Source organism: Struthio camelus, unplaced genomic scaffold (assembly GCF_040807025.1).
Source record: "Struthio camelus isolate bStrCam1 unplaced genomic scaffold, bStrCam1.hap1 HAP1_SCAFFOLD_179, whole genome shotgun sequence".
Classification (NCBI taxonomy): domain Eukaryota; kingdom Metazoa; phylum Chordata; class Aves; order Struthioniformes; family Struthionidae; genus Struthio; species Struthio camelus.
The window spans coordinates 1-58,764 of NW_027182645.1; the positions used below are offsets into that span (position 1 = coordinate 1).

General features: G+C 77.1%; 4 protein-coding genes across 7 annotated transcripts; all 4 read left to right on the forward strand.

Moving 5' to 3' along the window:
- Positions 1 to 9,411: 9,411 nt before the first annotated feature.
- LSM2 (LSM2 homolog, U6 small nuclear RNA and mRNA degradation associated) lies at positions 9,412 to 11,663 on the forward strand. Its single transcript, XM_068929295.1, has 5 exons — positions 9,412 to 9,484; positions 9,645 to 9,712; positions 10,625 to 10,655; positions 10,840 to 10,899; positions 11,296 to 11,663. Exons 1-5 carry the CDS (start codon positions 9,482 to 9,484, stop codon positions 11,419 to 11,421), a joined length of 288 nt encoding a protein of 95 aa, XP_068785396.1. The 5' UTR covers positions 9,412 to 9,481; the 3' UTR covers positions 11,422 to 11,663.
- A 1,920-nt stretch (positions 11,664 to 13,583) lies between these two features.
- Positions 13,584 to 33,369, forward strand: VARS1 (valyl-tRNA synthetase 1). 3 transcript variants are annotated; one of them, XM_068929298.1, is made up of 29 exons: positions 13,584 to 13,727; positions 14,692 to 14,827; positions 14,903 to 15,048; positions 15,343 to 15,436; positions 15,572 to 15,672; positions 16,280 to 16,407; positions 17,207 to 17,371; positions 17,823 to 17,904; positions 18,359 to 18,478; positions 18,697 to 18,805; positions 19,781 to 19,872; positions 20,121 to 20,211; positions 20,436 to 20,560; positions 21,312 to 21,415; positions 24,106 to 24,264; positions 25,420 to 25,510; positions 25,880 to 25,985; positions 26,954 to 27,024; positions 27,146 to 27,271; positions 28,136 to 28,240; positions 28,609 to 28,677; positions 29,088 to 29,166; positions 29,791 to 29,918; positions 30,588 to 30,743; positions 31,265 to 31,501; positions 32,119 to 32,230; positions 32,335 to 32,510; positions 32,679 to 32,828; positions 33,253 to 33,369. In XM_068929298.1, the coding sequence occupies exons 3-29, from the start codon at positions 15,004 to 15,006 to the stop codon at positions 33,319 to 33,321; spliced, it is 3,090 nt and encodes a 1,029-aa protein (XP_068785399.1). In that variant the 5' UTR covers positions 13,584 to 13,727; positions 14,692 to 14,827; positions 14,903 to 15,003; the 3' UTR covers positions 33,322 to 33,369. The 3 variants fall into 3 exon arrangements, 2 of the variants coding, with proteins under 2 accessions (XP_068785399.1, XP_068785398.1); XR_011138281.1 differs by lacking the exon at positions 13,584 to 13,727 and having other exon boundaries at positions 14,698 to 14,827; positions 29,667 to 29,918; XM_068929297.1 differs by lacking the exon at positions 13,584 to 13,727 and having other exon boundaries at positions 14,698 to 14,827; positions 15,346 to 15,436.
- A 1,088-nt stretch (positions 33,370 to 34,457) lies between these two features.
- Positions 34,458 to 39,752, forward strand: CLIC1 (chloride intracellular channel 1). The gene is made up of 6 exons (XM_068929299.1): positions 34,458 to 34,667; positions 36,842 to 36,951; positions 37,041 to 37,166; positions 37,518 to 37,624; positions 38,410 to 38,591; positions 38,932 to 39,752. The coding sequence occupies exons 1-6, from the start codon at positions 34,629 to 34,631 to the stop codon at positions 39,091 to 39,093; spliced, it is 726 nt and encodes a 241-aa protein (XP_068785400.1). The 5' UTR covers positions 34,458 to 34,628; the 3' UTR covers positions 39,094 to 39,752.
- Positions 39,753 to 40,030: 278 nt separating this feature from the next.
- DDAH2 (DDAH family member 2, ADMA-independent) lies at positions 40,031 to 44,855 on the forward strand. 2 transcript variants are annotated; one of them, XM_068929300.1, is made up of 7 exons: positions 40,031 to 40,101; positions 40,900 to 41,375; positions 42,265 to 42,364; positions 42,452 to 42,525; positions 42,708 to 42,827; positions 43,248 to 43,391; positions 44,191 to 44,855. In XM_068929300.1, the coding sequence occupies exons 2-7, from the start codon at positions 41,100 to 41,102 to the stop codon at positions 44,305 to 44,307; spliced, it is 831 nt and encodes a 276-aa protein (XP_068785401.1). In that variant the 5' UTR covers positions 40,031 to 40,101; positions 40,900 to 41,099; the 3' UTR covers positions 44,308 to 44,855. The 2 variants fall into 2 exon arrangements, with proteins under 2 accessions (XP_068785401.1, XP_068785402.1); XM_068929301.1 differs by lacking the exon at positions 40,031 to 40,101 and adding an exon at positions 40,185 to 40,253.
- The last annotated feature ends 13,909 nt before the right edge of the window (positions 44,856 to 58,764 follow it).

The window sequence follows — 58,764 nt, forward strand, 5'->3', positions numbered from 1 at the left end:
CCCCTGGAGCCTCGGACCCCCCGGGACCCCCCGGATCCCCCCGGCCCCCCCCGGAGCCTCGGAACCCCCCCGGACCCCCCCGGGCCCCCCCTGGAGCCTCGGACCCCCCGGGACCCCCCGGATCCCCCCGGCCCCCCCGGGAGCCTCGGACCCTCCCGGGCCCCCCCTGGAGCCTCGGACCCCCCGGACCCCCCCCGGGAGCCTCGGACCCCCCGGATCCCCCCGGGACCCCTTCATATCCCTGAACATTGCGGCCTGGGGGCGCGGGGGGGTCACACGGGCCCCCCCGGAGCCTCGGACCCCCCGGGACCCCCCGGATCCCCCCGGCCCCTCCCCGGGAGCCTCGGACCCCCCGGCCCCCCCGGGCCCCCCGGGAGCCCTCGGACCCCCCAGACACCCCGGGACCCCCCAGACACCCCCCAAATCCCCCCGTACATCTGGACATGCGCCCTGAGGGGGGGGCCACGATCACACACCCCCCCGGACACCCCTGGGACCCCCAAATCCCCCCCACACACACACCCAAGCACCACCGGGACCCCCCAACCCCCCTCCAGCCCCTCCGAGCCCCCCCCCCGCTCCTCCCCGGGGCCCAGGCGTCCGAGTCCCCCCCCCCCGGGGCCCAGGCGTCCGAGCCCCCCCCCCCCCCGCTCCTCCCCGGGGCCCAGGCGTCCCGAGCCCCCCCCCCCCCCCGCTCCTCCCCGGGGCCCAGGCGTCCGAGCCCCCCCTCCCCCCCGCTCCTCCCCGGGGCCCAGGCGTCCGAGTCCCCCCCCCCCCCCCGGGGCCCAGGCGTCCGGCGCCGCGCCGCACCGTAGAGGACGCCGAGCGCCAGCCCCACGTCGGCCTGGGTGAAGCCCAGCGTGATGCGCCGGTGCTTGAGCTCCTTGGCGAACTGCTCCATCTCCTCCGTCGTCGGCGTCTGCTGCGGCCGCAGCGCGCGTGGGGCCCGGCGTCCGGGACCCCCGCGACCCCCCCCTCCGCGAGGGGCCCCGGCGTCCGGGACCCCCGCGAGCCCCGGGACGGGGGCCGCTGCACCCCGGCGCCTTCCCCGAGGGGCCTCGGCGTCCGGGACCCCCGGGACCGGAGCCGCTGCACCGCCGCCCCCTCCTCCGCGAGGGGCCCAGGCGTCCGGGCGCTCCCCCCCCCCCGCCCACCCCGGCGCGCGGGGGCTCCACGTACCTCGGCGTCGCCGTCGGGGCCGCGGGCGCTGCCGGGGCCGCTGCCGGGGCCGGGGGGGCTGCCGGGGCCGCCGGGCTCGGCGGGGGGCGGCGGCGGCGGCGGCGGCGGGGGGGGGGCTGGGGGGGGTCCAGGGCGGCGGGGCGGGGGGGGCCCAGGCCGCCGGGGGGGCCCCGAAGGCGCCGCCCGGCCCCGGCCCCGGCCCCGGCGCTGCCCAGGGCTCGGCCGCGCTCCAGCCGCGGGCGCCGCCGTCGGGGGCCCGGGGGGGCGCCGAGCCCGAAGCCCCCCGCGAAGGTCTCGGCGCCGAAGGGGCCCGGGGGGCTCGGCCGCGGCGAAGGGGAACGGGCGGCTCAGGTCCTGCCCCAGGGGCCCGCCATCGGGGCCCAGGCGTCCGGGAGCTCACGAGGGTCCCAGGCGCGCGGGGGTCCGAGGGGGCCCAGGCGTCCGGGCAGCTCACGAGGGTCCCAGGCGCGCGGGGGTCCGAGGGGGCCCAGGCGTCCGGGGCGGGAGCGGAGAGCTCACGAGGGCACTCGGGACACCCCGGACAGACCCTGCGGGGTCCCGGCTGCGCATGGGGGGCCCAGGCGTCCGGGCGGGACGCGCTGCCTCTTGCCGGGCGGGATGGGTCCCGGCGCGCGGCCGGGGGACCCAGGCGTCCGAGGGTCCCTCGCGGTCAAGGTGATGCGGAGGCTCGCGGGATGCCCGGCCGGCGAGGACCCAGGCGTCCGGGGCGGTGGCGGTCTCGGCTGCCCCCGTCGCCCCCCCCCGGCCCGAGCAACGGGCCCAGGCGTCCGGGGCGGGAGCGGGGGTCGCGTCCCAGCTCCGGGGCGGCGGCGGACCCAGGCGTCCGGGGCGCGGGGGCTGCGGAGCCCCCGGCCGCCACCTTGGAAAGGGGGAGGGGGCGCGGCGGGAGGAGCCCAGGCGTCCGAGGAGAGGAAACGGAAGGGCCCAGGTGCCCCGGGGGGGCGGGCAGCCCCCCAAGCCGAGAGCACTGGCTGGAAGGGACCCAGGCGTCCGGGTATAGAGCCGACGTTGTCGGCCGGGGAGAGCAGGGGGCAATGGGGAAAGGACCCAGGCGTCCGAGCGACTGAGTCCCACCTGCAGCCCGGGGCAAAGCCCCCTCCCCCCCCCCCGGGCATTAACCCCTCCCTGCCCGCCCCGCCCCGCTTCAAAGGCACCTGAGCCCGGACGCCTGGGTCCATTCCGGGGGGGAGGCGGGGGAGAGCCCGGACGCCTGGGCCCTCGCCCTAGGGCACCCTGGAGGTGGGAAACTGAGGCGGGGAGCGGGGGCGGTCGCTCCCAGCCCGGGCACTGGGTGGCCCCCAGCCCCCGGACGCCTGGGTCCCCTTGGGAAGCGGGGGGCGGGGCGGCCCGGACGCCTGGGTCCCCCGGACGCCTGGGACCCGCCCGGCCGTCGCTGCCGACACTTAGCGGCCCATCGAGGCTCAATGGGCGCCGCTCAGGGGAACAATGGGGCCATCGGGGCCGGATGGCCGCGCCCGGGGCCCCACCGGGGGGGCCCAGGCGTCCGGGGACCCCACCCCCCGCTGAGACCCCCCCCCCGGGGCAGGACCCGCCCCCGTCCCGCGTGGGGTCTGTGTCCCCGGGCGCCCGGGTCCCGGGGGTGCCGCAGGGCAGAGCGGAGTGGGGGGGGGCGTCACGGTGCCCGGACGCCTGGGCTCTCCCTGCGCGGGTGCCAAACCCGGGGGCGGCCGGGTGCTGCCTGCTCCCCTCCCGGGCCTTGCGCGAGGGGTCCCCGGACGCCTGGGCCCGCGGTGGGGGGGGGGAGCGGGGTCCCCGGACGCCTGGGTCCGCGGGGGGGGGGGAGCGGGGTCCCCGGACGCCTGGGTCCGCGGGGGGGGGCGGGGTCCCCGGACGCCTGGGTCCGCGGGGGGGGGAGCGGGGTCCCGGACGCCTGGGTCCGCGGGAGGGGGGGGGAGCGGGGTCCCCGGACGCCTGGGTCCACGGGGGGGGGGGAGCGGGGTCCCCGGACTCCTGGGTCCGCGGGGGGGGGAGCGGGGTCCCGGACGCCTGGGTCCACGGGGGGGGGGGGGAGCGGGGTCCCGGACGCCTGGGTCCACGGGGGGGGGGGGAGCGGGGTCCCGGACGCCTGGGCCCGGGCGCGAGGCCGGATCGGAGCCGGAGGCGGCGGCGGGTCGAGCCGTTTATTGGCCCCGGGGGGGCGGCGGCGGCGGCTCAGTCGTCCTTGCTGCGCGCCAGCGGCGTCCGCTCGGGGGGCGGCGGCGGCCCGGCTGCGCGGGAGAGCGGGGTCAGCCCGCCCGGCCGGGACCCCCCACCCTGACCCTGACCCCCACCCATGACCCCCACCCCGACCCTGACCCCCAGCCATGACCCCCCCACCCCAACCCCCAACCATGACCCTGACCCGACCCCCACCCATGACCCCCACCCTGACCCCCACCCATGACTCCCACCCACGACCCCCCACCCTGACCCTGACCCCCCACCCTGACCCCCACCCTGACCCCCATCCCAACCCTGACCCCCACCCATGACCCCCACCCTGACCCTGACCCCCACCCTGACCCCCACCCATGACCTTGACCCCCACCCCCACCCATGACCCTGACCCTGACCCCCACCCATGACCCTGACCCCCACCCCAACCCTGACCCCCACCCTGACCCTGACCCCCAGCCTGACCCCCACCCTGACCCCCACCCATGACCCTGGCCCCCGCCCCAAGCCCGGCCCCGACCGGCCCGTCCTGCTCCGGGGCTGCGGTGGCCGAGCCGGCCGGTCGGGGCGGCCGCGGGCGGGAAGCGGGGCCCAGGCGTCCGGGCGCCTCCCGTGACCACCCGCCCCCCCAGGCCCCGGGGGCCCAGGCGTCCGGGCCCCCCCTCGTGCCCTCCCCCCGGGGGGCCCAGGCGTCCGGGCGGGCTCACCCTTGTGGCCCCCCCAGAGGCCCTGCAGGACGCCCCAGCCCCAGCGGAGCAGGTTCATCAGGCACCGGCAGCCCTCGCACATCCCGCGCTCACGGCCGCTCCTGCCGGCGGCTCGGTCAGCGCCTGCGCACGCCTGCGCACGCCTGCACACGCCTGCGCACGGCTGCACATGGCTGCACACGCCTGCGCACGGCTGCACACGGCTGCACTGCGCACACCTGCACACGGCTGCACACACCTGCGCACGCCTGCACACGCCTGCACACGCCTGCACACGCCTGCACACGGCTGCGCTGCACACACCTGCGCACGGCTGCACACGCCTGCACTGCGCACACCTGCACACACCTGCACACGCCTGCACTGCGCACACCTGCGCACGGCTGCACACGCCTGCACTGCGCACACCTGCACACACCTGCACTGCGCACACCTGCACACGCCTGCACACGCCTGCACTGCGCACACCTGCGCACGGCTGCACACGCCTGCACTGCGCACACCTGCACACGCCTGCACTGCGCACACCTGCACACGCCTGCACACGCCTGCACTGCGCACGCCTGCACACACCTGCACACGCCTGCGCACGCCTGCACACGCCTGCGCTGCACACGCCTGCACTGCACACGCCTGCACACGCCTGCACACGCCTGCGCTGCGCACACCTGCACACGGCTGCACACACCTGCGCTGCGCACACCTGCACACGCCTGCACACACCTGCGCTGCGCACACCTGCACACGGCTGCACACGGCTGCACTGCGCACACCTGCACACGCCTGCACACGCCTGCACTGCGCACACCTGCACACGCCTGCACACACCTGCGCTGCGCACACCTGCACACACCTGCACACGCCTGCACTGCGCACACCTGCACACGGCTGCACACGGCTGCACTGCGCACACCTGCACACGCCTGCACACGCCTGCACTGCGCACACCTGCACACGGCTGCACACGGCTGCACTGCGCACACCTGCACACGCCTGCACACGCCTGCACTGCGCACACCTGCACACGCCTGCACACACCTGCGCTGCGCACACCTGCACACGCCTGCACACGCCTGCACTGCGCACACCTGCACACGGCTGCACACGGCTGCACTGCGCACACCTGCACACGGCTGCACACACCTGCGCTGCGCACACCTGCACACGGCTGCACACGGCTGCACTGCGCACATCTGCACACGCCTGCACACGGCTGCACACAGCTGCACACGCCTGCACACGCCTGCACACGCCTGCACACGCACGCAGACCGCAGCCCCGGGCCCCCTCCCTTGCCTGTGTCCCGTGTCCCCGTGTCCCGTGTCGACTCCCCGTCTGGGTCGATCCCGTGTCCCCATCCCATGTCCCGTGTCCCCGTGTCCCGTGTTGTCCCCCCGTGTCCCCTGTCTGGGTCCATCCCTGTCCCCATCCCCATCCTATCCCCATCTCCCTCCCATCCCGTGTCCCGTGTCCCCATGTCCGGGGTCCCCCCATCTGTCCCCCCGCCCACGTCCCCGTCCCATCCTTGTCCGTCCCCCGTCCACATCCCCATCCCATCCTGTCCCCGTCCCCGTCCCCCTCCATCCCCATCCCATCCTGTCCCCGTCCCACATCCCCATCCCATCCTGTCCCCCTCCGTCCCTGTCTGTCCCATCCCATCCTGTCCCCGTCCCCGTCCCCCTCCATCCCCATCCCATCCCGCGGGTCCCCATCCCCGTCCCCCTCCGTCCCCGTCCCCGTCCCCATCCCCATCCCTGTCCCCGTCCCCCTCCATCCCCGTCCCCGTCCCCCTCTGTCCCCATCCCCGTCCCCATCCCGTGGGTCCCCGTCCCCGTCCCATCCCGTCCCGCGGGTCCCCGTCCCCCTCCGTCCCCATCCCCGTCCCCGTCCCCCTCCATCCCTGTCCCCATCCCCGTCCCCCTCCGTCCCCGTCCCGCGGGTCCCCGTCCCCGTCCCCGTCCCCCTCCGTCCCGCTCACCGCAGGGTCCCGCCGGTGCCGCGGCGCCCCGGAGCCGCCCTTAAATCGCGGTGGCGGCGCGGGGCCGGGCCGTGTCGTCACGGGGCCGTGGGGCCGGTTCGCCCGGTCCGGCCCGGCCGTGGGCGTGCGGGTGCGACACCGACACGGGACACGGGGACACGGGACACGGGACATGGGGACACGGGACACGAGACACGGGGACACGGGGACACGGGGACACGGGACACGGGGACACGGGACATGGGACACGAGACATGGGGACATGGGGACACGGGACATGGGACACAGGACATGGGGACACGGGGACACGGGATACGGGACACGGGACATGGGACACGAGACATGGGGACATGGGGACACGGGACATGGGACACAGGACATGGGGACACGGGGACACGGGGACACGGGACACGGGGACACGGGACATGGGACACGGGACATGGGGACACGGGACACGAGACACGGGGACACGGGGACACGGGGACACGGGACACGGGGACACGGGACACGGGACATGGGGACACGGGACACGAGACACGGGGACACGGGGACACGGGGACACGGGACACGGGGACACGGGACACGGGACACGGGACACGGGGACACGGGACACGGGGACACGGGACATGGGGACACGGGACACGGAGACACGGGACACGGGACACGGGGACACGGGACATGGGGACACGGGACACGGGGACACGGGACACGGAGACACGGGACACGGGGACACGGGACACGGGGACACGGGACACGGGGACACGGGACATGGGGACATGGGGACACGGGGACATGGGACACGAGACACGGGACATGGGACACGGGGACATGGGGACACGGGACACGAGACATGGGGACATGGGGACACGGGACATGGGACACGGGACATGGGACACGGGACATGGGGACACGGGGACACGGGGACACGGGACACGGGGACACGGGACACGGGACACGGGGACACGGGACACGAGACACGGGGACACGGGGACACGGGGACACGGGACACGGGGACACGGGACACGGGACATGGGGACACGGGACACGAGACACGGGGACACGGGGACACGGGGACACGGGACACGGGGACACGGGACACGGGACACGAGACACGGGACACGGGACACGGGGACACGGGACACGGGGACACGGGACATGGGGACACGGGACACGGAGACACGGGACACGGGGACACGGGACATGGGGACATGGGGACACGGGGACATGGGACACGAGACACGGGACATGGGACACGGGGACATGGGGACACGGGACACGAGACATGGGGACATGGGGACACGGGACATGGGACACGGGACATGGGACACGGGACATGGGACACGAGACATGGGGACATGGGGACACGGGACATGGGGACACGGGACACGGGACACGAGACACGGGACATGGGACACGGGGACACGGGGACACGGGACACGAGACATGGGGACATGGGGACACGGGACATGGGACACGGGACATGGGACACGGGACATGGGACACGAGACATGGGGACATGGGGACACGGGACATGGGGACACGGGACACGGGACACGAGACACGGGACATGGGACACGGGGACACGGGGACACGGGACACGAGACATGGGGACATGGGGACACGGGACATGGGACACGGGACATGGGACACGGGACACGGGACATGGGACACGGGACATGGGACACGGGACATGGGGACACGGGGACACGGGGACACGGCACACGGGGACACGAGACACGGGGACACGGGACACGGGGACACAGCACACGGCACATGGGACATGGCACACGGGGACATGGGACATGGGACACGGGACACGGGATACGGGGACACGGGGGTGTGGGGATGGGGGACACGGGACACACGGGACATGGGGGACAGGGGGGTGTGGGGACGGGGGGACATGAACATGGGGACGGGGGGACGGGGACGGGGGACATGGGAGGGGGCAGAGGGACGTGGGGCCCCATCTGGGGTGGGACTCGGTCCCAGAGCGCTGATCCATCCCCGTCCCCCGTGTCCCCACACCGTGTCCCCCGGGTCCTCGAGACCCCCGTGTCCCCCGTGTCCCTGTGACCCCCGTGTCCCTGTGACCCCCGTGTCCCCGTGACCCCCGTGTCCCCACCCCACGTCCCCCAGGTCCCCGTGACCCCCGTGTCCCTGTGACCCCCGTGTCCCCGTGACCCCCGTGTCCCCCATGTCCCTGTGACCCCCGTGTCCCCGTGACCCCCGTGTCCCCCATGTCCCCGTGACCCCCGTGTCCCCGTGACCCCCGTGTCCCCACCCCACGTCCCCCAGGTCCCCGTGTCCCCCGAGTCCCCGTGACCCCTGTGTCCCCCAAGTCCCCGTGTCCCCCATGTCCCTGTGACCCCCATGTCCCCGTGACCCCCGTGTCCCCACCCCACGTCCCCCGTGTCCCTGTGTCCCCCGTGTCCCCGTGACCCCCGTGTCCCCACCCCACGTCCCCCAGGTCCCCGTGACCCCCATGTCCCTGTGACCCCCATGTCCCTGTGACCCCCGTGTCCCCACCCCACGTCCCCCAGGTCCCCGTGACCCCCGTGTCCCTGTGACCCCCGTGTCCCCGTGACCCCCGTGTCCCCACCCCACGTCCCCCAGGTCCCCGTGACCCCCATGTCCCTGTGACCCCCGTGTCCCCACCCCACGTCCCCCATGTCCCTGTGACCCCCGTGTCCCTGTGACCCCCGTGTCCCTGTGACCCCCGTGTCCCCACCCCACGTCCCCCAGGTCCCCGTGACCCCCATGTCCCCGTGACCCCCATGTCCCCGTGACCCCCGTGTCCCCACCCCACGTCCCCCAGGTCCCCGTGTCCCCCGTGTCCCCGTGACCCCCGTGTCCCCACCCCACGTCCCCTGTGTCCCGCGTGTCCCCCTCCCGCGCCCGGTCGCTCGCGGCGGCCCCGCCCGGGCGGCGATGGGCGGGGGCGGGGGCGCGGCCGGACGCCGGGGCCCCTCCGACGCCTGGGCCCGCGGGCGGCGGCCTGGCCGGGTGCCGCGGGCGCCCCCGGGGGCGGGGCCAGACCAGCGATTCCGTTCGGGGGCGGGGCCAGGGCGGCGGGTCCGCCCCCGGGGGCGGGGCCAGACCAGCGATTCCGTTCGGGGGCGGGGCCAGGCCGGCGGGTCCGCCCCCGGGGCGGGGCCAGGGCGGCGATTCCGTTCGGGGGCGGGGCCAGGGCGGCGGGCTCCGCCCCTGGGGGCGGGGCCAGACCAGCGATTCCGTTCGGGGGCGGGGCCAGGCCGGCGGGTCCGCCCCCGGGGCGGGGCCAGACCAGCGATTCCGTTCGGGGGCGGGGCCAGGACGGCGGGTCCGCCCCCGGGGGCGGGGCCAGGGCGGCTGCTCCGCGCGCGGCGGAAGGGGGCGGGGCCTCGCCGGTTCCCTGGCGCGTGGGGCAGCGGCGGCCGCGATGGTCGGCGGGGCCGGGGGGCTCGTGGGGGGGCCCGGGGGGCTCGAGGGGGGGCCGGGAGCGCCGGGGGGGCCCGGGGGGGCGGGGCGGAGCGGGCCGCGGGGCCGGGGGCGGCGGCGGGCAGCAGCGGCCCCGCGCGACCCCCGTGTCCGTGTCCCCGCAGCTTTTCTACTCCTTCTTCAAGTCCCTCGTGGGCAAAGACGTCGTGGTGGAGCTCAAGAACGACCTCAGGTGAGGACCCCCCCCCACGGGGCCCAGGCGTCCGGCCTCCCACCCCCACGGGGACCCCGGCGTCCGGGACCCCCGCCACGGGGCCCAGGCGTCCGGGACCCACCCCCACGGGGGCCCAGGCGTCCGGCCTCCCACCCCCACGGGGACTCCGGCGTCCGGGACCCCCCCCACGGGGCCCAGGCGTCCGGGACCCACCCCCACGGGGGCTCCGGCGTCCGGCCTCCCACCCCCACGGGGACTCCGGCGTCCGGGACCCCCCCCACGGGGCACAGGCGTCCGGGACCCACCCCCACGGGGGTCCAGGCGTCCGGCCTCCCACCCCCACGGGGACTCCGGCGTCCGGGACCCCCCCCACGGGGCCCAGGCGTCCGGGAACCCCCCCACGGGGTCCAGACGTCCGGCCTCCCCCCCCCACGGGGACCCCGGCGTCCGGGACCCCCGCCACGGGGCCCAGGCGTCCGGCCTCCCCCCCCCACGGGGCCCAGGCGTCCGGCCTCCCCCCCCCACGGGGACCCCGGCGTCCGGGACCCCCGCCACGGGGCCCAGGCGTCCGGGACCCACCCCCACGGGGGCCCAGGCGTCCGGCCTCCCACCCCCACGGGGACTCCGGCATCCGGCCTCCCACCCCCACGGGGACTCCGGCGTCCGGGACCCCCCCCACGGGGCCCAGGCGTCTGGGAACCCCCCCACGGGGTCCAGACGTCCGGGAACCCCCCCCCACGGGGCCCAGGCGTCCGGCCTCCCACCCCTACAGGGCCCAGGCGTCCAGCCTCCCCCCCCCACGGGGACTCGGGCGTCCGGGACCCCCCCCACGGGGCCCAGGCGTCCGGGACCCCCCCCCCACGGGGCCCAGGCGTCCGGGACCCCCCCCCCACGGGGCCCAGGCGTCCGGGTAACTCTCTCTCCCCCCAGCATCTGCGGGACGCTGCACTCCGTGGACCAGGTGAGTGGGGCCAGGGGCCACGGGGGGGGAAGGGGGCTGCGGGGGTCCCGGGGGGGGGCTGGATCCCTCGGTGGGACGGGACCGGGGGGGCAGGTTGGGCCCACGGGGGTCTGTGGGGTGGAGGGGATCGTCGGGGGCAGGACCCTCGGGGTTCCCAGGCCGTGACCCCCCCGCGTCCCCGCAGTACCTGAACATCAAACTGACGGACATCAGCGTCACCGACCCCGAGAAGTACCCGCACATGGTAAGGCCCGGACGCCTGGGTCCCCCGGACGCCTGGGTCCCCCCCGGGCCCCAGACCCTCCGATGCCGGGGTCCCCCGGACGCCTGGGTCCCCCCCGGGCCGGCCGCGGTGCCCCAGGCCCTCCGATGCCGGGGTCCCCCGGACGCCTGGGTCCCCCCCGGGCCCCAGGCCCTCCGATGCCGGGGTCCCCCGGACGCCTGGGTCCCCCCCGGGCCGGCCGCGGTGCCCCAGGCCCTCCGATGCCGGGGTCTCCCGGACACCTGGGTCCCCCGGACACCTGGGCCCAACCACCCTGGACGCCTGGGTCCCCCCCGGGCCGGCCGCGGTGCCCCAGGCCCTCCGATGCCGGGGTCCCCCGGGGCCCCGCTGACGCCCGGACGCCTGGGTCCCCCGCAGCTGTCGGTGAAGAACTGCTTCATCCGGGGCTCGGTCGTGCGCTACGTGCAGCTCCCGGCCGACGAGGTCGACACGCAGCTGCTCCAGGACGCCGCCCGCAAGGAGGCCCTGCAGCAGAAGCAGTGAGCCCGGACGCCGGGGCCCCCCGGACGCCGGGGCCCCGTCACCCCCTCCCCGGCCCGGATGCCGGGGCCCCCACTCCGCTGCCCCCCGTTTCTCTACCTCACCCCGACGCCCTCCCCGAGACCCCCCTGCTCGCCCGGACGCCGGGGTTCACCGCTGCGCCCCAGCCCCGCGGGGGCCGGGGGGGTGAGCCCCGGCGTCCGGGCGGCGGCGGGGCGCAATAAACGCTGGTGACGGGCACCCGGACCTGGCTGTGTCGTGGCTGCGTCCCCGGACGCCGGGGTCCCTCGGGGGGGGGTTGGGGGGTCCCGGATGCCGGGGTCCCTGGTGGGAGGTTGGGGGGTCCCGGATGCCGGGGTCCCGGGTGGGGAGTTGGGGGGCCCTGGACTCCTGGGTGGGGGGAGGGTAACGTTCCCCGGACGCCTGGGTCCCTGGAAGGCGTTGGGGGGGGGGTCTCGGACGCCTGGGTCCCGGGTGGGGGGGGATTGGGGGTCCCCGGAGGACCCGGCTGTTCGCCCGCCGCCAGGGGTCGCCGGACGCGCTCCGTAACCCGCGGTGGCCGCTCTGCCCCGCCGAGCCGCACGGCTCTATGATCCGGGAGCCCGCCCCGCCCCCCTCCTCCCCCCCCCCCCCCGCACACACAGCGCTGACTGAGCCTGCGCAGCGGCAGCAGCCAATCCGGGAGCAGCCCGGGGCGCGGGGCGGGACGGGCGCATGCGCGGGGCGGGGGCAGGCGCTGGCGGCGCATGCGCGGTGCGCGCGGCTCCACGCGGTTCCCCACGCACCGGCAGCAGGTACCGACGGCGGCTCCGGGACCGCGCCGGCCCCGCCCCCTCCGCGCCCGCCGGCCCCGCCCCCTCCGGCCCCGCCCCCTCCGGCCCCGCCGCCGCCGCCGCCGCCGTCGCTCCGGCCCCGCCGCCGCTCCGGTTCCCGGTGCCGCCGGTGCCGCCTCCGCTGCCGCCTCCGCTGCCGCCCCCGGTGCCCCCGGTGCCCCCGGTGCCCCCCGCCCGCCGGCCCGGCGCGCGGCCATGGCGGCGCCGCGGCTCTTCCTGCGGCCGCCGCCCGAGGACGCGGCGGCGCAGCGGGTGCTGATCGCCGCCCGGTACGGCGGGGCGGCGGCGGCGCTGGAGCTGGAGCGGGTGGCGGCGGCGCCGGGCGCGGGCCCCGGGGCGCTGCCGGCGCTGCGGACGCCGGCGGGGCGGCTGCTGGCCGGGCCGGGCGCCGCCGCGCTCTTCCTCAGCCCGCCCGCGCTGCTGGGCCGCGGCGCCGCCGCCGCCGCCCTCGTGCGCCAGTGGGTGGCGTTCGCCGAGGCCGAGCTGCTGCCCGCCGCCGCCGTGGCCGCCCGCCGCCCGGGCGGGGAGGTGCGGGGCACCGGGGGCACCGGGGGCACCGGGGGGACCGGGGATGGGGGGGACTGGGGGGACTAGGGATGGGGGGACCGGGGGGACCGAGGGGACCGGGGATGGGGACACGGGGGGACCGGGGGGACCGGGGGGACCGGGGATGGGGACACGGGGGGACTGGGGATGGGGGGGACCGGGGGGACTGGGGGGACCAGGGATGGGGACCGGGGGGACTGGGGGGACCGGGGATGGGGACACGGGGGGACCGGGGGGACCGGGGATGGGGACACGGGGGGACTGGGGATGGGGACACGGGGGGACTGGGGATGGGGGGGACCGGGGGGACTGGGGGGACCAGGGATGGGGACACGGGGGGACCGGGGGGACTGGGGATGGGGGGGACAATGGGCACCGGGGGGGCACCCAGGCACCGGGTGGACCGAGCATGGGGGGGACCGAGGGGACGGAACATGGGGACACGGGGGGACCGGGGGGGACCGAACATGGGGGGGACAGTGGGCACCGGGGCACCGGGGGGACCGAGCATGGGGGGGACACGGGGCACCGGGGGGACCGAGCATGGGGGGGGACCGGGGGGGATGGGGGGCACTGAGGGGACCGAACATGGGGGGGACACGGGGGGCCAGCGGTGGGGGAGGAGACAGGGGACCGGGGGGACCGGGGATGGGGGGTCCGGGGGGACGACCAGAGACACGGGCTGGGGGGCTGGGGGGGGGCCGGGCAGGAGCCGGGACAGGACCCGGGGCCGGGGGGCCCCCGGGCGGAGCCTGGACCCACCCGGACGCCTGGGCCCGGCGGCAGACGGAGGAGCGGGCGCGGGCGGCGCTGCGGCGGGCGCTGGCGGCCCTGGACTCCCACCTGCGGCCGCGGACCTTCCTGGTGGGCGAGAGCGTGACGCTGGCCGACGTCACCGTCACCTGCGCCCTGCTGCTGCCCTTCCAGCGCGTGAGCTGCCAGTCCGCCCGGCCCCCGTCCTCCCCGCGTGCCCCCCGCGTCCCCCAGCGTGACCCCTGTGTCCCCACGCACCTCTGCCGGTCCCCGCGTGCCCCAGCACGGCTCTGCCTCACCGTCTCGCGTGCGCAGCCGTGTTCCCGCGGGCCACCGCGCCGGTCGGGTCCCCGTCCGGGTGTCCCCGTGCCGGTCGGGTCCCCGCGTCAGTCGGGTCCCCGTCCGGGTGTCCCCGTGCCGGTCGGGTCCCCACGCCGGTCGGGTCCCCGTCCGGGTGTCCCCGTGCCGGTCGGGTCCCCGCGTCAGTCGGGTCCCCGTCCGGGTGTCCCCGCGTCAGTCAGGTCCCCGCGTCGGTCGGGTCCCCGCGCCGGTCGGGTCCCTGTCTGGGTGTCCCCGTGCCGGTCGGGTCCCCGCGTCAGTCGGGTCCCCGTCCGGGTGTCCCCGTGCCGGTCGGGTCCCCGCGTCAGTCGGGTCCCTGTCCGGGTGTCCCCGCGTCAGTCAGGTCCCTGCGCCAGTCGGGTCCCTGTCTGGGTGTCCCCGCGCCGGTCGGGTCCCCGTCCGGGTCCCTGCGTTAGTGGATGTCCCCGCGCCGGTCGGATCCCCATCCGGGTGTCCCCGCGTTGGTGGGTGTCCCCGCGCCGGTCAGGTCCCCGTGTTGGTGGGTGTCCCCGTGCCGGTCGGGTCCCCGCGCCGGTTGGGTCCCTGTCCAGGTGTCCCCGTGTTGGTGGGTGTCCCCGTGCCGTTCGGGTCCCCGCGCCGGTCGGGTCCCTGTCTGGGTGTCCCCGTGTTGGTGGGTGTCCCCGCGCCGGTCGGGTCCCCGCGTTGGTGGGTGTCCCCGCGCCGGTCGGGTCCCTGTCTGGGTGTCCCCGTGTTGGTGGGTGTCCCCGCGCCGGTCGGGTCCCCGTCCGGGTGTCCCCGCGCCCGCGTGCCGGGGCCGACGGGCGTCCGTGTCGCCGCGCAGGTGCTGGGCCCGGCCGCCCGGGCCCCGTTCCCCCACGTGCTGCGCTGGTTCCTCACCTGCGTCCACCAGCCCCACTTCCAGGCGGTGCTGGGCCCCGTGGCGCTGTGCGGGGAGGGGGCCGCCGGCGCCCCCCTGGGTGAGTGGGGCTGGGCCGGGGGCTGCGGGGGGCCGGGGGAGCCGGGGCGCCGAGCCTGACCCTGCTGCCCCCCAGAGGAGCCTGAGGCCGTGGGGCCGGGCGCCGTGGGGCCGGGCGCCGCCCCCCCGGCCAAGAGCGCGTCGCAGCTGAAGAAGGAGGCGAAGAAGAGGGAGAAGATGGAGAAATTCCAGCAGAAGAAAGAGAAGAGCCAGCAGCAGGAGGTGGGCGCGGGCCCCACGGCGGAGCGGGGACGGGCCCCACGGCGGAGCGGGGACGGGCACCATGGTGGGACGGGGCCGGGGACGGGCCCCACGGCGGGACGGGCCCCACGGCGGAGCGGGGACGGGCACCATGGTGGGACGGGGACGGGCCCCACGGCGGAGTGGGCCCTATGGCAGAACGGGGACGGGCCCCATGGTGGGATAGGACCCGCGGCAGGTCGGGGCTGTGCCCCATGGCGGGGCCCAGGGCCGGCCCCATGGCGGGGGGGCGTCACCTGCGTGCCGGTCCCACAGAAGGCAGCAAAGGGGGAGAAGAAGGAGAAGAAGGAGCGGAAGGAGCTCGGGGTCGTCACCTACGACCGGGAGACGCCGCCGGGGGAGAAGAAGGGTGAGAGGGGCCGGGCTGGGGTGCGGGGGGGCAAATGTGGGGGGCGGAGGGGTGGGGGAAACGGGGCCGGGGGGGGAAGCGGGGCGGGGGGGACGTGTCGCGACGTGGCGCCCCGGCGCTGACGGGGCGGCGCAGACGTGAGCGGCCCCATGCCCGAGTCGTACAGCCCGCGGTACGTGGAGGCGGCCTGGTACCCGTGGTGGGAGCGCCAGGGCTTCTTCAAGCCCGAGTACGGGGTGAGTCGTGCGAACGTGCCCCGGGCGAGCGTGCGTCCTTACGTGAGGCCCCCGTTTCGGCATCCCCGCGTAATGCCCAGGGCGACGCGGCGGCCCTGTGCGAGGCCCTCGTGCGTGGCTCGTGCGCAGCCGTGCCCCCGTGCGGTTGCCCTGTCTGAAGCCCTCGTGCCCGGCGGAGCCCCGCGCACGCCCCTCGTGCGAGGCCCCGTGCCCGGCGGAGCCCTCGTGCGCGGGCGTGCCCCGTGCCCGGCGGAGCCCTCGTGCGCAGCCGTGCCCCGTGCCCGGCGGAGCCCTTGTGCGTGGCAGTGCCCCGTGCGAGGCCCCGTGCTCGGCCGGCGGAGCCCTCGTGCGTGGCAGTGCCCCGTGCGAGGCCCCGTGCGAGGCCCCGTGCGAGGCCCCGTGCCCGGCGGAGCCCTCGTGCACGGCCGTGCCCCGTGCGAGGCCCCGTGCGAGGCCCCGTGCGAGGCCCCGTGCCCGGCGGAGCCCTCGTGCGCGGCCGTGCCCCGTGCGAGGCCCCGTGCGAGGCCCCGTGCCCGGCGGAGCCCTCGTGCGCGGCCGTGCCCCGTGCGAGGCCCCGTGCGAGGCCCCGTGCCGTGCCGCCCCGCAGCGCGCCAGCCTGGCGCAGCCCAACCCGCGCGGCCTCTTCATGATGTGCCTCCCGCCGCCCAACGTCACCGGCTCGCTGCACCTCGGCCACGCGCTCACCGGCGCCATCCAGGACGCCCTGACCCGCTGGTGAGACCCGCGGCGCCCCCGGGCCCCCAGGGGTCTTGTGGGGCCCTTCCTGTACCCCCCCCCGGTCCCCCCAGGCCCCCTGCCCAATGGACTCCTGGGACCCCCTGAGCCCCCTCCCCCTGGAGCCCCTGGGCCCCCCTGGCCCCACAGCCCCTCTGGGCCCCCAGGGGTCTTGTGGGGCCCTTCCTGTACCCCCCCGGGACCCCCTGAGCCCCCCCCAGGTCCCCCAGGTCCCCTGCCCAATGGACTCCTGGGACCCCCTGAGCCCCCTCCCCCCGGAGCCCCTGGGCCCCCCTGGCCCCACAGCCCCTCTGGGCCCCCAGGGGTCTTGTGGGGCCCTTCCTGTACCCCCCCCGGGCCCCCCCCTGGTCCCCCCAGGCCCCCTGCCCAATGGACTCCTGGGACCCCCTGAGCCCCCCCCTGGAGCCCCCAGGCCCCCTGCCCAATGGACCCCCAGGACTCCCTGGCCCCTGGGACTCCCCCTGCCCCGCAGACCCCTTGGGCCCCCCTGGCCCCACAGCACCTCTGGGCCCCCAGGGTTCTCATGGGGCCCTTCCTGTCCCCCACCCCCCGGGAGCCCCTGGGACCCCCCTGCCCCATGAACTGCTTGGGACCCCCTGCCCCATGGAGCCCTTGGGCCCCCCCATGCCCCCCACCGCCCCACAGAGCCCCTGGGACCCCCCCGTGGGCCCCCGGTGTCCTGCCTCCCCACGGGACCCTGCACCCCTCCCTGGGGGGGTCCCAGCACCCCGCAGAGCCCCTCACGGGCGCCCCCGCCCCACGGCCGGGCGTCCCGCAGGCACCGGATGCGGGGGGCGACGACGCTGTGGGTGCCGGGCTGCGACCACGCCGGCATCGCCACCCAGGTGGTGGTGGAGCGGCGGCTGTGGCGCGAGTCGGGGCGCACGCGGCACCAGCTGGGCCGCGAGGCCTTCCTGCGCGAGGTCTGGCGCTGGAAGGAGGAGTGAGTGTCCCCCCGCGTCCCTGCGCGTCCCCCCGCGTCCCCCCGATGTCCCATGCTGTCCCCTCGTGTCCCCCCCGGGTCCCTGCGCGTCCCCTGCGTCCCCACGTGCTCCCCCGCAGTGAGACCTTCCTGCGCGAGGTCTGGCGCTGGAAGGAGGAGTGAGTGTCCCCCCGCGTCCCCCCGGGTCCCTGCGCGTCCCCCTGTGTCCTTGTGTGTCCTCATGTGCCCCCCGGTGTCCTCGCATGTCCCCCGTGTGTCCTCGCGTGTCTCCCGCATGTCCCCCCACGGCGACCCCTCCCCACGTGACATCCAGCACCGGAAGGAGGAGCGAGCGCCCCCCACGTCCCCCTCCATCCCCGCGCGTCCCCTGTGCGTCTCCCGTAGGCGCCCCCAGCCCCATAGGGGCTCCGTAGGGTCCCTGTGGCCCCCCCAGCCCCACGTCTCCCCCCAGGAAGGGCGACCGCATCTACCACCAGCTGCGGCGCCTGGGCACCTCCATGGACTGGGACCGGGCCTGCTTCACCATGGACCCTGTGAGCGGGGGGACACGCGGTGGCAGGGGACACGCGATGGGGCTGCTGGGCCGCGGGGCGCTGCCCAGGCCGGGGGCGAGGGGGCGTCTGGGGGGCTGCAGGGCTCCATAGGGGGCCAGAGGGGGCCGTAGGGGCGCACAGGGCTCCGTAGGGGACCCGGCGTCCGTAGGGGTCTGTGGGGGTCTAGGCAGGGTCTACCGGGGTCTGGTGGCACTGATGGGGTCTGTGGGCTCCATAGGGGTCCGTTGGGGTCTGTAGGGGTCCACAGGGTCTGTGGGACCCATAGGGGGCTGTTGGATGCTGAGGTAGTCAGTGGGGATTTGTATAGTAATCCAGGGCCCGTGCAGGTCTATAGGGATCGGTGGGGTCCGTAGGGGCCCATGAGGGTCTATAGGGGCCGTGGGGGTCTATAGGGGCCGTGGGGGTCTATAGCGACCCTGACGGCTCTGCGCAGAAACTCTCGCGCGCGGTGTGCGAGGCCTTCGTGCGGCTGCACGACGAGGGGCTGATCTACCGCAGCAAGCGCCTGGTCAACTGGTCCTGCGCCCTCAAGTCGGCCATCTCCGACATCGAGGTGGGACGCGGGGGGGACGCGGGGGGACATGGGGGGGACACATGGGGGGACCTGCGGACGTGGGGCTGGCTGCTCCTGCACCCTGCTCTTGGCCATCTCCGACATCGAGGTGGGACAGGGATGTGGGACGTGAGGGGACACACGGGGCGGCTGCGAGGGCTGTGGGGTGTCCGGGGGGCGTCCGGGGGGCTCGGGCGGTCAGGGTGCGGCCGCCGCAGGTGGACAAGAAGGAGCTGGGTGGCCGGACGCTGCTGTCGGTGCCGGGCTACGAGGCCAAGGTGGAGTTCGGCGTCCTGGTGTCCTTCGCCTACGTCCTGGAGGACCACGGTGGGGACGGGGGGACGCAGCAGGATGGGGATGGGGATGGGGCACACGGCACAGGGACGCAGCGCAGGGACGTGGGATGGGGACGCGGGATGGGACGAGGACCGGAGGGGGGGACGCGGGATGGGACGGGGACGGAGGAGGCGGGACGGGAACAGGGACGGGATGGGGATGCGACGGGGACATGGGACGGGATGGGGACGGGACGGGGGAGGCGGCACGGGGACAGGGACGGGATGGGGACATGGGACGGGGATGGGACAGGACGGGGGAGACGGCACAGGGATGGGAAGGGACGGGGACTGGAGAGGAGGACGCGGGACGGGATGGGGACGGGATGGGGACGCGGGATGGGACGGGGACATGGGACGGGACGGGGATGCGGGACAAGACGGGGGACATGGGACAGGGACGGGAGGTGGCACGGGGACAGGGACGGGATGGGGACGCGGGATGGGACGGGGACGGGACGGGGATGCGGGACAAGACGGGGGACATGGGACAGGGACGGGAGGTGGCACGGGGACAGGGACGGGATGGGGACGCGGGATGGGACGGGGACGGGACGGGACGGGGATGCGGGACGAGACGGGGGACATGGGACAGGGACGGGAGGTGGCACGGGGACAGGGACGGAATGGGGACGCGGGATGGGACGGGGACATGGGACGGGGACGGGACGGGACGGGGATGCGGGACAAGACGGGGGACATGGGACAGGGACGGGAGGTGGCACGGGGACAGGGACGGGATGGGGACGCGGGATGGGACGGGGACATGGGACGGGGATGGGACGGGGACGCGGGATGGGACGGGGACATGGGACGGGGACGGGACGGGACGGGGGAGGCGGCGCGGGGACGGGACGGGGACGCGGGACGGGACAGGGACAGGGAGGGAACGGGGACGGGATGGGGACAGGACGGGGGTGTGGCCGGGCGCGGGGGCGTGGCCGGCGGAGGCTGACCCCGCCCCCAGAGGAGGAGGAGGTCGTCGTGGCGACGACCCGCCTGGAGACGATGCTGGGGGACGTGGCCGTGGCCGTGCACCCTGACGACCCCCGCTACCAGGTGGGCGGGGCCGGGGCGGGGCCACTCGTGGGGGCGGGGCTTATCCCGGGGTGGGGTCCTGGGGGTGGGGCTTACCCAGGGCGGGGCTGGCCCAGGGGAGGGGTTTGCTGGGGCGGGGCACAGCAGGGGGTGGGGCCAGCGCTCTCCAGGGGGTGGTGGGTGAGGCTGGGGCGGGGCCTGTGGGGCAGTGTGGGCGGGGCCAGGCGGGGGTGGAGCCCGTGGGCGGGGCAGTGACGCACTGTCCCCAGCACCTGCGGGGGCGCCGCGTCCGTCACCCCTTTACGGGGCGGAGCCTCCCCATCATCCACGACGGATTCGTCGACGTCGCCTTCGGCACCGGTACGGGGCGGGGCCTCGGCGGGGGCGGGGCTTCCTTCGGGGTGGGGTTGTGGGTGGGCGGGGCTTGGGGCGGGGCTAAGCTGTGCTGGGGTTGGGGTGGGGCCATTGGGGGCGGGGCTTGGTGCTGTGGGCAGGGGGCGGGGCTGGGCAGGGGGCGGGGCCGGGCAGGGGTGGGGCCGGGCAGGGGCGGGGCTGCCCCTGCAGAGGCTCCGCCCCCGCCCCAGGCGCGGTGAAGATCACCCCGGCCCACGACGCCACCGACTTCGAGGTGGGGCAGCGCCACGGGCTGCCCTGCGTCACCGTGCTGAGCGACGAGGGGCGGCTCGTCAACGTGCCCCCCCCCTTCCTGGTGCGCGCCCGGGGGCACACGGGGGGCGGGGGACGTGGGGGGGACACGGGGAAGGACGTGGGACGTGGGGGGATGCAGGACACCGGGGGGCACGGGGGTGGACGGGGGACACGGGGGACGTGGGCCAAGGGGGGACACGGGGATGGACATGGGACATGGGGGGATGTGGGACACGGGACACAGATGGACGCTGGACATGGGGGATGCAGGACACTGGGGGACACGGGGGACGTGGGCCAAGGGGGACACGGGGATGGACGGGGGACATGGGAGGATGTGGGACACGTTGGACGTGGGACGTGGGGGGATGCAGGACACTGGGGGACACGGATGGACACAGGACACGGGGGGATGCAGGACACTGGGGGACACGGGGGTGGACGGGGGACACGGGGGACGTGGGCCAAGGGGGGACACGGGGATGGACACGGGACATGGGGGGATGCAGGACACTGGGGGACACGGGGGTGGACGGGGGACACGGGGGGATGCAGGACACTGGGGGACACGGGGGTGGACGGGGGACACGGGGGGATGCAGGACATGGGCGCGCGGGGGGCACATAGGACACCAAGGGACGGGGGGATGGATGGGGGGCCCAGGGGATGTGGGGCACGGGGGGACATGGGGGGACCCGAGGGGCGTGGGGGCAGACACTGGACACGGGGGGCACAGGGGACGGGGGGGTGAGGGACGGATGGGGGGCAAGGGGACGCGTGGGGGACACGGGGGAGGCGGCGGTGTCGCCCAGGGCATGCGGCGGTTCGAGGCCCGGGGCGCCGTGCTGGAGGCGCTGAAGCAGCGGGGGCTCTTCCGGGGCGTCCGGGACAACCCCATGGTGGTGCCCATCTGCAGGTGGGTCTGGGGACGGGGGGGGCACGGGGGGACACAGGGACGGGGGGACACGGGGGGACACAGGGACGGGGGGGGACACGGGGGGACACAGGGACGGGGGGGCACGGGGGGACACAGGGACGGGGGGACACGGGGGGACACAGGGACGGGGGGGACACGGGGGGACACAGGGACGGGGGGGCACGGGGGGACACAGGGACGGGGGGGCACAGGGACGGGGGGGCACGGGGGGACACAGGGACGGGGGGGGACACGGGGGGACACGGACGGGGGGGCACGGGGGGACACAGGGACGGGGGGGCACGGGGGGACACAGGGACGGGGGGGGACACGGGGGGACACAGGGATGGGGGGACACGGGGGGACACAGGGACGGGGGGGGACACGGGGGGACACAGGGACGGGGGGGCACGGGGGGACACAGGGACGGGGGGGCACGGGGGGACACAGGGACGGGGGGGGACACGGGGGGACACAGGGACGGGGGGCACGGGGGGACACAGGGACGGGGGGGGCACGGGGGGACACAGGGACGGGGGGGGACACGGGGGGACACAGGGACGGGGGGGACACGGGGGGACACAGGGACGGGGGGGCACGGGGGGACACAGGGACGGGGGGACACGGGGGGACACAGGGACGGGGGGGGCACGGGGGGACACAGGGACGGGGGGGACACGGGGACACAGGGACGGGGGGGCACGGGGGGACACAGGGACGGGGGGGACGGGGGGGGACACAGGGACGGGGGGGCACGGGGGGACACAGGGACGGGGGGACACAGGGACGGGGGGGGCACGGGGGGACACAGGGACGGGGGGGCACGGGGGGACACAGGGACGGGGGGGACACGGGGGGACACAGGGACGGGGGGGCACGGGGGGACACAGGGACGGGGGGGGACACGGGGGGACACAGGGACGGGGGGGGCACGGGGGGACACAGGGACGGGGGGGCACGGGGGGACACAGGGACGGGGGGGACACGGGGGGACACAGGGACGGGGGGGCACGGGGCGACACAGGGACGGGGGGGGACACGGGGGGACACAGGGACGGGGGGGCACGGGGGGACACAGGGACGGGGGGGGCACGGGGCGACACAGGGACGGGGGGACACGGGGGGACACAGGGACGGGGGGGCACGGGGGGACACAGGGACGGGGGGGGACACGGGGGGACACAGGGACGGGGGGCACGGGGGGACACAGGGACGGGGGGGGCACGGGGGGACACAGGGACGGGGGGGGACACGGGGGGACACAGGGACGGGGGGGCACGGGGGGACACAGGGACGGGGGGACACGGGGGGACACAGGGACGGGGGGGGCACGGGGGGACACAGGGACGGGGGGGACACGGGGGGACACAGGGACGGGGGGGACACGGGGACACAGGGACGGGGGGGACACGGGGGGACACAGGGACGGGGGGGCACGGGGGGACACAGGGACGGGGGGGACGGGGGGGGACACAGGGACGGGGGGGCACGGGGGGACACAGGGACGGGGGGACACAGGGACGGGGGGGGCACGGGGGGACACAGGGACGGGGGGACACGGGGGGACACAGGGACGGGGGGGGCACGGGGGGACACAGGGACGGGGGGACACGGGGGGACACAGGGACGGGGGGACACGGGGGGACACAGGGACGGGGGGGGCACGGGGGGACACAGGGACGGGGGGGACACGGGGGGACACAGGGACGGGGGGGCACGGGGGGACACAGGGACGGGGGGGACGGGGGGGGACACAGGGACGGGGGGGCACGGGGGGACACAGGGACGGGGGGACACAGGGACGGGGGGGGCACGGGGGGACACAGGGACGGGGGGACACGGGGGGACACAGGGACGGGGGGACACGGGGGGACACAGGGACGGGGGGGCACGGGGACACAGGGACGGGGGGGGACACGGGGGGACACAGGGACGGGGGGGGACACGGGGGGACACAGGGACGGGGGGACACAGGGACGGGGGGCACGGGGGGACACAGGGACGGGGGGGGACACGGGGGGACACAGGGACGGGGGGACACAGGGACGGGGGGCACGGGGGGACACAGGGACGGGGGGGACACGGGGGGACACAGGGACGGGGGGGGACACGGGGGGACACAGGGACGGGGGGGCACAAGGACGGGGGGGCACGGGGGGACACAGGGACGGGGGGACACAGGGACGGGGGGCACGGGGGGACACAGGGACGGGGGGGGACACGGGGGGACACGGGGACGGGGGGACACGGGGGGACACAGGGACGGGGGGACACGGGGGGACACAGGGACGGGGGGGCACGGGGGACACAGGGACGGGGGGACACGGGGGGACACAGGGACGGGGGGGCACGGGGGACACAGGGACGGGGGGACACGGGGCGACACAGGGACGGGGGGACACGGGGGGACACAGGGACGGGGGGGCACGGGGGGACACAGGGACGGGGGGGCACGGGGGGACACGGAGACCCGAGGGCGGAGGGGACACGGAGACCCGAGGGCGGAGGGGACACGGGCGGGATGGGGGGACGTGAGGGGTCTGGGGAGATGGTGGGACGTGGGGGGACAGGGACGGCACCAGGGCCTGGGGGTTGCTTGGGGTGGAGGCAGGGCTATGGGGGGCCCTGGGGGGCTGTGGGTCGCCGTGGGGCGGCTGTGGGTCGCCGGGGGTCTGACCGCGGCCCCGCAGCCGCTCCAAGGACGTGGTGGAGCCGCTGCTGAAGCCGCAGTGGTACCTGCGCTGCGAGGGGCTGGCGCGGGGGGCGGCCGAGGCCGTGCGCCGGGGGGACCTGCGCATCCTGCCCCACGGCCACGCGCGCACCTGGTTCCAGTGGATGGACAACATACGGTGAGCCCCATAGCCTGCCCCACGGCGCCTGCCCCCCAGCCCCATGGCCCTGCCCCCCGGCGCCTGCCCCCCAGCCCCACGGCCCCCGGGAGCCCCTGCCCCACGGCCACGCGCGCACCTGGTTCCAGTGGATGGACAACATACGGTGAGCCCCATAGCCTGCCCCACGGCGCCTGCCCCCCGGCCCCATGGCCCTGCCCCCCGGCGCCTGCCCCCCAGCCCCACGGCCCCCAGGAGCCCCTGCCCCACGGCCACGCGCGCACCTGGTTCCAGTGGATGGACAACATACGGTGAGCCCCATAGCCTGCCCCACGGCGCCTGCCCCCCGGCCCCATGGCCCTGCCCCCCGGCGCCTGCCCCCCAGCCCCACGGCCCCCGGGAGCCCCTGCCCCACGCGCACCTGGTTCCAGTGGATGGACAACATACGGTGAGCCCCATAGCCCTGCCCCCCGGCGCCTGCCCCCCAGCCCCATGGCCCTGCCCCCCGGCGCCTGCCCCCCAGCCCCACGGCCCCCGGGAGCCCCTGCCCCATGCGCACCTGGTTCCAGTGGATGGACAACATACGGTGAGCCCCATAGCCCTGCCCCCCGGCGCCTGCCCCCCAGCCCCATGGCCCTGCCCCACGGCGCCTGCCCCCCAGCCCCACGGCCCCCAGGAGCCCCTGCCCCCCAGCCCCACGTGCACCTGGTTCCAGTGGATGGACAACATACGGTGAGCCCCATAGCCCTGCCCCACGGCGCCTGCCCCACAGTGCCTGCCCCCCAGCCCCACGGCCCCCAGGACCCCCAGCCCCACGCGCACCTGGTTCCAGTGGATGGACAACATACGGTGAGCCCCATAGCCCTGCCCCACGGTGCCTGCCCCCCAGCCCCATGGCCCTGCCCCACGGCGCCTGCCCCCCAGCCCCACGGCCCCCAGGAGCCCCTGCCCCCCAGCCCCCCAGCCCCCAGGACCCCTGTCCTACAGCCCCTAGGACCCTTTGCCCCACGGCCCGGGGACCCCACGTCCTGCCCCACCGCCACGTCCCTGCCAGCTCCCTGCAGACAGAAGACTGGCGAGCCCCACGCCGGCCCCGCAGACCCCGGGTGCCCGGCCCCCTCTGCCCCCTGGTGCCTGCGGCGCCGTGGGGCGGCCCCCAACGTGTCCCCGCCGCAGGGACTGGTGCATCTCGCGGCAGCTGTGGTGGGGCCACCGCATCCCCGCGTACTTCGTCACCGTGCGCCACCCTGCCGTGCCCCCCGGAGAGGTGGGTCGCCAGGGGTCTGGGGGGTCTGCAATGGGGCTGGGGGCCCTGTGGGTGGTGGGGGCCAGGGCGGTCTGTGGGGCAGCTGGGAACCCGGCTGTGGGGCTGGTGGCACTGGGGGGGGCTGTGGGGCTGGGTGGTGCTAAGGGGTCGTGGGGGCTGTGGGGCCGCAGCCAGCGGGCTGGCTGGATGCTGTGGGGCTGGGGATTGGGGGGCCAGGTAGGTGCTGTGGGGCTGTGGCCATGGTGGTGGGCAGGTGCCGTGGGACTGGGGCTGTGGGGCCGCAGAGCAGGCGGGAGCCGTGGGGCTGGATCGGTGCCGTGGGGCTGGGTGCTGTGGGGCCACGGCCGTAGGGCTGACGCTGTGGGGCAGGACGAGGACGGGCGGTACTGGGTGAGCGGCCGCAGCGAGGACGAGGCCCGGGCCAAGGCCGCCCGCGCGTTCGGGGTGTCGCCGGAGAGCATCGACCTGCGGCAAGGTGGGGGGCGCTGGGGGGCACTGGGGGACGTGGAGGGTGCACTGGGAGGTGCTGGGGGGCACTGGGAGCACTGAGGGGGCGCTGGGGGGCAGTGGGAGCACTGAGGAGGGTGCTGGGGGACAGTGGGAGCACTGGGGGGTGCTGGGAGCACTGGGAGGGTGCTGGGGGACAGTGGGAGCACTGGGGGGTGCTGGGGGGCGCTGGGTGCACTGGGGGGCACTGGGCACACTGGGAGGGTGCTGGGGGACACTGGGAGCGCTGGGGGGTGCTGGGGGACACTGGGAGCGCTGGGGGGTGCTGGGGGGCAGTGGGAGCACTGGGGGGCACTGGGCACACTGGGAGGGTGCTGGGGGACGCTGGGCGCACTGGGGGGGCGCTGGGGGACACTGGGAGCGCTGGGGGATGCTGGGAGCACTGGGGGACGCTGGGGGACACTGGGCGCACTGGGGGGCACTGGGCACACTGGGAGGTGCTGGGGGACGCTGGGTGCACTGGGGGGCACTGGGCGCACTGGGGGGTGCTGGGGGACGCTGGGCACACTGGGGGACGCTGGGGGAAGCTGGGCGCACTGGGGGGAACTGGGCACACTGGGGGGTGCTGGGGGAAGCTGGGCACACTGGGGGGCACTGGGTGCACTGGGGGGTGCTGGGGGGCGCTGGGTGCACTGGGGGGCACTGGGCACACTGGGAGGTGCTGGGGGACGCTGGGTGCACTGGGGGGCACTGGGCACACTGGGGGGTGCTGGGGGAAGCTGGGCGCACTGGGGGGCACTGGGCGCACTGGGGGGCGCTGGGGGACGCTGGGCGCACTGGGGGGCACTGGGCGCACTGGGGGGCGCTGGGCGCACTGGGGAGTGCTGGGGGACGCTGGGCGCACTGGGGGGCACTGGGCGCACTGGGGGGTGCTGGGGGACGCTGGGCGCACTGGGGGGCACTGGGCGCACTGGCCCCCCACCCGCTCTCCCGCAGACGAGGACGTCCTGGACACCTGGTTCTCCTCCGGCCTCTTCCCCTTCTCCATCTTCGGCTGGCCCGAGCCCGTGAGTGCGGGCCCCGGCGTCCGGGGGGCCCCGGCGTCCGGGGCAGGGGCTGGGGGGCCCTGGGATGCAGGGCGGGGCGGGGGCCGCGGCGTGCGAGGGACCCAGGCGTCCGGCCCCGCAGAGCGAGGACCTGGAGGTCTTCTACCCCGGGACGCTGCTGGAGACCGGCCACGACATCCTCTTCTTCTGGGTCGCCCGCATGGTGATGCTGGGGCTGGCGCTCACCGGGGAGCTGCCCTTCCGCGAGGTGCGACCCCCGCTGCCCCTGGGGACCCCCCAAGCCGCCCCCGGGACCCCCAGCTGCCCCCAGACACCCCAGCTGCCCCTGGGGACCCCGAAACTGCCCCAGACACCCCACACTGCCCTCGGGACCCCCAACTGCCCCTGGGATCCCTAACTGCCCCCCAGGGACCCCCAACTGCCCCTGGGATCCCTAGCTGCCCCCCAGAGACCCTCAGCTGCCCCTGGGGACCCCTAACTGCCCCCCAGGGACCCCCAGCTGCCCCTGGGGACCCCGAAACTGCCCCAGACACCCCACACTGCCCTCGGGACCCCCAACTGTCCCTGGGATCCCTAACTGCCCCCCAGAGACCCTCAGCTGCCCCTGGGGACCCCTAACTGCCCCCCAGGGACCCCCAGCTGCCCCTGGGGACTCCCCAAACTGTCCCCCAGGGATCCTCAATTGCCCTCGGGGCCCCTAACTTCCCCTAAGGACTCCCCTAACTGCCTCTGGGGACCCCTGGAACTGCCCCCTGGGGGCCCCTACTTGCTCCTGGGGACCCCAGACCCTCTAGTAACCCCCAAACTGCCCCCCGGGGAACTCCCCTAAACTGCCCCTGGGGCCCTGGACCCCCCAGGAACCCTTAAACTGCCCCTCAGGGACCCCAAACTCCTCCAGGGACCCCTGAACTGCCCCAGGGGACCCCAAACTGCCCCCCAGGGACCCCCACCCACCCCTGGGGTCTCCAAACCCTGCTATGTGCCCCTGAACAGCCCCAGGGACCTCTGCAGCCCTGCTAGAGACCCCATAACCCCCCTGGTATCCCTAAGCTACCCTGGGACCCCCAAGCCACCCCCTGGGCCCCCCCGATCCCCCTGTCGTGCCCCCCAGGTCTACCTGCACGCCGTGGTGCGCGACGCCCACGGGCGCAAGATGAGCAAGTCGCTGGGGAACGTCATCGACCCCCTGGACGTCGTCACCGGCATCTCCCTCGAGGTGGGGTGGGGGCCGCGGGCGGGGGGGCACGAAGGGGGCAGTGGGGGTGGGGGGTCACGGGGGGGCCAGGGAGCCTTGGGGGCCCAGGAGGCCCTGGGGGTCAAGCACAGGGGGGACGTGGGAGGCCAGGAAGATGTGCGGGGTCGGGGCACAGGGGGGACGTGGGGAGATGTGGGGGGCTCAAGGGGCTGTGGGAGGATGTGGGGGTCAGGGGCACAAGGGGAACGTGGGGGGATGTGGGGGGTGCTGGGGGGGCGTCAGGGATGTGGGTGGCTCGAGGGGCTGTTGGAGGATATGGGGGTCATGGGCACAGGGGGGATGTGGGGGGGGCGGTGGGGCCCCATGTCCGTCTGTCTGTCCGTCCCCAGGGGCTGCACGCGCAGCTGGAGAGCAGCAACCTGGACCCGGCTGAGCTGGAGCGAGCGCGGCAAGGGCAGGTGGGGCTGCTGTGGGGCCGCCGGGGGGCAGGTGGGGCCGCTGGGGGGCAGGTGGGGCTGCTGGGGGGCAGGTGGGGCCGCCGGGGGGCTGCTGGGGCTGCCGTGGGGCAGGTAGGGTTGTTGGGGCGCTGCTGGGGCTGCTGTGGGGCTGCCGTGGGGCAGGTGGGGCCGCCGGGGGGCTGCTGGGGCTGCCGGGGGGCTGCCGTGGGGCAGGTGGGGCCGCTGGGGGGCTGCTGGGGCTGCCGTGGGGCAGGTGGGGCTGCTGGGGGGCAGGTGAGGCCAGGGGCTGCTGGGGGGCTGGCGGAGGGGGTCCAGAGGATCCTGGGGGGCTGCGATGGGGGGCTGAAGGGGTCACTATGGGGCTGGGGGGGGCTGATCGGGCCGTGGGGCTGACCCACGTTGCCCCCCAGAAAAGCGACTTCCCCAACGGGATCCCCGAGTGCGGGACGGACGCGCTGCGCTTCGCCCTCTGCGCCTACACGGCCCAAGGTGCGTCCTGCGTGCCCCACGGCTGCCCCACGGCCGTCCTGCACACCCCACGTGCCCCACGGCTACCCCATGGCCACCCCGTGTGCCCCACGGCTGCTCCACAGCCACCCCACGTGCCCCATGGCTGCCCTGCACAAGTCTACGTCTGCCCCGTGGCCTCCCTGCACACCCCATGTGCCCCACAGCCACCCCCGGCTACCTCATTTGCCCCACGGCTGCCCTGCACGCCCCACAGCTGCCCCATGGCCACCCCACGGTGGCCCTGCAGCTGCCCCACATGCCGCACAGCTGCCCTGCGGACCCCATGTGCCCCACAGCCACCCTGTGTGCCCCACGGCTGCCCCATGACCACCCCATATGCTCCATGGCTGTCCCACGTGCCCCGCAACCACCCTGCACACCCTACAGCAGCCCCCCACTGCCCCACGGCTGCCCCACGTGCCCCCCAGCTGTGGCAGAGCAGACCCACGTGCTCCACAGCCCCCCTATGTGCCCCACAGCCGTTGTGTGTACCTCAGTCGCCCCACGGCTGACCCACATGGCCCTAGCCACCCCGTGGCTGCCCCGTGCCCCCCGCCCCAGCCCCCTGGCCCTGCAGCCCCGGCCCCACGGCGGCTCCCGCAGGCCGCGACATCAACCTGGACGTGGGGCGCGTCCTGGGCTACCGGCACTTCTGCAACAAGCTGTGGAACAGCGCCCGCTTCACCCTGCGCGCCCTCGGCCCCGCGTACCGGCCCCCCGCCGGCCTCCAGGTGAGCCGACCCACGGCGGCCCCGGCCCCGACCCACGGCAGCCTCGACCCGTGGCGGGTCCCGGTCCCGGTCCCGGTCCCGGTCCCGACCCGTGGTGGCCCTGGCCCACAGTGGCCTCAACCCATGGGGGGTCCTGCCCCACGGGGAGGACCCAGCTCACGGGGGGCCCTGACCCACAGCAGGACCCTGCCCCACGGGGAGGACCCAGCTCACGGGGGGCCCTGACCCACAGCAGGACCCTGCCCCACGGGGAGGACCCAGCTCACGGGGGGCCCTGACCCACAGCAGGACCCTGCCCCACGGGGAGGACCCAGCTCACGGGGGGCCCTGACCCACAGCAGGACCCTGCCCCACGGGGAGGACCCAGCTCACGGGGGGCCCTGACCCATGCGGCCCCAGACCATGGTGACCACAGGGGGACACCAGCCCATGGCAAGACCCCACGAGTCCCCCCCAGGGAGACCCTGACCCACAGGAGCCCCCCAAGGCTGCCTGGCCCACAGCAGACCGGCGGGACCCACGGCAGGACCCACACAGGCAGACCCCGACCCCTGGCGGCCACCCGAGACCCCTGGTGGCCCCCCAGCCCCGGCGAGCCCTGACCCATAGGGGAGACTGGGGTCCCCTGGGAACCCCGAGCCCCCCGGCACCCCTGACCTGTGTGCGCAGCCCCGGGGCACCGTGGGGCTGGCGGAGGGCTGGATCCGGAGCCGCCTGAGCCTGGCGGTGCAGCAGTGCGAGGCTGCGCTGGGCGCCTACGACTTCCCCGCCGCCACCACGGCCGCTCACGGCTTCTGGCTGTACGACCTCTGCGACGTCTACCTGGTACGGGGGGACGGGGGGGACGGGGGGATACAGGAGGACGTGGGAGGACGGTGGGACATGGGGGGACATGGAGAGATGGGAGGAACACGAGGGGACGTGGAGGGACAGGGGGACATGGGGGACACAGGGACACAGGGATGGGAAGAATGTGGGGAGACATGGGGGGACCCAGGGACGGGAACTGGGATGGCGACAGGGACGACGCAGGTGCGGGACGGGGACGGGGACGTGGTGACCTGGGGACGGGGCGCCGGGACGGGGCCGTGGGGAGAGGACGGGACGGGGCCGTGGTGACCTGGGGACGGGGCGCCGGGACGGAGCCGTGGGGAGAGGACGGGGACGGGGCCGTGGTGACCTGGGGACGGGGACGGGGACGGGGCCGTGGTGACCTGGGGACGGGGCGCCGGGACGGGGCCGTGGGGAGAGGACGGGGACGGGGACGGGGCCGTGGTGACCTGGGGACGGGGCGCCGGGAGGGGGCCGTGGGGAGAGGACGGGACGGGGACGTGCCGGTGCCGCAGGAGTGCGTGAAGCCGGTGCTGGCCCGAGGCGACGGTGACGGCGACGGTGACGGTGACGGCGAGGCGGCGGCGCTGGCGGCCCGCGACACCCTCTACACCTGCCTGGACGCGGGGCTGCGGCTCCTGGCCCCCTTCATGCCCTTCGTCACCGAGGAGCTGTGGCAGCGGCTGCCGCGCCGCGACCCCCTCGGGGACCCCCCCAGCCTCTGCGTCAGCCCCTACCCCGACCCCCAGGAGGTACCGGGGGTCTGGGGGGGCCTGGGGGGTCCTGAGGGAATTGGGGGGTGACGAGGGGTCTGGGGGGTGTTCTGGGGGGGTCCTGAGGGTATTGGGGGGTGATGAGGGGCCTGGGGGGTCCTGAGGGTATTGAGGGTTGACGAGGGGTCTGGGGGGTGTTCTGGGGGGGTCCTGAGGGTATTGGGGGGTGACGAGGGGTCTGGGGGGTCCTGAGGGTATTGAGGGTTGACGAGGGGTCTGGGGGGTGTTCTGGGGGGGTCCTGAGGGTATTGGGGGGTGATGAGGGGTCTGGGGGGTCCTGAGGGTATTGAGGGTTGACGAGGGGTCTGGGGGGTGTTCTGGGGGGGTCCTGAGGGTATTGGGGGGTGATGAGGGGCCTGGGGGGTCCTGAGGGTATTGAGGGTTGACGAGGGGTCTGGGGGGTGTTCTGGGAGGGTCCTGAGGGTATTGGGGGGTGACGGAGGGGGCTGAAGAGTCTCGGCTCGGCTTTAGGGATCCCAGAGGATGTTTGGGGCTGGGGGGGACTTGGGCAGCGGGGGGGGCCTGAGGGTCTCAGAGGGACACGGGGTGACAAGGGGGTCTGGGGCCCCCGTTGACCCCCGGCCGCCCCCCCGCAGTACTGCTGGCGCGACATGGAGCTCGAGGCCACCATGGAGTTCGCGCTGGGCATCGTCCGGACCCTCCGCTCCCTCCGCGCCGACTACAACCTCACGCGGAGCAAGGCCGACTGTAGGGCCCCGGCGTCCGGGGGGTGGGGGGTGGAAGGGCCCCGGCGTCCGGGCGGGCACCGGGAGGGGCCTCGGCATCCGGGTGACCCCCCCCGCGCCCCGTAGGCTTCCTGCAGTGCCCGGCGGCCGAGTGGGCGGCGCGGGCCCGGCGCTGCGGCGGCTACATCGGGACCCTGGCGTCCTGCGGGGCCCTGCGGGTGCTGGAGCCCGGCGAGAGCCCCCCCCCGGGCTGCGCCGTGGCCGTCGCCTCCGACCGCTGCACCGTCCACCTGCTGCTCAAGGTGGGGCCCTGGCAAGGGACCCGGGCGTCCGGGATGGGGGTGGCATGGGACCTTGGGGTTCGGGATGGGGGCGGCGGGGCTGGAGGGGGATGTTGATGTTCAGCATCTCGCGGGGGGACCGAGGTGTCTGGGGGGCCCCGGCGTCCGGGACTGACGGGGGCTGCGCAGGGGGTGATCGACGCCCCGAAGGAGCTGGCCAAGCTGGGCGGGCGCCGGGAGGAGCTGGGGCGGCAGCTGGAGCGGCTGCGGGAGCGCCGGGCCGCCCCCGAGTATGGCACCAAGGTGCCCCCCGCCGTGCAGGAGGCTGACGCCGCCAAGGTAGGGGGCTGGGGGCGCTTGGGGGGCTGGAGGGTCCGGGGGGGGCTGCAGGGTCGGGGTTGGGCGGGTTCTCCCTGTGCTGCCCTCCTGCTCGCGCAGCTCTGGTGTTTCATGGTCCCCAGGGGCTTTGCCGTGGGGCTGGAGGGGTCCAATGTGTCTGTGGGGTGAGGGGTGTTGAGGGGCAGGGGGATTTCCAGGGGTGGGGGCTCTCTGTGGGGCAGGGGCTTTCTGTGGGGCTCTGGGGAGCGGGAGGGTGCATGGGGGCTCCCCGTGGGGCAGAGGGATTTCCAGGGGTGGGGGCTCTCTGTGGGGCAGGGGCTTTCTGTGGGGCTCTGGGGAGTGGGAGGGTGCATGGGGGCTCGCCGTGGGGCAGGGGGCCCGCGGGTGTCTCCGTGGGGTGGCCCCACAGCCGGTGTCCCGGCAGCTGGCGCAGGCCGAGGCGGAGCTGCACAAGGTGCTGGAGGCGCTGGAGCTGGTGCAGAGGATGCTCTGACCCACGGCCGCCCCCGTCGCCCCCCAGCCATTAAAGTTATTTTGCTGAGCTGCGACTCCAGGCGTGTTTGGGGCCGGGGGCGGTCGGGGCGTCACGGGGTCCCTGGCGGCAGCAGTGGGGCAGATGGAGGGCAGCTGTGGGGCAGCTGTGGGGCAGTTGGGGGGTTGGGGGGCAGTTGGGGGTCACTGGGGCGGTTGTGGGGCAATTGGGCAGTTGGGGGCAGTTTGGGGGGCAATTGGGGGCAGTTGGTCGCTGGGGGCGGTTGGGGGCGGTTATGGGGCAGTTGGGCAATTGGGGGTCGCTGGGGGCAGTTGGGGGGTGTTGGGGGGTCACTGGGGGTGGTTGGGGGCAGTTGGGGGTCGGTTGGGGGTCGCTGGGGGTGGTTGGGGGTCGTTGGCAGTTGGGGGGCGGTTGGGGGTCGCTGGGGGCAGTTGGGGGGTGGTTGGGGGCAGTTGGGGGGCGGTTGGGAGTCACTGGGGGTGGTTGGGGGTCGTTGGGGGCAGTTGGGGGGCGGTTGGGGGTCGCTGGGGGTGGTTGGGGGTCGTTGGGGGCAGTTGGGGGTCATTGGGGGCAGTTGGGGCGGTTGGGGGCGGTTATGGGGCAGTTGGGCAATTGGGGGTCGCTGGGGGCAGTTGGGGGTCGCTGGAGGCAGTTGGGGGGCAGTTGGGGGTCGCTGGGGGCGGTTGGGGGCAGTTGGGGGTCACTGGGGGCGGTTGGGGGCAGTTGGGGGTCGCTGGGGGCGGTTGGGGGCAGTTGGGGGTTGCTGGGGCGGTTGGGGGGCAGTTGGGGGTCGCTGGGGGCAGTTGGGCGTTTGGGGGTCACTGGGGGTGGTTGGGGGCAGTTGGGGGTCGCTGGGGCGGTTGGGGGCGGTTGGGGGTCACGGGGCGGTTGGGGGGTGGTTGGGGGGCGGTTGGGGGTCGCTGGGGGCGGTTGGGGGTCGCTGGGGGCGGTTGGGGGGCGGTTGGGGGGCGGTTGGGGGTCGCTGGGGGCGGGGCGCCCTCGGCGCACTGCGGACGGGCCCAGGCGTCCGGGCAGGGCCCCTCCCCCCCCCCCTCCCCCCCCCGCCGGATTTCCGCCCCCGCCGAGGCTCCGCCCCACGGGCGCTGGCCGAGGGGCCCAGGCGTCCGGGCCCCGCCCCCGCTTCCTCGGGCGGGGCCCAGGCGTCCGGGAGCCGCCGGGAGCGCGCGCGGCCGCGCAGCCCCGACCCCCGCGGTGACCCCGGCCCGTGACCCCCGACCCCGCGGTGACCCCGGCCCGTGACCCCCGACCCCGCCGTGACCCCGCCGTGACCCCGCCGTGACCCCGCCATGGCGGAGCAGCAGCCGCTCGTGGAGCTGTTCGTGAAGGTACCGGGGGGGGGGGGGGAGCCCGGACGCCTGGGCCCGGGGGAGGGGGGGGGTTCAGTCCCGGACGCCTGGGCCCCGCGGGGTGGGGGGGGCCTGGATGCCTGAGCCCGCGGGGGGAGGGGAGGCCGGACGCCTGGGCCCCTGGCAGCACCCCCCCCCCCGCCATTTCCAGGTGGCGGTTTCAGCCCCAGGCAGAAATGGAGGCGCTGGAGAACACGTGTCCCGTGTGACACGCGTGTGCGAGGCGGTGTCCCGTGACACGCGTGTGCGAGGCGGCGTCCCGTGACACGCGTGTGCGAGGCGGCGTCCCCGGGTCCACGCGTGTGCGAGGCGGCGCCCCGTGACACGCGTGTGCGAGGTGGCGTCCCGTGTGACACGCGTGTGCGAGGCGGTGTCCCGTGACACGCGTGTGCGAGGCGGCGTCCCCGGGTCCACGCGTGTGCGAGGCGGCGTCCCGTGACACGCGTGTGCGAGGCGGCGTCCCCGGGTCCACGCGTGTGCGAGGCGGCGTCCCGTGACACGCGTGTGCGAGGCGGCGTCCCCGGGTCCGCGCGTGTGCGAGGCGGCGTCCCGTGACACGCGTGTGCGAGGCGGCGTCCCCGGGTCCACGCGTGTGCGAGGCGGCGTCCCGTGACACGCGTGTGCGAGGCGGCGTCCCGTGACACGCGTGTGCGAGGCGGCGTCCCCGGGTCCACGCGTGTGCGAGGCGGCGTCCCGTGACACGCGTGTGCGAGGCGGCGTCCCCGGGTCCACGCGTGTGCGAGGCGGCGTCCCATGACACGCGTGTGCGAGGCGGCGTCCCCGGGTCCACGCGTGTGCGAGGCGGCGTCCCGTGACACGCGTGTGCGAGGCGGCGTCCCCGGGTCCACGCGTGTGCGAGGCGGCGTCCCATGACACGCGTGTGCGAGGTGGCGTCCCCGGGTCCACGCGTGTGCGAGGCGGCGTCCCCGGGTCCACGCGTGTGCGAGGCGGCGTCCCGTGACACGCGTGTGCGAGGTGGTGTCCCCGGGTCCACGCGTGTGCGAGGCGGCGTCCCCGGGTCCACGCGTGTGCGAGGCGGCGTCCCGTGACACGCGTGTGCGAGGCGGCGTCCCCGGGTCCACGCGTGTGCGAGGCGGCGTCCCGTGACACGCGTGTGCGAGGCGGCGTCCCCGGGTCCACGCGTGTGCGAGGCGGCGTCCCGTGACACGCGTGTGCGAGGCGGCGTCCCCGGGTCCACGCGTGTGCGAGGTGGCGTCCCGTGACACGCGTGTGCGAGGCGGTGTCCCCGGGTCCACGCGTGTGCGAGGTGGTGTCCCGTGACACGCGTGTGCGAGGCGGCGTCCCCGGGTCCACGCGTGTGCGAGGCGGCGTCCCATGACACGCGTGTGCGAGGCGGCGTCCCCGGGTCCACGCGTGTGCGAGGCGGCGCCCCGTGACACGCGTGTGCGAGGCGGCGTCCCCGGGTCCACGCGTGTGCGAGGCGGCGTCCCGTGACACGCGTGTGCGAGGCGGCGTCCCCGGGTCCACGCGTGTGCGGCCTGGGCCCCGGTCACCTGTGGGGCGCCGGGGTCAGAGGTCAGGGCGGGGGCGGCCGGGCGCGGCCGAAACTGCCCTCGGGGTCAGGGCGGGGCCCAGGTGTCCGGCCCCGCCCAGCCCGGCCGTCTCCGTGGCGACGGGGCTGCACTTGCTGGGGTGGGGTGTTGCTACAGCAACCGCCAGCAGGGGGAGGGCGGCAGGTGTTTGCTGTCGCCCTGGCAACCTGGGAGGGGGCGGGGCCTGGTTGCCAGCAGCCAACCAGCTCCCTGGGTGGGCTCTGCTCCCTAGCAGTAGGTGGGGCCAGGAGGGGGCGGGGCTTGGTGACCTGCCTCCCTAGCAACGAGGGGCAGCAGGGGGCAGGGCTCATTGACCCGGCTCCCTAGCAACGGGGCTGCGGCCTCCCTAGCAACGGGCTGGGCCTAGCTGGGCTCGGGCCCTCGTTAGCCCCAGGGCCTCGTTAGTGCCATCCCGTGACCCCCTATCCCTGCAGCCTCCTTGGCTCCTTTACCCCTGCTGTCCTCACTAACCCCCCCCCACCCAGCCATCTTCATTAACTCCCCACCCCTGCTGTCCTAATTAACTCTCCCCACCCCTACTGTCCTAATTAACTCCTCCGCTGTGCTCATTAACTGCTGCCTCTTGCCCCACGCCTACAGGCTGGCAGTGATGGGGCCAAGATTGGGAACTGCCCCTTCTCCCAGCGGCTCTTCATGGTCCTCTGGCTCAAGGGCGTCACCTTCAACGTCACCACGGTGGACACCAAGCGGTGAGTGTCCCCCCCCCGCCCCAGCTTGGGGCCCTGGCGTCCAGGGGGCCCCGGTGTCCAGGCACCGTCGGCTGCCACTGCCCCCACAGGCGCCCGGAGGCCGTGCAGCGCCTCTGCCCCGGGGGGCACCTGCCGTTCCTGCTGTACAGCGGTGAGGTCTACACCGACACCAACAAGATCGAGGAGTTCCTCGAGGAGGTGCTCTGCCCCCCACGGTGAGGCCCGGGGTGGCTTGGGGGGGGGTCCCCAGGTGGGTCTGGGTGATGCTGGGGCAAATGGGGGGTCCTAGGGGGTCCCGGGGTGGGTCTGGGTGAGGCTGGGGCAGATGTGGGGGTCCCCAGGTGGGTCTGGGTGAGGCTGGGGCAGATGTGGGGGTCCCCAGGTGGGTCTGGGTGAGGCTGGGGCAGATGTGGGGTCCTGGGGGGTCCCCAGGTGGGTCTGGGTGAGGCTGGGGCAGATGTGGGGCCCTGGGTGGGGGTCCTGGAGTGGGTCTGGGTGATGCTGGGGGAGGTTTGGGTGTCCCGGGGGGGTCCCAGTGCAGCTCAGAGTCCTGACCTGCCCCCCAGGTACCCCCGCCTGGCTGCCCGCAACCCCGAGGCCAACACCGCCGGCCTTGACGTCTTCGCCAAGTTCTCGGCCTACGTGAAGAATGGGAACCCGGCCCTGGATGCTGGTGAGCCCCGCCCACAGGGGGAGGGGCCAGGACAGGCCCCGCCCATAGGGGGAGGGGCCAAGGGAACATCACCTACCCCTTGGGAGGCTCCTCCCCTTGGCTGAGACCCAGGGGGCCCTGCCCTGGGGGGTGTGGCCAACAGAAGCCCCCCCCATGGGGGTGGGGCTTGGGGCTCCACCCTCTGCACATCCACCCCTTGCTCCCATTGGCTCCCCCCCCCCAACTGATTGGCTGTCATAGGCATCCTGATAGGCCCCCTTTTTCCCACCACTTCTGATTGGCTGTCTCATCTCTTCTGCCCTGTCTAATTGGCTGCTGTCTGTCTTCTGTGTTTGCTTATTGGGTGCTTTTTCCCTCCCTGGATCCTGATTGGCTGCTCTTTTTTTCTTCTTTTCCCTACATGCTCTCTGACTGGCTGCGTCTCCTTCCTTCCTCCGGGATTGGCTGTCTCCTCACGACCTCGGGTTGGGTATCTCTCCTGCATCTCTCGTTGGCTGTCTCTGCCACCTTCGCTCTGATTGGCTCGCTCTCCTCGCGTCCTTACCATTGGCTGTCTGTGGCCCCCCGCAGCCTCTCCCATTGGCTGCTGCCCCGCAGCCTCTCCCATTGGCTGCTGCCCCGCAGCCTCTCCCATTGGCTGCTGCCCCGCAGCCTCCTGGTCCCTGTTGGCCGTGGGGGGCTGAAGGTGGGTCCCGCCGTGGCCCGGCCATGGCTGCGGGTCCTCCCCCGGGTCCCGACGCGGCCACGGCTCCCGCCGTGGGTCCTGACGCGACCGCGGGTGGCAGGGCTGCAGCAGGGGCTGCTGCGGGCGCTGCGGGCGCTGGACACCTTCCTGCTGACGCCGCTGCCCCACGAGCTGGACGAGGGCAGCGCCGAGGAGCCGCCGCCGTCCCAGCGCCGCTTCCTGGATGGCGACGAGCTCACCCTGCCCGACTGCAACCTGCTGCCCAAGCTGCACGTCCTGCAGGTGACAGGGGGGGACGGGGGGGGACACGAGGGGCCACGGGCGGGCTCCCCCTGCCCGACTGCAACCCGCTGCCCAAGCTGCACGTCCTGCAGGTGACAGGGGGGGACGGGGGGGGACACGAGGGGCCGCGGGTGGGCTCCCCCTGCCCGACTGCAACCCGCTGCCCAAGCTGCACGTCCTGCAGGTGACGGGGGGGGACACGAGGGGCCGCGGGCGGGCTCCCCCTGCCCGACTGCAACCTGCTGCCCAAGCTGCACGTCCTGCAGGTGACGGGGGGGACGGGGGGGGACACGAGGGGCCGCAGCGCTGGCTCACAGCGCCCCGTCCCGACCCCTCGCAGGTGGTGTGCCGGCGCTTCCGGGGCTTCGAGATCCCGGCGGAGCTGGCGGGGCTGCAGCGGTACCTGCGCAACGCCGCCGCCCGCGAGGAGTTCGCCAGCACCTGCCCCGACGCCGCCGAGATCGAGCTGGCCTACGAGCAGGTGGCGCGGCCCCTCGCCTGAGCCCCGAACGGCCCCGGAACCCTTCGGCTGGCCCCCAAAATGCCCCCACGGCCCCAGAAATGGCCCCAAAACCCTCCGACTGGCCACAAAAATGTTCCCGATGGCCCCCAAATCCTCTGGCTGGCCCGCAAAAAGCTCCCAACTGCCCTGAAATGCCTCTCACACCCCCTGAAATTCTCTGCCTGGCCCCCGAAACACTCCCAATGGCCCCAAAATGCTCCTTGTGGCCCCAAAATCCTCTGGCTGGCCACAAAACGTTTCCCATGCTCCCCAAAACGCTCCCAATTGCCCTGGGACGCTGCCGACAGCCCCAAAGCCTCCGTCTGGCCCCAAAACCCTCCATCCCGCCCCAAAATGCTCCGTCCAGACCCCAAAACCCTCCATCCCGCCCCAGAACACGTCCTGCCACGAAACTGTTGGTGCTGCTCTGGAACGCTGCCGACGGCCCCAAAACGCTTCATCCTGCCCCCAAAACGGCCTCTGGGCCCCAAAGCGCCCGCTGCTGCGAAACCGTCCCGGAAGCGTCCGGCGGCCTCGGAAGCGCCGTGTCCTGCCGCAACGGCCCTGGAGCTGCCGCTGGCCCCAAAATCCCTCGTCTTGCCCCAACCTGCACCCCCCCCTCCCCACTGGTGGCAATAAAGGTGGCGGAGGGGCCCAGGCGTCCGGGGCTGTTGCTGACCGAAGCGCCGCGAGCGGATGCGGAGGTGGGGGCGGCCCCAGTGTGCTCCCAGTAAGGCCCGTGCCAGTGCTCCCAGTAAGGCCCGTGCCCGTGTGGGCAGCAGTCTCTCCCCTGCCCGGAGCTGGTGGGTGGGAGGAGGGGGCGGGGCCTCCCGTGGCCCCGCCCCGGGTGGGCTCTCGTGGCCCCGCCCCGCCGTGGCCCCGCCCCCGGGCGTGTGCGCCGCGGAGACAATGGGCCGCGCGGGCGGGGCCGCCCTGGGCAGCGGCGGCGCCGCGGGGGCTGCCGGGAGCGGGGCGGACCGCGGCTGGCGGACCCGCCGGAGCCGAGCGGTGCGGGGGACTGGGCGGACTGGGAGGGACTGGGGGGAACTGGAGGACGCGAGGGAAGTGGGCGGGGACGGGGCTGGGGGGCCTGGAGGGGCGGACGAGAGGGGAGTGCGGCTGGACCGGGAGGGCCGGACTGGGGGCCACTGGGAGAGCTGGTACCTAACTGGGGGGGTCACTAGGAGAACTGGGGCCGGACTGGGGGCCACTGAGAGAGCTGGTACCTAACTGGGGGGGTCACTAGGAGAACTGGGGGCCACTGGGAGAGCTGGGGCCGGACTGGGGGCCACTGGGAGAGCTGGTACCTAACTGGGGGGGGTCACTAGGAGAGCTGGGGCTGGACTGGGGGCCGCTGGGATAGCTGGTACCTAACTGGGGGGGGGGGTCACTAGGAGAACTGGGGGCCACTGGGAGAGCTGGGGCCGGACTGGGGGCCGCTGGGAGAGCTGGTACCTAACTGGGGGGGTCACTAGGAGAGCTGGGGCTGGACTGGGGGCCACTGGGATCGCTGGGGCTGCCTGAGCACATGGGGGCCCGGACGCCTGGGCCCTGGCGTGTTCCCCCCCCCCCCCGCACATATTTTCCCCCTGAGCGAATCCGGCCCGGCCGAGCTCCCGCCTCCGCCCGCAGCTGGGGCCAGCGCTCGCCCGGGGGCCCAGGCGTCCGGGCCGCCGCTGCCCTCGATGACAGCATTAATCGCGCTGGTTAGCGGGGCGGCGAGCGCCTCACCCCGGGGTGGATTTGGGGCGTTGAGGCCCGTCCCAGGGACCCTCTGCCCCCCCGACCCTCCCGGTTGCCTTCCAGGCGCGGCTTCGGCCCCGTCCCGCGGCGGGAGCCTCTTTGGGGAGAAACAGAAGGGAATCGGGGCAGGGAGCTGCCCCGTCTCGCCGGCCCAGAGCGAGCCGGGAACTCGCGGCGCGAGCGCAGGTCATGGTTGAGCCGGGGAGGCCGCGGCCCGCGATCCTGGAGCGCGTCCGGGCGGCGACGGCCTGAGCCGCGGCCCCATGGCGGGGCCGGGGGCCCTGGGGCGCTACAGCCACGCGGTGGTGCGGGCGCTGCCCGAGGCGCCGGGCGCCGAGGGCCCGGGCGGGCGGCTGGACCTGGCCAAGGCGCAGCGGCAGCTCGGCGTCTTCGCCGGCATCCTGCGGCAGCAGCTGGGGCTGCAGGTGGTGGCGCTGCCGCCCGCCGCCCCCTGCGCCGTCCTGCTCGAGGACGTGGCCGTGGTGCAGGGCGACACCGCGCTGCTCACCCGGCCCTGGCAGCCGGCCCGCCGCCACGAGGTGCCGGGGCCGGGGGGTGGGCGCTGGGGACCCCGGGGGGCTGGAGGGTGCTGGGGGGGTCTGGATGTCTGGGACCCTGGGGTGGGGTGGGGGGGAGCCCGGACGCCTGGGACCCTGGGAGGGGGCTGGGGGGGTGCTGGGGGGGGGTCTGACTGCCTGGGACCCCGGGGTGGGGTGGGGGGGAGCCCGGACACCTGGGACCCTGGGAGGGGGCTGGGGGGATGCTGGGGGGGGTCTGACTGCCTGGGACCCCGGGGTGGGGTGGGGGGGAGCCCGGACGCCTGGGACCCTGGGAGGGGGCTGGGGGGATGCTGGGGGGGGGTCTGACTGCCTGGGACCCTGGATGCCTGGGACCCTGGGAGGGGGCTGGGGGGTGCTGGGGGGGGGTCTGACTGCCTGGGACCCCGGGGTGGGGTAGGGGGGAGCCCGGACGCCTGGGACCCTGGGAGGGGGCTGGGGGGATGCTGGGGGGAGGTCTGGATGCCTGGGACCCTGGGGTGGGGTGGGGTGGAGCCCGGACACCTGGGACCCTGGGAGGGGGCTGGGGGGGTGCTGGGGGGGGGTCTGGATGCCTGGGACCCTGAGGGGGGTGGGGGGGAGCCCGGACGCCTGGGACCCAGGTCAAGGCTGTGCCTAGTTTGGGTTGGGGGGCTCAATGGATCCCTTAGGGGTGACAGGGCCCCCCCGGACCCCTGGGTGTGGAGGGGTCTGCAGCTCATGCAGGGGATGGTGCCCCCCCCAACCCTCCGCAACAGGCACAGCGGGGGTTAATGCCCCCCCCACTCCTGAACGCCTGGGTCCCTTCTGCGGGGGCGGGCGGGGGGGGTTGAGGCAGTTTTGAGGGGGATTTGGGGGGTTTGGGGGGTCGGTCCCAGCCCTGTGCCGGCAGCTGGGCAGCGTGCGGGCGGCGCTGGAGGAGCTGAAGCTGCGGGTGGTGGCGGTGACGGATGAGGGGGCGACGCTGGACGGCAGCGACGTCCTCTTCACCGGTGAGCCGGGGGCCCCGGCCCCGCAGAGGGGCCCTGGCGTCCGGGCCGGGGCCCTGGCATCCGAGTGACGGCGCCTCCCCTCCGCAGGCCGTGAATTCTTCGTGGGCATCTCCCGCTGGACCAACCACCGCGGCGCCGAGATGGTGGCCGACGCCTTCCGGGTGAGCTGGGGGCCCAGGCGTCCGGGGAACGGGGGTGGGGGCAGCCACCCCCCCACCAGCCCGCGGGCCCAGGTGTCCGGGTGGCCCCGATGGGGCATGTGCGGGGGCAGGCTGGCGGTTTTGGGGGTGGTTTTGGGGGGGGGAGGGTGACCCCTGCCGCACGCCTGGCCCCCCCCCCCCAGGACTTTGCGGTCTCCACGGTGCCGGTGGGGGGCGAGGGCCACCTGAAGAGCTTCTGCAGCATGGCCGCCCCCGACACCATCGCCATCGGCAGCAGCGAGGCCGCCCGGCGCGCCATGAAGGTGGGGTTGGGGGGGGGCAAAGGTTGTGGCTTGGGGGAAGGGTCAGGGGTCACAAGGGGCATGGGGGAGTCAGGGGTCATGGGTCATGGCAGGGTTCTGGGGTGGGATCGGGGGTGATGGGAGAGGCCAGGGTGGGTTCAGGGTTGTGCTAGGGGTCCTTGGGGGGTCAGAGTGGGGTGGGGGGGGGTCAGAAGCTGTGGGGGGGGGCTTGGAGCAGGGTCAGGGGTCAGGAGACATTTGGGGGGTTGGAGCGCGGTCAGGGGTCAGGGCACATTTTGGGGGGGGGGAAGCAGGGTCAGGGGTCGTTTGGGGCCATTGGAGCCGGGTCGGGGTGAGGGCACGTTTGGGGCCGTCGGGGGGCAGGGGGTGGGGGGTCCCGGTGAGGGGCCGGGGCCGGAGGTGAGGGTGGCGCCGGCGCAGGCCATGGAGCAGCTCTCGGACCACGGCTACGGGCGGCTCTCGGTGCCCGACGACCCGGCCGGCAACTGCCTCTTCGCCCGCCTGGGCCTGGGGGGCTGCGCCCTGGTGCACCGCAGCCCCGAGGAGTTCCCGCGCAGCCTGCAGGTGGGGCGGGGCCTGGGGGGCTGGGGGCGGGGCCTCCCGAGGGGCGGGGCCAGGGGTGGGGCCTGGGGGAGGGGCCTCCCGAGGGGCGGGGCCTGGGGGGGGCGCTGCGCCCTGGTGCACCGCAGCCCCGAGGAGTTCCCGCGCAGCCTGCAGGTGGGGCGGGGCCTGGGGGGCGGGGCCTAGGGGCCTGGGGGAGGGGCCTCCCGAGGGGTGGGGCCTGGGGGCGGGGCCTCCCGAGGGGCGGGGCCTGGGGGAGGGGCCTGGGGGAGGGGCCTCCCGAGGGGCGGGGCCTGGGGGGGCGCTGCGCCCTGGTGCACCGCAGCCCCGAGGAGTTCCCGCGCAGCCTGCAGGTGGGGCGGGGCCTGGGGGGCGGGGCCTGGGGGCCTGGGGGAGGGGCCTCCCGAGGGGCGGGGCCTGGGGGCGGGGCCTCCCGAGGGGCGGGGCCTGGGGGGCGGGGCCTGGGGGAGGGGCCTCCCGAGGGGCGGGGCCTGGGGAGGGGCGCTGCAGCCCCGAGGAGTTCCCGCGCAGCCTGCAGGTGGGGCGGGGCCTGGGGGGGGCGGGGCCTCCCGATGGGGGCGGGGTCTGCAGAGGGGCGAGATCCCAAGGTGGAGCCAGGGCGGGGGGTGGGGCTCATGCGATGGGGGGGGAGGGGGCTGGGTGAGGGGCGGGTCTCCTGGGTGGGGGCGGGGTCACGGCAGGGGCGGGGCTCTGGCAGCAGCTTGACCATGGCGTGGGGGGAGGGATCACGGTGGGGGCGTGGCCGCAGGGGCGTGGCCTGACCCCCCCCCCCCCCCGGCAGCCGTTCCAGAAGCTGCCCGGCTGCACCCTGCTGCCGGCGTCCTGCTCCGAGGTGGCCAAGCTGGGGGGGGCCCTGAGCTCCTGCGCCCTCCTGGTCAACACCCGGCCCGACGCCTGACCCCCGCCGCCCCACGCAGGCCCCACGGGCGGGGGCCCCACGCAGGCCCCGGGGCTCTGGACCCCCACGGCGATGGGACCGCGGGGAGCCCCAGGGCGATGGGACCCTCCTGCCCCCCCACCCTCCACCCCGTCAGCGCCGCCCCCAGAACTGCGGGTCGGGGACCCCTCGGCCACAGGGGCCCCCCAAAGTCCTGCCCCCCCCCCCCACGGCCACAGGGGCCCCCCAAAGTCCTGCCCCCCCCCCCACGGCCACAGGGGCCCCCCAAAGTCCTGGCCCCCCCCCACGGCCACAGCCCCCCCCCCGATCCAACCCTGCACCCACAAGTAGGGTCCCAGGCACCCTGCGTCACCCGGGGGCAGCCCCCATGTGGGGTCGCTGTGAGGGTGGTGGTGGGGGGGGGTCGCACCCCCCCATGTATCCACGGTAGCGTAGTTGGGGGGAGGGTCATGTAGCAGCCCCCCCCCTCCCCAGGGGGGTTGGTGGCCGCCTCCCCTCCCCCGCCTCCTTATTTTTAGCTTCATTTGTTAATAAACACCTCGAACCACTTCATCTCCCTCCCTCCCTGCTGCACCGTGGCCCCCCCCCCCACCCTGGGGCCCTGCTGCCTGCTGCCCCTCCCCCACCCGGATCCCGCCGTCTCGGTGCCCCCCCCCGCCCCGGTGCCCCTCCCCCACCCCGGAACCCTGCTGTCCGGATGCCCCTCCCCCCGCCCCCCCGCCCCGGTGCCCCTCCCCCACCCCCGGGACCCTGCTGTCCGGATGCCCCTCCCCCCGCCCCCCCGTCCCGGTGCCCCTCCCCCCCCCGCCCCGGTGCCCCTCCCCCACCCCGGAACCCTGCTGTCCGGATGCCCCGCCCCCTCCGTCCCGGTGCCCCTCCCCCCGCCCCCCCCCGCCCCGGTGCCCCTCCCCCCGCCCCGGTCCCTGCAGTGCCGAGCTGTGAGCGCGCGAGGGCGCCCCGACTCGCGTCCGGCGCATGCGCGGCAGAGGCAGAAGCCCCGCCCCCCCCGGCATCTGGCGCACGCGCATCGTCCTAGCGCATCCACGCCCCGGCGCCCCAGGGGAGGGCGCATGCGTATTGCTTCCCGCCCTGCTCCCTGCTGCCCTCGGGTGTCGACAGCGCAGTACTGCAGCCAGGGAGCGAGCGCATGCGCGGTGATCCCGCCCTGCTCCCTGCTGCCCTCGGGTGTCTACAGCGCAGTACTGCAGCCAGGGAGAGAGCGCATGCGCGGTGATCCCGCCGTGCTCCCTGCTGCCCTCGGGTGTCTACAGCGCAGTACTGCAGCCAGGGAGCGAGCGCATGCGCGGTGATCCCGCCCTGCTCCCTGCTGCCCTCGGGTGTCGACAGAGCAGTACTGCAGCGAGGGAGCGAGCGCATGCGCGGTGATCCCGCCCTGCTCCCTGCTGCCCTCGGGTGCCGACAGTGCAGTACTGCAGCGAGGGAGCGAGCGCATGCGCGGTGATCCCGCCGTGCTCCCTGCTGCCCTCGGGTGTCGACAACGCAGTACTGCACCGGTAAGGCGCCCGCCTGCGCACTGGTTTCCCTGTGCTCCCTGCTGCCCTCGGGTGTCGACAGAGCAGTACTGCAGCCAGGGAGCGAGCGCATGCGCGGTGATCCCGCCGTGCTCCATGCTGCCCTCGCGTGTCGAAAATGTAATACCGCGCCCAGCAGGGCGCGCATGCGCCTTTGCTCCACAGTGCGCTGCTGCCCTGGCGTGCGGGAAGGCGCATGCGCACTCTCCGCCCCGTGCTCCTTGCTGCCCTCGGGCGTCTGCAAAACAGTTCTGCAGGCGGAGGGTGCGCGCATGCGCAGTTGTCCCGGTTTGCTCCCTGCTGCCCGCGGTGTGGACAGGTCAGTCCTGCCCCGGTGAGGCGCCCGCATGCGCACTGGGGGCCCCTGTGCTCCCTGCTGCCCTCCGGTGTCCACAGCCCAGGACTGCAGCCGCCCCCGCCCTCGCCGGCCTGCAGAGCGCGGCAGCCACGCCGCTGCTCCGCGGTGTTTCGGTAACGGGTAACCGAGTGGGCCCTGCTCGTCCCCCTTCCCGGCGGTCGTAGACCGGTAGCGCAGCCTGCTGCTCAGGGAAATGCTGCTTCTACAATATTTTGCTTATTGGTGCTTCCTGTTGTCGCGGGGACGGGCTGGGCCGCCTCGGCGCTGCTCCGCCGTGCCCTCACACCGGTGCAGCACCGATCCCCGCCGGGCTCTCGGGCACGGACCGAGCAGCCCCGGGGCGCCCGCCGCTGGGCGCTTTGCCGCCTGTCGCACGGAAGGTGCTGGCAAGTCGCAAGTCGCTTGGTTTAATTAATAGCAACAGGTTAATTTATAAAAGGCGTTCTAATACATATCGGGTGTGATCTGTGTCTCCCCCTCGACTCCTTCCCACTTTAGAGAACAGCCAATTTACAGCATTTCCGGCTGAAGAACGTTGATGGGTGGATGCACAGATGACAAACGGATTGGTGCTTCCAGGATCCTGCGCTCGACTCTGCTTTCCGGCACGCTGTTGCGTCACAGGGCTTTCCAGCACGGTCTGTCTGACTTGGGCCACGTGCTAAGGCAGCTTGAGCAAGTGAAGCAAAATCCTCCTCCTGTCATTGTCCAGGCCAGAGTCAGTTTCCCATCAGCTCAGTCTCTCCAGAGTTTGGAGTTTTTGGAGGCCTTAGTTTTTATCCTGCCTTGGCTGGACAGTGCTTTCTGAGAGTGTCCGTCGGCGGCAGTTTCCCTGAGGAGGACCATCTACCGAAGGCTGGAGGTGGCCGAGCGCCCGAGCGAGCCTGACTGTACGTGAGGGCTGCCGTGACATCCTTGCGATGAAACGGAGCCTGAGAGGGTGACTGAAGCAGTGCAGAGGGTCAGTCATAGTTGGGGGAATAGTTACGGGCCTTGGACTAGGGGGTAGTCCTAGGAGGGCTGCGCAGTTGCCTGGCCTCTTGGCAGGTGCTGAAGTGTGGTCTGGCGGTCGAAGGAGCGGTGTCACGGCTGGGAGCTCTGCGGAGATCTGCGGCTGGCCGTGGAGGACGAGCTCTGACTTGCAGCGTGGACGCAGCTAAGTCCTGGGGCTGCACTGTGTGTGTGCAGGGCTGGGAGGTGGAAGGTGGTTGTCCCCTGGTGCTTACTGCTGTCACTGGCTGTGGATGTTTGCCCATGGAGCTGAGGAGCCCAAAAATATTAATTGTCGGTGATGGAGATGAGTTAGCGCTTGCAATGTTTCAGGTGGGTTCAGTGGACGTGCAGCTTAGTGCAATCCCGTGGAGCGAGTCTTGCACATGCTGACGGTGGCTAAAACCAAGCCTGTAAACAGCAACTGCAACATGATTCTGGTGCGTGTCTTCCTGTTCTGCTGCCCTTCTAAATGAAGGGGAAACTTCTTAAGCTGTAGGCAAAAATTCTTTGGCTTCTCTTTACTGTTCTCACGCTTACGTGTGCTCTGGTGTTTCTTGCTTAAAACTGAGGGTTTGGCGTTTTAAGGTTTATTGTTTAGTTTGTTGTTCAGGGTCTGTCAGTCGGGGTTATGGTTTATTACTTTATGTTGTGGGGCTCAGTCTTTATCGGTCAGCATTTACAGTTTGCTCACTTAGGGATCAGGGTGCAGGATCTAAAATCCAACCTCATCCGTAAATTTTAAAATCTTGGCAACCGCTTGGGTTCCAAGATTTGCAGTTTGTCACTCAGGGTTCAGGGTTTACGCCTTACTGATAAATGACAAGGGCTGAATCCTTAGGTAACAAACTGAAAGCCCTGAAGCCTGAGCAGCAGGCTGCAAACCCTCCTTTGGGGTTCCTAACCTTCCCCTGCACCCAGCGTGCACTCTGTGCAATGACCTGAGGTCTGGATTGGTACGGCGCAGGCCCATCGCACTGAGAGCGGCGATGTGATGAGGTGAGAGCTGTGAAAGTGTCTTGCAGGCCTCTAGTCTGGGGTAGGGCAGAAGTGAGCAGACGGGCAGGATCAGAGATCAAAGATCCTCTCCCCTGTCAGAGCTGAATCCTATCCCTGAAGGGAAAAGCCGAGGGGGGGGCTGTCGGCCACTCAGACACCTGCCGCGTCAAGGGCAGCAGCAGGAGCTGAGCCTTCCTCACGGACCGACGAACGCTGCTGCGGTGACGACTCTTCAGGTGTCACAGGGTAAGGAGAAGCATGCTGGCACCGAGCTCCATGGCAGACTCCCTCCCAGCTGTTTCTGTGCAGTAAAACAATAAACAGTTGCTTTACTCTTTGCACACGTATCTGTGGTTCCTGCTGTCGCTTTGGCTAAAAACGATGCCCGGGGAGGAGGCTGCACGTTGCGTCTGGGGTTGGGAGCTGGTCCCCAAGTCCCTTGTACTTTGGAGTCCTTGCGGTTCCCAAGGAACCCAGTGCTGTTCACAGGGCTACGGGGAATTTCCCTTGCGTTGCCTGGACCCTCGGGGCTCTTGGAGGTGTTTCCCATCACCCTGGGGGCAGCCACGGCCCCCCAGGGCTGCGTGAGGTCCCCAGACTGCTCCTGGGTTTTCTCCCAGAACCACGGCGAGCTCGGCGAGGCCCGCGCCGACGCGCCAGGGCCCGCGGCGGGCGGGGGCGAGCCCGCCGAGCCCGCCGCGGGCCACGGCGAGCTCGGCGAGGCCCGCGCCGACGCGCCAGGGCCCGCGGCGGGCGGGGGCGAGCCCGCCGAGCCCGCCGCGGGCCACGGCGAGCTCGGCGAGGCCCGCGCCGACGCGCCAGGGCCCGGGGCGGGCGGGGGCGAACCCGCCGAGCCCGCCGCGGGCCACGACGAGCTCGGCGAGGCCCGCGCCGACGCGCCAGGGCCCGCGGCGGGCGGGGGCGAGCCCGCCGAGCCCGCCGCGGGCCACGGCGAGCTCGGCGAGGCCCGCGCCGACGCGCCAGGGCCCGCGGCGGGCGGGGGCGAGCCCGCCGAGCCCTCCGCGGGCCACGGCGAGCTCGGCGAGGCCCGCGACGACGCGCCAGGGCCCGGGGCGGGCGGGGGCGAGCCCGCCGAGCCCGCCGCGGGCCACGGCGAGCTCGGCGAGGCCCGCGACGACGCGCCAGGGCCCGCGGCGGGCGGGGGCGAGCCCGCCGAGCCCGCCGCGGGCCACGGCGAGCTCGGCGAGGCCCGCGCCGACGCGCCAGGGCCCGGGGCGGGCGGGGGCGAGCCCGCCGAGCCCGCCGCGGGCCACGGCGAGCTCGGCGAGGCCCGCGCCGACGCGCCAGGGCCCGCGGCGGGCGGGGGCGAGCCCGCCGAGCCCGCCGCGGGCCACGGCGAGCTCGGCGAGGCCCGCGCCGACGCTCCAGGGCCCGCGGCGGGCGGGGGCGAGCCCGCCGAGCCCGCCGCGGGCCACGGCGAGCTCGGCGAGGCCCGCGCCGACGCGCCAGGGCCCGCGGCGGGCGGGGGCGAGCCCGCCGAGCCCGCCGCGGGCCACGGCGAGCTCGGCGAGGCCCGCGCCGACGCTCCAGGGCCCGCGGCGGGCGGGGGCGAGCCCGCCGAGCCCGCCGCGGGCCACGGCGAGCTCGGCGAGGCCCGAGCCGACGCGCCAGGGCCCGCGGCGGGCGGGGGCGAGCCCGCCGAGCCCGCCGCGGGCCACGGCGAGCTCGGCCAGGCCCGCGCCGACGCGCCAGGGCCCGCGGTGGGCAGGGGCGAGCCCGCCGAGCCCGCCGCGGGCCACGGCGAGCTCGGCGAGGCCCGCGCCGACGCGCCAGGGCCCGGGGCGGGCGGGGGCGAGCCCGCCGAGCCCGGCGCGGGCCACGGCCAGTTCGGCGAGGCCCGCGCCGACGCGCCAGGGCCCGGGGCGGGCGGGGGCGAGCCCGCCGAGCCCGCCGCGGGCCACGGCGAGCTCGGCGAGGCCCGCATCGACGCGCCAGGGCCCGCGGCGGGCGGGGGCGAGCCCGCCGAGCCCGCCGCGGGCCACGGCGAGCTCGGCGAGGCCCGCGCCGACGCGCCAGGGCCCGCGGCGGGCGGGGGCGAGCCCGCCGAGCCCGCCGCGGGCCACGGCGAGCTCGGCGAGGCCCGCGCCGACGCGCCAGGGCCCGCGGCGGGCGGGGGCGAGCCCGCCGAGCCCGCCGCGGGCCACGGCGAGCTCGGCGAGGCACGCGCCGACGCGCCAGGGCCCGGGGCGGGCGGGGGCGAGCCCGCCGAGCCCGGCGCGGGCCACGGCGAGCTCGGCGAGGCCCGCGCCGACGCGCCAGGGCCCGCGGCGGGCGGGGGCGAGCCCGCCGAGCCCGCCGCGGGCCACGGCGAGCTCGGCGAGGCCCGCGCCGACGCGCCAGGGCCCGCGGCGGGCGGGGGCGAGCCCGCCGAGCCCGCCGCGGGCCACGGCGAGCTCGGCGAGGCCCGCGCCGACGCGCCAGGGCCCGCGGCGGGCGGGGGCGAGCCCGCCGAGCCCGCCGCGGGCCACGGCGAGCTCGGCGAGGCCCGCGCCGACGCTCCAGGGCCCGCGGCGGGCGGGGGCGAGCCCGCCGAGCCCGCCGCGGGCCACGGCGAGCTCGGCGAGGCCCGAGCCGACGCGCCAGGGCCCGCGGCGGGCGGGGGCGAGCCCGCCGAGCCCGCCGCGGGCCACGGCGAGCTCGGCCAGGCCCGCGCCGACGCGCCAGGGCCCGCGGCGGGCAGGGGCGAGCCCGCCGAGCCCGCCGCGGGCCACGGCGAGCTCGGCGAGGCCCGGGCCGACGCGCCAGGGCCCGCGGCGGGCGGGGGCGAGCCCGCCGAGCCCGGCGCGGGCCACGGCCAGTTCGGCGAGGCCCGCGCCGACGCGCCAGGGCCCGGGGCGGGCGGGGGCGAGCCCGCCGAGCCCGCCGCGGGCCACGGCGAGCTCGGCGAGGCCCGCATCGACACGCCAGGGCCCGCGGCGGGCGGGGGCGAGCCCGCCGAGCCCGCCGCGGGCCACGGCGAGCTCGGCGAGGCCCGCGCCGACGCGCCAGGGCCCGGGGCGGGCGGGGGCGAGCCCGCCGAGCCCGCCGCGGGCCACGGCGAGCTCGGCGAGGCCCGCGCCGACGCGCCAGGGCCCGCGGCGGGCGGGGGCGAGCCCGCCGAGCCCGCCGCGGGCTACGGCGAGCTCGGCGAGGCACGCGCCGACGCGCCAGGGCCCGGGGCGGGCGGGGGCGAGCCCGCCGAGCCCGGCGCGGGCCACGGCGAGCTCGGCGAGGCCCGCGCCGACGCGCCAGGGCCCGCGGTGGGCGGGGGCGAGCCCGCCGAGCCCGCCGCGGGCCACGGCGAGCTCGGCGAGGCCCGCGCCGACGCGCCAGGGCCCGCGGCGGGCGGGGGCGAGCCCGCCGAGCCCGCCGCGGGCCACGGCGAGCTCGGTCAGGCCCGCGCCGACGCGGCAGGGCCCGCGGCGGGCGGGGGCGAGCCCGCCGAGCCCGCCGCGGGCCACGGCCAGCTCGGCGAGGCCCGCGCCGACGCGCCAGGGCCCGGGGCGGGCGGGGGCGAGCCCGCCGAGCCCGCCGCGGGCCACGGCGAGCTCGGCGAGGCCCGCGCCGACGCGCCAGGGCCCGGGGCGGGCGGGGACGAGCCCGCCGAGCCCGCCGCGGGCCACGGCGAGCTCGGCGAGGCCCGCGCCGACGCGCCAGGGCCCGGGGCGGGCGGGGGCGAGCCCGCCGAGCCCGCCGCGGGCCACGGCCAGCTCGGCCAGGCCCGCGCCGACGCGCCAGGGCCCGCGGCGGGCGGGGGCGAGCCCGCCGAGCCCGCCGCGGGCCACGGCCAGCTCGGCGAGGCCCGCGCCGACGCGCCAGGGCCCGCGGCGGGCGGGGGCGAGCCCGCCGAGCCCGCCGCGGGCCACGGCGAGCTCGGCGAGGCCCGCGCCGACGCGGCAGGGCCCGCGGCGGGCGGGGGCGAGCCCGCCGAGCCCGCCGCGGGCCACGGCGAGCTCGGCGAGGCCCGCGCCGACGCGCCAGGGCCCGGGGCGGGCGGGGGCGAGCCCGCCGAGCCCGCCGCGGGCCACGGCGAGCTCGGCGAGGCCCGCGCCGACGCGCCAGGGCCCGGGGCGGGCGGGGGCGAGCCCGCCGAGCCCGGCGCGGGCCACGGCGAGCTCGGCGAGGCCCGCGCCGACGCGCCAGGGCCCGCGGCGGGCGGGGGCGAGCCCGCCGAGCCCGCCGCGGGCCACGGCGAGCTCGGCGAGGTCCGCGCCGACGCGCCAGGGCCCGCGGCGGGCGGGGGCGAGCCCGCCGAGCCCGCCGCGGGCCACGGCGAGCTCGGCGAGGCCCGCGCCGACGCGCCAGGGCCCGGGGCGGGCGGGGGCGAGCCCGCCGAGCCCGGCGCGGGCCACGGCGAGCTCGGCGAGGCCCGCGCCGACGCGCCAGGGCCCGCGGCGGGCGGGGGCGAGCCCGCCGAGCCCGCCGCGGGGCACGGCGAGCTCGGCGAGGCCCGCGCCGACACGCCAGGGCCCGCGGCGGGCGGGGGCGAGCCCGCCGAGCCCGCCGCGGGGCACGGCGAGCTCGGCGAGGCACGCGCCGACGCGCCAGGGCCCGCGGCGGGCGGGGGCGAGCCCGCCGAGCCCGCCGCGGGCCACGGCGAGCTCGGCGAGGCCCGCGCCGACGCGCCAGGGCCCGCGGCGGGCGGGGGCGAGCCCGCCGAGCCCGCGGCGGGCCACGGCGAGCTCGGCCAGGCCCGCGCCGACGCGCCAGGGCCCGCGGCGGGCGGGGGCGAGCCCGCCGAGCCCGCCGCGGGCCACGGCGAGCTCGGCGAGGCCCGCGCCGACGCGCCAGGGCCCGGGGCGGGCGGGGGCGAGCCCGCCGAGCCCGCCGCGGGCCACGGCGAGCTCGGCCAGGCCCGCGCCGATGCGCCAGGGCCCGCGGCGGGCGGGGGCGAGCCTGCCGAGCCCGCCGCGGGCCACGGCGAGCTCGGCGAGGCCCGCGCCGACGCGCCAGGGCCTGCGGCGGGCGGGGGCGAGCCGGCCGAGCCCGCCGCGGGCCACGGCGAGCTCGGCGAGGCCCGCGCCGACGCGCCAGGGCCCGCGGCGGGCGGGGGCGAGCCCGCCGAGCCCGCCGCGGGCCACGGCCAGCTCGGCGAGGCCCGCGCCGACGCGCCAGGGCCCGCGGCGGGCGGGGGCGAGCCCGCCGAGCCCGCCGCGGGCCACGGCGAGCTCGGCGAGGCCCGCGCCGACGCGCCAGGGCCCGGGGCGGGCGGGGGCGAGCCCGCCGAGCCCGCCGCGGGCCACGGTGAGCTCGGCGAGGCCCGCGCCGACGCGCCAGGGCCCGGGGCGGGCGGGGGCGAGCCCGCCGAGCCCGCCGCGGGGCACGGCGAGCTCGGCGAGGCCCGCGCCGACGCGCCAGGGCCCGCGGCGGGCGGGGGCGAGCCCGCCGAGCCCGCCGCGGGCCACGGCCAGCTCGGCGAGGCCCGCGCCGACGCGCCAGGGCCCGCGGCGGGCGGGAGCGAGCCCGCCGAGCCCGCCGCGGGCCACGGCGAGCTCGGCGAGGCCCGCGCCGACGCGCCAGGGCCCGGGGCGGGCGGGGGCGAGCCCGCCGAGCCCGCCGCGGGCCACGGCCAGCTCGGCGAGGCCCGCGCCGACGCGCCAGGGCCCGCGGCGGGCGGGGGCGAGCCCGCCGAGCCCGCCGCGGGCCACGGCGAGCTCGGCGAGGCCCGCGCCGACGCGCCAGGGCCCGGGGCGGGCGGGGGCGAGCCCGCCGAGCCCGCCGCGGGCCACGGTGAGCTCGGCGAGGCCCGCGCCGACGCGCCAGGGCCCGGGCGGCGGGCGGGGGCGAGCCCGCCGAGCCCGCCGCGGGCCACGGCGAGCTCGGCGAGGCCCGCGCCGACGCGCCAGGGCCCGGGGCGGGCGGGGGCGAGCCCGCCGAGCCCGCCGCGGGCCACGGCCAGCTCGGCGAGGCCCGCGCCGACGCGCCAGGGCCCGCGGCGGGCGGGGGCGAGCCCGCCGAGCCCGCCGCGGGCCACGGCGAGCTCGGCGAGGCCCGCGCCGACGCGCCAGGGCCCGGGGCGGGCGGGGGCGAGCCCGCCGAGCCCGCCGCGGGCCACGGCGAGCTCGGCGAGGCCCGCGCCGACGCGCCAGGGCCCGCGGCGGGCGGGGGCGAGCCCGCCGAGCCCGCCGCGGGCCACGGCGAGCTCGGCGAGGCCCGCGCCGACGCGCCAGGGCCCGCGGCGGGCGGGGGCGAGCCCGCCGAGCCCGCCGCGGGCCACGGCGAGCTCGGCGAGGCCCGCGCCGACGCGCCAGGGCCCGCGGCGGGCGGGGGCGAGCCCGCCGAGCCCGCCGCGGGCCACGGCGAGCTCGGCGAGGCCCGCGCCGACGCGCCAGGGCCCGCGGCGGGCGGGGGCGAGCCCGCCGAGCCCGCCGCGGGCCACGGCGAGCTCGGCGAGGCCCGCGCCGACGCGCCAGGGCCCGCGGCGGGCGGGGGCGAGCCCGCCGAGCCCGCCGCGGGCCACGGCGAGCTCGGCAAGGCCCGCGCCGACGCGCCAGGGCCCGCGGCGGGCGGGGGCGAGCCCGCCGAGCCCGCCGCGGGCCACGGCGAGCTCGGCGAGGCCCGCGCCGACGCGCCAGGGCCCGCGGCGGGCGGGGGCGAGCCCGCCGAGCCCGCCGCGGGCCATGGCGAGCTCGGCGAGGCCCGCGCCGACGCGCCAGGGCCCGCGGCGGGCGGGGGCGAGCCCGCCGAGCCCGGCGCGGGCCACGGCGAGCTCGGCGAGGCCCGCGCCGACGCGCCAGGGCCCGCGGCGGGCGGGGGCGAGCCCGCCGAGCCCGCCGCGGGCCACGGCCAGCTCGGCGAGGCCCGCGCCGACGCGCCAGGGCCCGCGGCGGGCGGGGGCGAGCCCGCCGAGCCCGGCGCGGGCCACGGCGAGCTCGGCGAGGCCCGCGCCGACGCGCCAGGGCCCGCGGCGGGCGGGGGCGAGCCCGCCGAGCCCGCCGCGGGCCACGGCGAGCTCGGCGAGGCCCGCGCCGACGCGCCAGGGCCCGGGGCGGGCGGGGGCGAGCCCGCCGAGCCCGCCGCGGGCCACGGCGAGCTCGGCGAGGCCCGCGCCGACGCGCCAGGGCCCGCGGCGGGCGGGGGCGAGCCCGCCGAGCCCGCCGCGGGCCACGGCGAGCTCGGCGAGGCCCGCGCCGACGCGCCAGGGCCCGCGGCGGGCGGGGGCGAGCCCGCCGAGCCCGCCGCGGGCCACGGCGAGCTCGGCGAGGCCCGCGCCGACGCGCCAGGGCCCGCGGGCGGGCGGGGGCGAGCCCGCCGAGCCCGCCGCGGGCCACGGCGAGCTCGGCGAGGCCCGCGCCCGACGCGCCAGGGCCCGCGGCGGGCGGGGGCGAGCCCGCCGAGCCCGCCGCGGGCCACGGCGAGCTCGGCGAGGCCCGCGCCGACGCGCCAGGGCCCGCGGCGGGCGGGGGCGAGCCCGCCGAGCCCGCCGCGGGCCACGGCGAGCTCGGCGAGGCCCGCGCCGACGCGCCAGGGCCCGGGCGGGCGGGGGCGAGCCCGCCGAGCCCGCCGCGGCCCCCCGCCCCCCCCCCGCGGGCCACGGCGAGCTCGGCGAGGCCCAGGCGGGGGCGAGCCCGCCGAGCCCGGCGCGGGCCACGGTGAGCTCGGCGAGGCCCGCGCCGACGCGCCAGGGCCCGCGGCGGGCGGGGGCGAGCCCGCCGAGCCCGCCGCGGGCCACGGCGAGCTCGGCGAGGACCGCGCCGACGCGCCAGGGCCCGCGGCGGGCGGGGGCGAGCCCGCCGAGCCCGCCGCGGGCCACGGCGAGCTCGGCGAGGCCCGCGCCGACGCGCCAGGGCCCGCGGCGGGCGGGGGCGAGCCCGCCGAGCCCGCCGCGGGCCACGGCGAGCTCGGCGAGGCCCGCGCCGACGCGCCAGGGCCCGCGGCGGGCGGGGGCGAGCCCGCCGAGCCCGCCGCGGGCCACGGCGAGCTCGGCGAGGCCCGCGCCGACGCGCCAGGGCCCGCGGCGGGCGGGGGCGAGCCCGCCGAGCCCGCCGCGGGCCACGGCGAGCTCGGCGAGGCCCGCGCCGACGCGCCAGGGCCCGCGGCGGGCGGGGGCGAGCCCGCCGAGCCCGCCGCGGGCCACGGCGAGCTCGGCGAGGCCCGCGCCGACGCGCCAGGGCCCGGGGCGGGCGGGGGCGAGCCCGCCGAGCCCGGCGCGGGCCACGGCGAGCTCGGCGAGGCCCGCGCCGACGCGCCAGGGCCCGCGGCGGGGCGGGGGCGAGCCCGCCGAGCCCGCCGCGGGCCACGGCGAGCTCGGCGAGGCCCGCGCCGACGCGCCAGGGCCCGCGGCGGGCGGGGGCGAGCCCGCCGAGCCCGCCGCGGGCCACGGCCAGCTCGGCCAGGCCCGCGCCGACGCGCCAGGGCCCGGGGCGGGCGGGGGCGAGCCCGCCGAGCCCGCGCGGGCCACGGCGAGCTCGGCGAGGCCCGCCCCGACGCGCCAGGGCCCGCGGCGGGCGGGGGCGAGCCGGCGAGCCCGCCGCGGGCCACGGCGAGCTCGGCGAGGCCCGCGCCGACGCGCCAGGGCCCGGGGCGGGCGGGGGCGAGCCCGCCGAGCCCGCCGCGGGCCACGGCGAGCTCGGCGAGGCCCGCGCCGACGCGCCAGGGCCGCGGCGGGCGGGGGCGAGCCCGCCGAGCCCGCCGCGGGCCACGGCGAGCTCGGCGAGGCCCGCGCCGACGCGCCAGGGCCCGCGGCGGGCGGGGGCGAGCCCGCCGAGCCCGCCGCGGGCCACGGCGAGCTCGGCGAGGCCCGCGCCGACGCGCCAGGGCCCGCGGCGGGCGGGGGCGAGCCCGCCGAGCCCGCCGCGGGCCACGGCGAGCTCGGCGAGGCCCGCGCCGACGCGCCAGGGCCCGCGGCGGGCGGGGGCGAGCCCGCCGAGCCCGCCGCGGGCCACGGCCAGCTCGGCGAGGCCCGCGCCGACGCGCCAGGGCCCGCGGCGGGCGGGGGCGAGCCCGCCGAGCCCGCCGCGGGCCACGGCCAGCTCGGCGAGGCCCGCGCCGACGTGCCAGGGCCCGCGGCGGGCGGGGGCGAGCCCGCCGAGCCCGCCGGCGGCCCGCCGAGCCCCGGGCCACGGCGAGCTCGGCGAGGCCCGCGCCGACGCGCCAGGGCCGGGCGGGCGGGGCGAGCCCGCCGAGCCCGCCGCGGGCCACGGCGAGCTCGGCGAGGCCCGCGCCGACGCGCCAGGGCCCGGGGCGGGCGGGGGCGAGCCCGCCGAGCCCGCCGCGGGCCACGGCGAGCTCGGCGAGGCCCGCGCCGACGCGCAGGGCCCCGGGGCGGGCGGGGGCGAGCCCGCCGAGCCCGCCGCGGGCCACGGCGAGCTCGGCGAGGCCCGCGCCGACGCGCCAGGGCCCGCGGCGGGCGGGGGCGAGCCCGCCGAGCCCGCCGCGGGCCACGGCGAGCTCGGCGAGGCCCGCGCCGACGCGCCAGGGCCCGGGGCGGGCGGGGGCGAGCCCGCCGAGCCCGCCGCGGGCCACGGCGAGCTCGGCGAGGCCCGCGCCGACGCGCCAGGGCCCGCGGCGGGCGGGGGCGAGCCCGCCGAGCCCGCCGCGGGCCACGGCGAGCTCGGCGAGGCCCGCGCCGACGCGCCAGGGCCCGCGGCGGGCGGGGGCGAGCCCGCCGAGCCCGCCGCGGGCCACGGCGAGCTCGGCGAGGCCCGCGCCGACGCGCCAGGGCCCGCGGCGGGCGGGGGCGAGCCCGCCGAGCCCGCCGCGGGCCACGGCGAGCTCGGCGAGGCCCGCGCCGACGCGCCAGGGCCCGCGGCGGGCGGGGGCGAGCCCGCCGAGCCCGCCGCGGGCCACGGCGAGCTCGGCGAGGCCCGCGCCGACGCGCCAGGGCCCGCGGCGGGCGGGGGCGAGCCCGCCGAGCCCGCCGCGGGCCACGGCGAGCTCGGCGAGGCCCGCGCCGACGCGCCAGGGCCCGCGGCGGGCGGGGGCGAGCCCGCCGAGCCCGCCGCGGGCCACGGCGAGCTCGGCGAGGCCCGCGCCGACGCGCCAGGGCCCGCGGCGGGCGGGGGCGAGCCCGCCGAGCCCGCCGCGGGCCACGGCGAGCTCGGCGAGGCCCGCGCCGACGCGCCAGGGCCCGCGGCGGGCGGGGGCGAGCCCGCCGAGCCCGCCGCGGGCCACGGCGAGCTCGGCGAGGCCCGCGCCGACGCGCCAGGGCCCGCGGCGGGCGGGGGCGAGCCCGCCGAGCCCGCCGCGGGCCACGGCGAGCTCGGCGAGGCCCGCGCCGACGCGCCAGGGCCCGCGGCGGGCGGGGGCGAGCCCGCCGAGCCCGCCGCGGGCCACGGCGAGCTCGGCGAGGCCCGCGCCGACGCGCCAGGGCCCGCGGCGGGCGGGGGCGAGCCCGCCGAGCCCGCCGCGGGCCACGGCGAGCTCGGCGAGGCCCGCGCCGACGCGCCAGGGCCCGCGGCGGGCGGGGGCGAGCCCGCCGAGCCCGCCGCGGGCCCGGCGAGCTCGGCGAGGCCCGCGCCGACGCGCCAGGGCCCGCGGCGGGCGGGGGCGAGCCCGCCGAGCCCGCCGCGGGCCACGGCGAGCTCGGCGAGGCCCGCGCCGACGCGCCAGGGCCCGCGGCGGGCGGGGGCGAGCCCG

Coding starts and splice junctions, on each gene's coding strand:
- CLIC1 (XM_068929299.1), top strand. CDS start 34,629: ATGGCGGAGCAGCAGCCGCTCGTGGAGCTGTTCGTGAAG. Junction 37,167..37,517: donor GAGGTGCTCTGCCCCCCACG/GTGAGGCCCGGG, acceptor CCTGCCCCCCAG/GTACCCCCGCCTGGCTGCCC. Junction 38,592..38,931: donor CCAAGCTGCACGTCCTGCAG/GTGACAGGGGGG, acceptor GACCCCTCGCAG/GTGGTGTGCCGGCGCTTCCG.
- VARS1 (XM_068929298.1), top strand. CDS start 15,004: ATGGAGAAATTCCAGCAGAAGAAAGAGAAGAGCCAGCAGCAGGAG. Junction 16,408..17,206: donor CAGGACGCCCTGACCCGCTG/GTGAGACCCGCG, acceptor GGCGTCCCGCAG/GCACCGGATGCGGGGGGCGA. Junction 29,919..30,587: donor GGCCCCCCGCCGGCCTCCAG/GTGAGCCGACCC, acceptor CTGTGTGCGCAG/CCCCGGGGCACCGTGGGGCT.
- DDAH2 (XM_068929300.1), top strand. CDS start 41,100: ATGGCGGGGCCGGGGGCCCTGGGGCGCTACAGCCACGCGGTGGTGCGG. Junction 42,526..42,707: donor TGGTGGCCGACGCCTTCCGG/GTGAGCTGGGGG, acceptor CCCCCCCCCCAG/GACTTTGCGGTCTCCACGGT. Junction 43,392..44,190: donor AGTTCCCGCGCAGCCTGCAG/GTGGGGCGGGGC, acceptor CCCCCCCGGCAG/CCGTTCCAGAAGCTGCCCGG.
- LSM2 (XM_068929295.1), top strand. Junction 9,713..10,624: donor GAGCTCAAGAACGACCTCAG/GTGAGGACCCCC, acceptor CTCTCCCCCCAG/CATCTGCGGGACGCTGCACT. Junction 10,656..10,839: donor CGCTGCACTCCGTGGACCAG/GTGAGTGGGGCC, acceptor GCGTCCCCGCAG/TACCTGAACATCAAACTGAC.